This window comes from Ziziphus jujuba, chromosome 9, assembly GCF_031755915.1.
Source record: "Ziziphus jujuba cultivar Dongzao chromosome 9, ASM3175591v1".
NCBI lineage: Eukaryota > Viridiplantae > Streptophyta > Magnoliopsida > Rosales > Rhamnaceae > Ziziphus > Ziziphus jujuba.
The window spans coordinates 18,298,733-18,370,224 of NC_083387.1; the positions used below are offsets into that span (position 1 = coordinate 18,298,733).

Below are 71,492 nucleotides of genomic sequence, written 5' to 3' on the forward strand. Positions count from 1 at the left end.
ATTATAAACCCCAATTTGTTAAAGTGGCAGATATCTGCTCTTACAGGTACTGGAATGATAAAGATGTTCTGCAAAAGTTGGGTGAAGCTATGGGTCTTGCTGCTTCTGGTGATGCAGCTACTTCTGTTGAAAATTCTGGACAAGAAGAAACAGAAGATGTGGGAAATGAGGATGAATCAATTGTTCATCATACCGCTAGTGTTGGTGATGTAGAGGTATTTCAACTGTTCGGTTTATTATGATTGTAGGGGGAGAGGGGAAAAAAAAAAAAATGTACATTGAAAAACTGGATATGTCAGAGTGATAATTGAGTTGTGAAATTTATCTATGGAAAATGAAAAAAAGGACTGACAGAGGAATTGTTTCTGTAGAAATTTCCTCTTCCTCTTTTAATGATTCTTTGTTTGTTGTTGAAAGGTGACTATGGGTAACACATTTCCTTCCCACTTATCTATGTGTCTATTCCAGTGTGCTACCAGTACAATTTTTTTCAATCTAAAGAATCAGCATGTTACCCGGATAAGTGGATCATTGTATAGGAATAGGTTTTATGTCTTTCTTTCCCATGTTGATAAGTTGATTTTGTCCTTGAATGCACATGTTACACTTAACCAGTTGACCAAATTATTATAACTTTGTGATTCAGATTTGAGTGTGCAATGTCTGTTGGGTAGTCTTTCTTTAGAATTGTTTTATTATGATCGAGCAAATATGTTTGTATACATGTTATCCACCATTTTGCATATTTTATAAAATTGCCTTTCTGTGGATTGTTTGATTATGAAGAAAATAGGTCTTATAAATATTTAGTATGTTTTGAGCAGATGTGCAAAATTTAACGTATTCTTCTCTGTTTGAAAAATTAGGGTTTGAAGAATGCCTTAGCCTCTGGCGCAGATAAGGATGAGGAAGATTCAGAGGGAAGAACAGCATTGCATTTTGCATGCGGATATGGTGAGGTATGATAAGCTATAGACTTGAACTTTCTTTCTGATCTGTTATTTTGTTTCAGGGAATTTTATTTCAAGGAACTCATACTGCTTTTGCCCTTTATGTTGTTGGTTCAAAGATCTTTACATGCATGTGGGTTGGTCATGCTGTTTTCCTCTGAATCAGTGCTAATACTTTCTTGTATCTTAGAAAAACTCTACTAAAGGAGGAGGTATTTAGTACATGTTTGCATAGCACTTAAACAAGTTTTATTTTCATTCCTAGTGGGTTTATTAAATATACTGTAATAGGAGAAGAATTTTTTACATCGTAAAAATTCAATGCTATTGTGCCGCTTTAATGATAATAACAAGTTAACAACAATGCTTGAACTGATGTGCTACACAAAATCTTTTATTCTATTCAATTTGGAAGGCTCTGATTTACCTCAACTAATAGTGGCAAAAATATATATATGCTTTTTAAAGTAATATGACTGGAGAGAGAGGGAGGTAGCGTTATGCTATTTTTGAAAATGCTAAATCCTTTATTTTTCGTAAAAGCCAAAGCAGTTAGTTTATTGTTTTGCTATCTCTCTCTCTCTCTCTCTCTCTCTCTCTCTCTCTCTCTCTCTCTCTCGGTGAAGTAGGCATTTTTCCCTGCAAATACATTTTACTGATTCAATCTCTCTATCAGTGAGAAAGTAGTATTTTTGTTTCCTTCTTGCCTTTTTGGTGTGGTATGATGGGCTTGGGGCATGGGGATGTAGAGTTTTTGGAGAGACAAGTTGATCTTGTTTCATTTTTTAGTTTGACTTCATAACTTCCTTTGTTGTTCAACCTAATTTCACGGATTAATGGATGTCTTTTTTTCATCAGGTTAAGTGTGCACAAGTGCTTCTAGAGGCTGGAGCTACTGTTGATGCTTTGGATAAGAATAAGAACACTGCTCTTCATTATGCGGCTGGTTATGGGAGGAAGGAGTGCGTGGCACTTCTACTGGAGAATGGTGCTGCTGTGTAAGTTAATTACTTGATATAGTTTAGAGGTCCATTATAGCTTTAGAAGTGCATATTTTCACATTAATTATTGGAGTAATCAATTTTTCTTTGGTATCTGCAGCACTCTTCAGAACCTGGATGGAAAGACTCCGATTGACGTGGCCAAGCTGAATAATCAGAATGAAGTACTAAAGTTGCTTGAGAAGGATGCATTCCTGTGACTCTTGGGCGGAGGGGCATATTTATTCTTCGGTTGTAGGCATTTTCAGTGTGTTTTAGAACAATTTGCGTTGATCAGCTTGAGGATGTAGTCGCCACCGCAACTTGATATTTTGTGCTTATTACTAAAAACTGCTTTCAGATTATTTATGTTGCATGTATTTGATAGCAGCTCAGCATAATCGAACTTTTTGTGCAACATGATGTGGAGTTTTATGTTTGCGTTACAATTATTAGTTACATATTACTTATGCTTCCAGATAAGAAAATATTAATGGATGGCTTGCAGTACTAGTCAGAGCAGTCTGTCTTACATCATAGCGCTCTAATGGAATTGGTGCAGATTACAACATTATGGAACGTGTTGCAAGAATTTCCTTTTTCCGTAAAATATTATGTGATATTGGAGTCTGCATCAAATTTCATTGAACTGTTCCAAAAAGAGACTGGCTACTTGTTAGTCTTTGCCTAATTGATAATTGAAAAGAAAACACAAAAATGAGCGAAAACCGTAAGGATAATATCTTTTATGTTTTGGTGACAATGCAGCGTGTCTTGTTCCAAAAACATATAAGTGAAAAAAAACAAAGCAAAACAGAAAAATGAACAAACGTTCTTACCTTTTACCAAAAAGCAAAAGCTAAAAAACTAAAGCGCAAAATTGAAGCTTGTCCCAGTTTTCCCATTTTGTGTTCACTACTATTTATGGGATTACATTTGGATCCCTTGGGGTTTAAATTAATTATAATTACATTTGAACCTCTAGTTCTGTGTTCAAAATCTTTCAAGTTTTGAAAATTACTGTTAGCATATCTAAGAGGTTGTGGATAATATTATTTCAACATGTCTTAATGAAACAATTGGAGAGAAGATAACTTTATGAAATGTAGTAAAGGGACTAATTTATATTTAAATCAAATCTAATGGGAGTTGTATGAAATTAACTCTACTAGAGTTGTATGAAATTAATTCTACTATTTATCTTAAGAGAAACTAACAAATAAAATTCCTCAAAAGAAAAATAAAAATGCTATATTCAGATAGCAGCTTCCAAATTATTATTCCAAGTCTAATCTTCTTTCTAAGTCCATGTAGGGAACTTGGAATTTGGTACGGAAATGGTAAAATAAAAATAAAAATAAAATGGAAGAGATTTTGGTTTCCTCTTACTGTAAAAGGAAAGTACTTGGGGAAAAATATACAAGAAAAGATGAAGAAAATCATAAGATATGGTTTTAGTTTTCCTCAAAAATTAGTGTGGAAAATGTAAAATTTTCCAATGTAAAATGTATAAGCTTTCTTATGTTTCCATTGCCTTTCCCTTCTTGCTCTGACTGCAATCTCTTTCTTAATGTAGATGAATCTGTTTGATAATATTCTTTATTTTTTTTAAACCACTTTCTTTATATGGTATTACTTGATAATTAAATCATTATTCTAAAGCTTTTTTTTTTTAATTGGAATAAATTGTTACTTGCATTTTTATAGAGTAATGTAAGAGGCACCATCTAGTTTACAAACATATTTATCACAAATACACATATTAATATTTTATTGCTTAAAATATTAATATAAATTTAAAAATAGATAAGTTGTATCAAATATAAACCAAATAAATAATGGAACATATAATTTCAATAAATATGTTAGTAGACTAAATGATGTGTATAGCATTTTGATTATTTTTTAACTATTTTATAAGAATATAAACTCATATTAAATAGTATATATGTTTAAAAACTATTTTTTTTATTCCTTGTAAATAATTAATTTTCATATATTAAATACATATAATGTAATTTAATTATTTATTATTACTATTATTATTTATCCTATTAACACATTTTTACTTCATAAGGTAAATTATTTATATAATTCAAATTAAAAAAATACTTACCTATTAAATTTTTCTATCTATAAAATTCAAATTCAAATTCAAATGTATTTATATAATATTTTCTGTTTATGGAATTCAAATATATTTTTTTAAGTTTTGACAAATAATTAATTTTTCTATGTTATATCCTTATAATATATATTTATTTTTATTTAAAATTTATTTCAAAATAAAAATTGATTTTATATATATATTTGAATATAACTATAAAAGATAAAAAAAAATTATACTTTTTCAATCAATTATCTAATATTATAATAATAAAAATATATATTTTTTAATACAACCAATACAAGTAAAAAATTTCATACTTTTAAATAACTGTTTCATTTGGTACTGATTAATATTTTGATAGAATTATAAATAATAAAAAAAAGATATTTTTTATTGATGATTTTGGAGGGAATTCGGAATTATAATATGCTGACATATGACATAAGACTCTTCTACTTTTATATATTATACAGACTAAACATGATTTTATCCATTTTATTATCATAAAATAGTTTTAAATATATTACTATACATGTTTTTAAATTCTAAAAATACAAAATTCAATTTACCATTTTTATTTTACAAAATTGATTCATAAAAATTGGTTTAAAAAACATTACTGAACAGTCCGAGATTTTGATTTTAGTTCTCACATTGTTTATCACATAAAATACCAATTTCAACATTTATTAATAAAGCTAATATTTTTTTTGAATTTCTAATTTTATAATAAATGAGTTTTGAAACATTAAATATTTTTTTCACCTAAAAAAAGTTGTGGTGAATAACAAATAATTATGCTAAATTAACATCTTATAGTGTTACATATAGTTTCAAGGTAAGAAAAATGTTTACAACATTATTGTAATAATACTATTAAAAATAATAATAATCATTGTCATATTCAGTTATGATATACAATTACAACAATTAAACAATATAAATTTTTTAATAAAATTAGACATTATTTATTGAATGCTTAAATATTGATTTCAAAATCTCGAATAATTTTGAAATAATTGCTCACCGCAATTTATTATTTTAAAAAGTTATATCAATGCTAAACCAAGCCTTAAAATTATGACTTATGCAAAGCAAGGTCAAGTGAGGTGCCAAAACACATAACAAATATTATGAAGGGTAAAATAGATAAAACGTCCCTAAACTATTAATTACTTAAAAAAATACTTTCTAATATTTACAAATAACCCACCTAGAGTTATGAAAAAGTTGCGAATATGAACAATAAAAGCTAAATCTCTTCTCTCTCTCTCTCTCTCTCTCTCTCTCTCTCTCTCTCTCTCTCTCTCTCTCTCTCTCTCTTTCTCTGTGTCTATATACATATATATATATATATATTATTTATTCTTATAATGGATATTTTTGTAAAGTAAACTTTAAATATTAAATATATAATATTAAAATGATTATTGAAAATTAATTAAATATTTACCACATAAAAAATTTTTAACTCATTTTATATTAGTTATTTTATTTTTTTACAACAATTTCAATTTTTTTACTTTTCCTTCAAAATATTTAGGTAATATAATATTGTAGCCAAAACTGTTGTAGTATTTATTCATATTGCTATATAAATCACAGTATAATTTTTATTATTTTTAGTCAATAATAATATCATATTATTTAATGTAAAATTTTTATGTAGTGTAACATAATAGATATTATAAATATGATTAGGGTTTTTTTTTTTTTTTGGGTCTTAAAACACTATTGTAATCATATTTTATTTGCAACATTCCCCTATAGTATTTCTTCAAAAAATAAAATAAAATAAAATCCTCGTATAGTATTGGGGTTATTGTTTTTTTCCCAAAAAAAAAAAAAAAAAAAAAAAACCACACACACACACACAAAAAAGGGTTATTGTTGTTTACATAATTTTAAGGGGGGCATAGGTAAATATCAAATGGTAGAGGGGATCTTATATGTATTTTATTTTTGTCCTTTTATGGACATTGTATGCAGGGGCACGAGGGGGCTGTTTTCAAATAATATATTTTATTAAGCATATATTTGGATTTATATTAATTTGCCTGCATAATTTTTTATTTTTTATTTTTTTTTGGGAGTATCTTTTATATTTCAACAAACTGTCTTCGCTTAGTACACTTTTTGTTAAATTGAAAATATGTTTTGTTTTATTTCAAATTAAAATTTTTAGATCTTAATTTTAAAAAAAAATTCATTACATCCAGAAATACTTTAATGTTTTCATGTATAATTAACAAATTTTCTTATCATAATTTTTATCTTATTGAAAAAGACTATTTAATAATCATCAACACATTTCAGCTACAACAAAAATTATCATAACCAGCAGCATTCAACCCCAAGAACAAATAAGTAATTTGATTATTCGATTTAGAAAACTATTTTGGCAGATCTGGACTATAGTAAATGAAATGGACATTATATTTTAAAAATATCATAAAATATTTTTTTGAAACAAAAAAAAAATATATCATAAATAAATAGGCCTGGTAACGTGTCATGTTAAATCGTGCTCGTATCGTGTTCGTGTAGAATTAAATTAATCCAAACACTACCCGTTAAGCTTTCGCGTAAAAATAAATAAACCTGAACCCATTCGATAAATTCTTGTATAACATGTCATCCAACCCGTTAACCCATTAATAATAAATTTAAATTTTATTTAGTTTTAAAATAATAAAATAATATTTTTTAAAAAAAATTACAAAGGTTCTTGTTTATTTTTAGATTTTTAAAAAATTAAATTAAAAAAGAATAAATTAATACATGTTTAACAATAAATTAAGTAATTTTAATATTATAAAATTTGTGTAATTACCAAAATACCCATCTTTAATAGGTCTAATGGATTTATCGTGTTTTACCCGTTAAAACATATTAACTTATTGGGTCTTACTGGATGATACTGATATAGACCCAACAAGATATCGTCAATTCAAACCCATAAATTATCATATGGGTTCGTATCATGTTATTATGTTGTATGAGATTTTGTCAGGCATATAAATAAGAATGATAAAGAAATTGTGGCCTTATCTAATGAACAAATATACAAGGTAGCTAGGACTATTTAAACTCAAAGCTCATATATAGAAAAATGTGATATTATTACTAGGCTAACCCCACAGGGTGCGTTTGGTTGATGGGATCGGCCAGGACAGGATGTGATTGTGTCCCAAGTGTGGTGTTTGGTTTGCAATTTTGAATTTGGGACAAATTAACCCAAACAGTGTTTTAATACCAAATGATTGGGACTCAATTGACCCGTCCCCCCCCCCCCCCCCGGGTCATATTTGTCCCAAGCTCATCGAAGGTCTCTCTCACTGGTGTATCCCTCCCGCTGATGTCTCTAGCTATATCATTTTTGCCGGACTGTTCGCGTCTCTCGTAGGAGTGGAAACTGCTGTTGAGTACAGTTCTTCTTCTGCATTCCATTCGTTTTACTTCTTCTTCTTCTTCTTCTTCTTCTCAGTCTTCAATCTTAGTCTTCGATCTATTCTTCTTCGATCTTCCATCCCCTTCTTCTGCGTTTTTCTTTGATCTTCCATCTTCTGCTTTCTTCTTCTTCTTCTTCTTCTGCATTTTTCTTCTTCTTCTTCTTCTGCTTTTTCAACCTTCCATCATCATCTTCTTCTTCGTTTTTTCAAGTCATTTTTTTACCTGCAAAATTAGGGCTTATATTTTGTTTTCATGTCATTTGTTGATCTGCAAAATTAAGGCTTATATTTTGTTTTCATGTTATTTGTTGATCTGCAAAATTAGGGCTTGATATTCACGAGGAAGAAGGCTTAATTTTGGAGGCTTAAACTAGAGCTAAAGCATCTGATTTGGAAGGTAAGTGTTCTGTTTTTGCCTATTATTGATGTGTTGCTTATGATGTGTTGGCTAGATTAATATAAACCATTTTTTACTTGCTTGTGTCGGTTTCAGATGACACTTTGAGAATTAGCATATCTAATTCTGTTTATGATGTTGGTTTGAGAATTATATCTAATTTGGTTAATGTCGTTGTGCAAAGAATTAGATCTGCAATCTGTTTGTGATAATACTTTGAAAATATGTATTGCTAGTAGCAGTGGTAACACATCTGTATGAAAATATGCATAAACTGGTGTTAGTGTTCTAGCTACTAAGTATATGGCTATTTGGAGGCAACCAAATTTTGGATTTCAAGGCCAGCAGTGCTAACATATCTGTTTTGTTCTTCTGTTTAGAGATAGAAGAAGAAAATGATGAACCAATTGATGCACATGATTGGAATATGAAAATATGTTTTGTTAGTAGTAGTTTAATAACAACATAGATTTCCATTCTTCGTTGTGTCTATGTTTTAGGCTTCTAATAGATAGATCAGCATATGGTGTTGAAGACACTGGTATTAAGCTTTCACAAATTTATATATAGTATCATGGAATAGTCATGCTGTTATTATTATTAAATATAAACGTACCCCAACAATGTCTAACATGTCAAAAAGCCGTGTGAAAAACAATTTTGTGCCATTAGATATATATATATAGTTGCGGATTGAGGAAATATCCAACTCTCAATGATCTGAAAAGCATCAATTTCTCATTCCAGGAAAGCATTTCAATAAATGAACTAAAATCCATAATTGAAATTTAAACAGAATAGAACTCATTAGACATATAGACATTTTATTAGAACTTTGAGTGGCATACTCCAAGAATACCAGCTACAGATTCCACTCCCTGCTACATTACTAGAGCAACAAACATAATTCTTTTTTAAAGAGGGAAAAGGAAAAGATGAATTTATTCACCTTGTGAAACCCATTAAAAAAACAATGAATACATATATATATATATATATATAAATTTATATAAAATGCACGCATCAATTTCACCAACTGAGAGATGGAATAGGGCTACCATGCAATATATTGGTCTATAACACCTCCAAAGATCAAAAAAGAAAGCAATATAATTGGACTTGCAACAGAGATAATCCAATTTTTGACTGGGAAGATAAATAAAAAAGCACAAGCTGGCCTGCACCTTAATCCTGTGAACACTATCAACCTACCTAAAAAAGAAAAGAAGGGTGCTCACCACCAGAAGTAATCATAGTTTCCTCAACTGTATACCCTTTAATAAAGATTCGTAGTGCAGATGTTATATGAATCATGCCCATTACATATAGCGCCACAAAGCCCCATGACAGGTAGCAATGGGATGTAAACAATGCACGGTTCATAACCCAATTAACCTTTGTTGCATATGATTCTAATACAAATGTTTGCTTTCTCAAGTAATTCCAATACCTATAAAAAGAAGTCAAAATTTCTACATGAAATATGAGGGATTTGAATTTAAATAAGTGAGCATCACAAACCTTGAGAAACTAAGATCACGTGCAAGGGGGTGAGGAAAAACAGCTACTAGGGGTGATGTAATAAGACTTTTATGAGCCCCTGGAAAAGATCATTAAAACCAACAGTGAATAGATACTCTTTTTTTTTTTTTTGGGTCAACAGTTAATACTTTGAGTGAAAGTGAAACCAAATTCTGCATTTAATGGAAATCATAATTTCTTTCTTTGTAAAAGCTCATTGAAAATAAATAGTATATTAAGCAGGAATAGGAAAGTAGTCTGTCAATTCTGAATTATTAGATGAACAATGAACAAGTGTAAAAACTGACAAAATAAATCTTGTCAAGAAATTGAATGCCAGTTCCTGAGTGACAATGCTAAAAATACTTTCTAGAAAAAACATCAGAAGAGCTCTTAAAAGTCAACCAAAATTATGGTAATAGAAAGACCCTGACCAATCAAAACCATAAAAGGAGGTAAATAAATAAACAAGATAATCAGATGGATAATTGATGAAAAGGAAAAGGGAAAATATGATATTTATCATAAGATCAAGACGTATAAAATTACATAGTTTTCATGTGTACATAAAATGAAGTAAGAGAATTTAATAACATAAAAATAATTAACTGTGGAGAATTCTTTATACCACAGTCCAAAGTAACATGATGACTAAGAGATCCCCCATCTTAGAGAAAGAACACCCATGCATGCTAAACTTGTGAAGAAAAGGTTCACAAGGATTCAGTTAACCAATAAACTTAAAAGTGAAAACAGTAAAAAGCCCCAACAAGGAAAGAACAATAATTTCACTAAATAGTCACATAGTAGAAGCAATAAGTTGCACTATCTACTCATACAGCTTAACAGAGAGAAATAACTTAATATATTACCAGCTATGGCCGCAAGAGTCATATCGTCTGAGTAACCACCATCTTTAAGACTTGACACCACACCACAATAGTCATGTCTAAAATCATCAGCATGCATCTGCAAACAATCCAGAACATAGTTAGGAAAAAAGAAAAAAAACTTCAATTTACTACAGAAAATGCAGCATTTGATAACTAGGTAGCAGCTAATTGCCATCATGCAACCTCCCCACAAAAAGAATGTCCTCCCACCTATTGCAAAACCCATTGACCAAGGCTGGAAAAAGAACATATCCAGATATTTACGGGTTAAAGAACACTTATTGAGATATAAAAAAATTATAACTGCAGGGTAAGGTAAATTAGATGACATATATATAATTCCACCATGTGCACCCCAGACATACTAAGAAGATTTATTTTATTAGCAACTAAGCAAAATGTAGTAAAAGAAGAAATAAACATACCGCAACCTCCTCGGCTTTTTTGAATAATAAAAAACAAATAAAGAAATATGAGTTCAAAGGGAAGCAATACAATATAATATACAATATGCTAAACAAAAGTGGGTTTGGATGGAATGACACTCTTAAATGTGTGGAAGTTGATAGTGACGAAGTTTGGAAAGCATATGTGCAGGTTTTGAAACATTGGACATCTTTTTTCATTGAATTTTTTAACTTGAAGTATGTTTTTCTATTGTTTACAATTAAAAGTTTGTTTTTTATTTTTTTTTATTTTAGGGTAATCCAAGTGCAAAGGCATGGAGAGGTAAATCGTTTCTGATGTATGAAAGGCTTGTTACAATTTTTGGAAAGGATCGGGCAATAGGACATGGAGCACAAACTCCGATTGATATGGTCAATGATTTGAATTTGGATAGTGGGAATGAACAATTTAATGATGTGTGTTCTCCTATGTCTATGAATGAAATACATAGTGAACCGTCCACCCGACCTAAATCAAGAGGTAAAAGAAAATCTGGATTGAAGGATGATGATATTGTGAGCGGGTTTGGCAATGTAGCAGAGAAATTGTTTGATAAATTGGCTGCGAAGTTAGATAAATCTGAAGCCAATTATCCACAATACTTAGCTATGGATCTTGACAGGTTAGGCTTCTCTGCTGATGACAATCTCGATATCTCTAAGGCAATGAGATTGGATCCATCGAATGTTGAGGTGTTTAAGATTATTAGGATGGATGCGGGCAAGATTGAATTTGCTAGGAAATTTTTAAATTACTAAGTATCGTTGTGGATCATATATTTAAGCCTATGTATGAGGGGATGATAATTAAGAACACTTATATTTGAACTTTATGGACATATGTTGTATGGTTGTTTATGAACATATGTGGTATGGTAATGGATGTTGGTATCTAATTATGCATGTAAAGATACTTTTATGAAGCATGTGTTATGTTTTAGTGTATTAATATGCACTTGATTGATTTAATGCATTGTCATTTTGTTTAATTATATTATTATATTATGTTATAATTTAATATAATATGCAGGAATATTCAATGGCAAGGAGAAGAATTTATGTTGTATTTAAAGGTAGACAACCAGGGATATATAATTCTTGGCCTAAATGTCATCAACAAGTTCAAGGATTTAAGGATAATTTATATCAAGCCTATAATACAACCGAAGAAGCTGAAATAGCATATGCTGAGTATGTAGAACAAATGATGAGAAATTTAAATGAGGCAAATCCAATACAACATATCACCGCACATACACGTGCCAACTTGAACAATGAGTGGCGTAATGGTTGTATAATCGGCTATTTGTTTGGATTATTATCAATAGGTATTTTTATTTATTTCGCATATAACTAGTTATCGGTGTAAACTCAAATATATACATTTGTATGCAGACAAGTATGTGAAATCATAGTTATTAACAAGTTCTTAATTAAATATCATGTTATGTTTTTTTATTGTACATATGATTTAATATATTATAATATCAATTTAATTGGTTTTTAAAACCATATATTAAAAGTAATTTGTGGGTATAAAAAAATTACAATTTAATTCCAATGTAAATAAAAAATTACAATTACAAAATTTCATTAATTATCTTTATTTTTTATTAATTATTATTTATAAAATATTATGTTATAATTATATTATAATTTATTTTTAAAATTATAAATTAATACAGTTTGTCGATGTAATAAAATTGAAATTTTATATGTAAATACAAATATATCAATTTACAATATTAATTAAATATATTATTTTTTATTATAATTATAAATCGAATTTTATAAATTTTCATTAAAAAAATTATAAAATAATCCAATCCAGTCTAATCCTGCACCAAACATGGAACAACCAGTCCACCATTTAGTCCAGAATTATACTAAACATAGGACTACACTATTCTATCCTGTCCGATCTTATCCGATCTAAACCTGTCCTGCATACCAAACGCACCCACAAGGACTTGTAGACAACCAATAGATATTTTATAGTATCCATATATATTTATATTTTGATAATTCTACATGTGGTTATAGGTTGTTGAATTATAAAAATATGTGATCATATTTATATTGCCAATGAATTTTGAAAGTGGTATAAATGACACAGTGACCATGTTGTTTACAAGTTTTATCCTTTCATTACTGAATACTGCTCTCAAATTATTTATGTTGCATGAAGTTGATGGCAGCTCAGCATATTCAAACATTTTTGTGTCAGCATGATATGGAATTTTATTGTTACCGTACATTGAGTAGTTCCATATTACATTATGTTTCCAGATGACTGGTTTGTCCAAAAGAAGAAAGTGATAATGGATAGCTCCAATTATCATTGTTTAGAGAACTTGTTCTAGTTTCTACCTAATAAGTAATAATTGAATAGCAGACGAAAAGAACTGTTTCAATGGTTGAGCACTTTTACTTATATCATAAGTGTATGGGTTTGAGTCATAGGGGATATAGAGGTTTGGATAATTTGTAATGTCCCCCCCCCCCAAAAAAAAAAAAAAAGTGATAAACCAGCAAACCCAAAAATGAGCCAAAATCATATTGAGTTAGCATTATTATTTCATATTGGATTAAATTGGATGAGAAAATTAATTATTGCAAATATCTAATAAATTTTAATAAAAAATAAAGAGAAAAAATTTTGAAATCTTTAAATTAATTATTGAAAAAAGAAGCAAAAGGAATTTAAAATAATTTAAATTTAGTATAGGCATAAAGATAAATTTAGATCACTCCATGAGTGTAGATGATTTATTTGAAACCTGAGAAATATTTGGTATTTACCTAAGTTTTAGGGGTTATAAAATGAAATATTCCCTATAATTTATAATATAATATATTGATTTTTATTACATTGAAATATTCTTTATTTAACTTATTTTTTAAAAAAGTTTATCTAATTAACTTATTAGATTATACATGTTAATTATCAAAATTGCATGTACTAGACATAAAAAAATGAAAAATAAGTTACTCAAAGAAACAACAAAAAAATTAAAATAAATAAAGAAAGAAAAAAGAAAAAGAAGAAGAAGAAGAAGAAGAAAAGAAATAAAGAATGTGAATGACGAGACAAGATAAAACTGATATTAAAAATAAATAAATAAAAAAGAAGAAACAAGAAAATAAATAAATAAATAAAGATTAAGAGATTAAAAAAATAAAAGAGGATAAAAAAAAGTAACAAAATAAAAGAAATAAAATGAAAAAATAACTATCGCTGAAAAAAATAAAAAACAAGAATAAGGTAAAAAATAAAAAATAAAAACAGAGGAAAAGGATGTGTTTTCTGCCTTTGTCTATATAAAATTGTTATATCCCACATTTTTTTTTTGGGTAGTTATCATTGCATTCATGCACCCCAAAAAAAACCAACAATGGGCTTAGAAAGAGGAGGTAAACAAACTCTCCTCGGATAAAAGCAATTCATACAAAATGAGGCAAAACCTTAAAGAGTTCGAATTTGAACTAAGAAAATATTACATTTGAACCTTTTAAAGTTTGCATTAATTAAATTTCTTAAGTTTTGAAAATTACAACTAACACTTTTAAAGGAATGTAAATAATATTATTTAAAGGGATATAAATAAAATAATAGGAAGTAAAAGTGATAACTTTTTAGAACCTAAAGAGAGGCTGATGATAATTTTAAAATTAGAGATACCAAATTATATTTAAATCAAATTTGAAATTGACCTTTAAACAAAATATAAAATTACGCTATAAGGTTAGATTAGCAAATAAATCAACACACTAATCCATTTCTTTAAGGACCCACAAGATTGATCAGCAATTTCCTTTTGACATTACTCTGATCTCCATTAGCTCATTTCTAGCATCCCATATGCATGGTTCTGCAGCAATGTTAATTTGGATCACCAGTTTGTGTATCCCCTTACCATAAGATAGTGCTCCACCCCATAGCTTCAATTTCAGCAACTGTCCAAAGCAGAGTTTTGATTTCTAGGAGCTCAACATCCATCAAAATTGATACCACCATCACCAACTTACCATCTTCATTTCTTACAAGGAAAGCACTTGTACACTTCCTGCTTTCATGCAGCATCCAAATTGATTAAAATCCAACCTCTTGGAGGAGGCTTCCGAACCCACGTTATTAATAACTCTTCTCCTCTAAAAACTCACCATTTTTTCAAACTCCACCACCACAAGGGCTACATTTTTCCTTCTTCCAAATAAGGATTCATTCCTTAAATTCCACACCGAATACATCAAAGTTGGCACCAACACTGGCAGACAGAAAGTTTTCAGACTTCATAAATCACCCTTTGGAATTAAGTGAGGGTCCAAGCACCACATAACAAACCTTTTGATGTCATATTACCTCTTACAGCATCAAAGTGCACATCCCACATGCTTCCAAAAGCCACTGCTTTTATCACCGGACAATTCCTAGAAAGATGTAGGATTGTCTCCTCAACTGTCCAACATAAGGAACACTACAAATCACCTTTCCCCATTTTTTGAATTGATGATGCTCTTGGTTGGCAAAACATTTGCTGCTACCTTCCAAAGAAAGATTCTATATCTGTCATGCATTTGAGCCTTTTAAATGTAATTCCAAACAACTTTGATGTCCTCTATGTATTCCAATCCATGCGAAATGCAATAACAATTTTGTATTGAGAATTACCATTTTTACTTTTGGTTCACAACAATTAATATTCACAAATTACATTCAGTCTATTCAGCCTCCACACTGTACAAATAGAATTTAGAAACTCAACATTTTTAGCCTAAGAAATCCCCAGGATTTAGACTAAAACCAAAGAAAGATGATTTGCTTAAATATTTACTCATTAGCAACTTAACCTATAGCTTATCTTCCCTTCTTGCTGTCATCCATCACTGCTTTGCTAGGAATGCAATATTCAACTCTTTGAACTTCTTAAACCCCAAGAAACAATGGCACTTAGACACTGCATATCTCATCCCATGCCACCTTACCCCACCAAAGTTATCTAACCATTGAGTCTAAAACACTACAAATACTTAGTTGCTATTGTATATATCGAAATAGCATGGACAACTAACTGAATAAGAGTGGCTTTTGCCTACTTTAGATAGAAATTGACTTTGCCATCCATCACTTTCCCCCCAAATACAAGATATTTCCCTAGATAAAGAGAACCATTATTCATTTCCTTCATCCCAATACACCTCTTTGGTTTGTATTTTCTATAATATTCTAGTATTATTTAAGAATAACACTTGAGATTTCTCATATTTAACATATTGCCCTTACTAAGGACTATATAGCTTTAAAACTTTTGACATCGCCTCTACATTTTTCGAATTTGCCTAACAAGCTTTCAACTTCATCTGCATAGAGAAAATGGGAAATGGTTGATGCGCTTGTATTCATTTTGATCCTTTATATTTATCTTTATCACTTTAGCAACCTTGATAAAATTTTCGAGCAAATAATAAGAAAAAAATGAAGACAAAAGTCCTTTTGCTATAAATCTCTTTCAGGTTTCACAACCTATACACGGTTACCACTAAAAAGAATATTAAATTCAATAGAATTGACGCAACTGAAAATAAAACATCACACATCTCTTGAGAATCCCCAAGTCTAAGGTTCTATTTATAAAAGCCCACTCCATGTTGTCATATGCTTTTTTCATATTTATTTTCAGAATCATCAATTTGTCTTTTTCTCTATGGTTTCAAACCTTATGAACCAACTCATAAGTTATCTGCTATCCAATGTACTTCCACAAATGCACTCTGATCGCGGGAAATGAACTTACCTAAAAAACCTCTGATTCTGGTGGCTAGTAACTTAGATATTATTTTATAAGTGAAATTGTAGAGGTTTATCAATTTGAAATGATTGAAATACACCGCTTGTTTCACTTTATGATCACCACTAGAAAAGTCTTTTTAATTCCTTTAGTTACTCCCCAACTTTGATGCACTCTCATATAAACTTGATTACTTTATCACCAACCTTCAACCAATATATTCTGTAAAATGCACTAGAATAACCATCTGGCCTTAACACCTTTAGAGGGTGCAAACTCCTCACACAATCTTTGATTTCCTTATTCGTGAGGATTTTTAAAATTTCAATATTATACTCCTCTGATATACATTTCAAGCCTAAGTCTCTTACTACTTCCAGCATTTATCTAACCTCAATCATGAATAAGCTATCAAATTTTCTCAGGAAGTATTCATTAATCTACTTAGCATTATGCAACCATTCCTTTCTAACCTTTACAAATCCAATATATTTCAACATCTTTGTATAAGAGTGCTTGCATGAAAAAAAAAATTGGTGTTTCAATCCCTTTGTTCAGCCATAGTTCCTAAAACTTTTATTGGAATATGCATTCCAACCTCACTTGCTGTTCTTTAAGTTTTGTTTCAATGTTTTGTAGCATGTTCTTTTCCGCTGCATCTTCTAGCTAAGACTCTTTCAACTCCTTTAAGGCTTAAATTTGCTAATTTGCAAAAATCAAAATATGTCTTGTTCCATCTTTTCAAAGCTCTTGTAGTGTTATTAATGTGCCATAAAGTTTTATGAGCTTTTATGCCTCCACTAATATTCATAGTCCAGCTTCTTTGATCACTATCGAGCTTGTCTCATATATAATCCATGCTTTAGGAATTTAAAAGACTTGATCCTTTTGACCCTTTGCCAGCTAGAGCGAAGTAGAATGGGAAAGTGATCAGTCATCTCTATTCTCAAATGCTCACATGTAATGTTCCACCCAATCCCAACTAGCCAAAGCCTTATTCAATCTAAATACTTATTATCCCAAGTATATATTTTACTCGTGAACCTAAGGTCCACTTCCCCCACCGCTTGGATTTAATTTTTTAGATACAGTCTCCAACACCAAATTGCCCTACCATTACCTTTTTTTTTTTTTCCCCCCCCTCCACAATTGTATTTATATCCCCAATTAATATCAAGAGTAAAGAATCAATTAGTAATCTCTCATCTAAATTTTTATAGAATTCTAGTTTCTCCTTTTAAGAGGGAATCTTATAGCAAGCGTATAAGCTCTACTCTCTCATATTCAGCTCCTCATTCCATATAAGAATTAGCCACTTAACCAGCCTATTAGCATTTGCAATTATCGAATTTGAGAAACTCAATTGCAAACATAATATTTCCAGCTTTAGTTTTTTCATTTGGTTTCCATAAGAAACACAAAATTAAGATTATGTGATCTCATCAGCTTTCAAAATAGTTAAGCATATCCTTGTTATCCATGCACTTATAGTTTTACAAGAGGATTTTCAATGGTGAGAGGGGAGGCATGTTTTCGCCCACTTCCTTGGCCACTTGAAAATCTTACTTTAAGCTCCCAAAGGTCTCATCCTTTTCATGCACATCTGCGAACCTGACCAAGGTTCTACATCTTGCATCATGTTTCTAAGATCGAGTTATGCTATCCGAATCTTCATTAGCCTATACCCAACCAACTATGAATGATAAATTCGACGATTCTTCATCATTGATAGTCACTTTATGCAGTGGGATCAAATAAGCAACCCTTCTTAGATTTATTTATAACTTTTACATTATTATTATGATAATATTACTAAAGAGGTAATAATAATCAGAGTCAAGTTCACATCGTGGTTTTAACATCAATTCTTATTTTATTAACCATTGCATCACATTAATTAGTTCTTGTTTTATTAACCATCTCACATTAATAGTTAGGATTTAAAAATTAAAAGATGGTCAAGTATAGATTTATTGACATACTAGACATGTTAGGATTTAAAAATTAGAAGATGGTCAAATATAAATTTATTGACATACTAGACTCTTATTTAGAGAGAATGAATTTCGTCATACTTTCATCATAATTCAAGTATTAATAAATATAATTTTAAATCTTAATTTTTAATGCGATCCAAAAGTTGAGAAAGAAAATTCTTAGTGATAATATTAAAAATTTAATTTAAGTATGACTATAATAATCAATGTCCTATAACTATAATTATCAATGTCTTTTTTTTTTTTTTTTTTTTTGGGGAAACAACTACTAAATAGGAAAGAAAAGTAGGATAAATGATAATCAATGCATGTTTAGTCATTTATACACTTACAACAATTAAATACCATTATTTATTGAATGCTTAAATTTTGATTTTAAAACCTACAACAATTTGAAACTAACTCTTACTAAACATTTTAATTGATTTTGAACTAACTCATATTAAACACTCAATTGATTTTAAATTATTTTTACAAGCTACATCACTAAATAAAGCTTAAAGATAACATTCACCAAAAAAAGCCTTAGATTATGACTTATGAAGGGTAAAATAAGTAACCCCTCCCTAAACTAATAAGTTAGAAGTGAGAAAACACAAGAAATACTATGAAGGGTAAAATACACAAAACTCCCTAGACTATTAATTACTTACAGAATACTTCCTGATATTGCAAATAACCCTCCTAAATTAAGAAAAAGTTACAAATATGAAACGGTATAAATCTCCATATATATATATATATATATATATATATATATATATATATATATTTTACTCTTATAAAACAAAATGTAAAGTATGTTTTTGTAAAGTAAAACTTTAATTATTAAATATATAATTTATAATATTAAAATGATTATTGAAAATTAATTAGATAACTACCACCTAAAAAATTACATAAAACTTTTTGATCTCGTTAATTTTATATTAGTTATTTACTTTCATGATAATTTTAATTTTTGTACTTCTCAATCAAAATATGTAGGTCATTTAATATTGTAGCCAAAATTTTTGTGATATTTATTTAAACTATTATCCAAAATAAACAGTTTGGGGGATTCGCAAGTAAGTATCAAATAGTATAGGGGGGTCTATATATTTATTTTGCGTTATCATGAACAATGTATGTAGGGGTAAGTGGGGGCAGTTTTCAAATAATACGTCTTATTATTTTATTTTATTTTTTTGTTTTTTTGGGATTATCCTTTATATTTGAACAAATTATCTTTGCCTAGTACAATTTGTATTAAATCAAAAATATAATTTATTTTATTTCCTAATGAATTTTTTTAGATCTTAAATTTTTTTTTAAATGATTTTCATATACATCCAGAAATACTTTAATGTTTTCATAGATAATTTTGACATATTTTCTTATCATAAATTTTATCTCATTGAAAAGGACTAATTAATAATTATCAACATTTCACCTCAAAAAAAAAAAAAAATTATCCGCATTTAAGCTACAACAGAAATTATCATAACCAACAGCATTCTACATCCAAAATAAAATAGGTATTTTTACGGATTTGGACTAGAGAAAATGAAATTGACATTATATTCTAAAAATATCATAAAATAATTTATTTTTTTTTTTAAATAAAAGAATTATAAATAAGGGAGATAAAGAAATTGTGATCTATGTTATGAGCAACTATTATAAGAATGTAGCTACAGGTATCTTGGCTCAGTGATGTGGTGGATGATTTATTATTATTATTATTAAAATTCAGGAAATTATCATTAGACCTAGTAATCTTGCGGGAATTGGTGACCTGTGCATCTTGGAGCAATTGGTGCAATAGATTGTTTATGACATCCAATAAATATTTATAGGATCTATGTCATATATTTATATCTTGATAATATTATTGTAATTAATTATGAATTATTAAATTATAAAGTTATGTAATTTTGTATTTTTAGAGATTATTGAAAATGGTACGAATAACATAATAACATTATTATTTTTAAATTTTATCTTTTTATAAAAAAATATTTATTTTTTTAAACAACTAATTAAATTTTAATATAGTTATATAAATTTTATTAACGATGATGAATAATAAAATTTCATAAATTATATAATTTTTTTTTATTTTATAATAACCTGTATATTCAAGTGGAGATTTTATTTTATTATTATTATTATTATTATAATTATTATTTTGTGGGTGAAGGAAAACCCAAAAGGAGCTGCTCCTTACAGACCAAACATGTAGTATACCTTTGAAATTTCCAACTCATCCACAGTCAAGTAAACCTCCCATTCCATTATATAATAGACCCCTGAAGTTAATCTTTTTACTCTCCGTTTCCTACTCAACCTTCCGCTCGCCCACTTCTCCGATCGATAGCACTATTCCTCCTCAACATCCACTCTTTAGGGGTGGGGGATAAAAAAAAAAAAAAAAAAAAAAAAAAAAAAAAAAAAAAAAAAAAACCTTCTTCCTTCAGGCTTTATATTGGAAAGCTTTCATTTGGGTTTAAGAATTTTTGTATTAAAAAAAAAAAAAAAAGAAGAACGAAAAAGAGAGGGAAAAAAAATTGGGTGAAGCGAGAGAAACCCTAGATGGGTTTTTACTTTGAAAAAAACAAAAAAAATTTGAGTGAAATTTAGGGTTTAGTTTTGAGAGATTCGGTTCTGATTGGGAATTGGGAGAAAGATTTGGGCTCGGAATCTGAATTAGACTGGGGTTTTTGCAGAGAGCAGCCGATTTGGGGAAGACCGTGGAAGCTTGCGAGAGAAAGAAAACCCTAAAAGTACTCCCCCAAACATCCTTATCCGGTAGCAGGTCAAAAATCTGTGTTTTCAACGGTCGAAAGTTTTGCCAGTCCAAAATTTTGGATTTTCAAGGGCTAAGATTTTCTCGCATCAGTACGATCGCGTATCCTAGTATATGACCCCGAAGGTGAAAAAAAAAAAAAAAAATTGTTTTCAACGATGCCACAAAATACGATAATATTTATAGCCCTTCAAAAGGGCCTTTTCTCACTCTCTTCTATTACTCAAGAAAAATAAATAATAATAATAATAATAACAATAATGATAATAATAATAAATATTTAATTATAATAATAGTTATATAGGGTTCTGCTACTTCTTTTCAAATCCTCTCTCCCTAGGATCTCACTCTGTCTACAAGTTCTTCTTTCTTTTGGGTGTTGGTGGGGGTCGAGCTTCCTTTTTCTTCTTCTACTTCTCATCGAGATCAGGTCCCTCAATTTGCTAATATTTTGCGTTTTTTGTTTTTATATGTATATATGTTTGTATAGGTTAGGTTTGGAGATCCTTGTTTTTGTTATGATGTTTGCTGATTTGGGTTTCTTTTTTTATTTGGTGAATGATTAATTTATGTATGACATTTTTTTCGATTTCCTAACTTAATTTTTTTGTTCCTCTCTGTTTCTTTGTTTTGTTTCAGCAATTCCAATGGCTTTTAATTCGCTGAAGGATTCACCTACTGGTGAGCTTCTATGTGGCTATTCAAATTTTGGGTTTTGTTTATATGTATTTAGTGATAGGGATTGTCAGTCTGTTGGTCAATACTCTTGGTTGAATGATTCTGCTCAATCTATGTAGTGTAGCTGATTCTGGCTGGAATTAAGTAGGTGATGTGAAATAAGGTTAATGGATTAAAAGAGTAGCCCGTAATTTAAATTTGGTGTTGACAAGGTGAATTTATGCCAATAGTTGAGCCGGGTAATTAATTCTTCAGATGCAAAAATGAAATAAATATGTATATATATATATATATATATATATGGTCAGTTGATGACAACTCTAACCTCTTCGTCTTTATAAATTTGGTAAATATCGAAAATTCGTGTGGCCCAAGCTCAAAGCAACTGCTTTCAAAGTTCTGTAATGTTGATCATGTGCGAGGAAACATGCATATCTGGTGCTGTTCAATTTTTATTTTATGCTGTAGGTTTTGCCAAAAATTAGAATCCTGCTTCTGTGGGTTATGCAAGCTGTTTAGGTGAAAATATTTTCTTTAGACTTTTGATAGGAGGGAGAAGGTTATTCATTTTTTTTTTTTTTCCCCCCAGACGGTTTGAGTATATAATAGCTATGGTTCCAAAGGAAGCAAATTTGCGCAAGTCAGGAGTATGAGAGTTGTAGCTCTGTTTCTTTCGCATTTATGACATGAGATTAGAGTGTTGCAGTATTAAGTTGTAATTGATAGATAAGAAAGAATGAGAAGTGTTAACCCTATGTGTCAGACCTAGATTTACTTAGGCATCAAGATGTTGCATAGAATTAAGATTTTCATTGTAGTACGCTAAAATGTTCATCAAGTGACGCTTGTTGATCCTTAGAATGGCCCAGCTTAGCTGACTATAGAAGACTCACCTGATAACGGAAGAAGACTCATGGACCTTCCTACCCCAATTTCTAGTGAATTCTGGCAGGACTTGAATACCCAGACCTTCAAAACTACTTAAAAATGGAAAAAGAATATACTCCTAAATAGTGAATACCTTAGATTCAATAGTAATTTGTGAAAGCTATTATGGATTTAGGGGCACTGGCACCACGTAACTGTTCTTAGCTGGGTTTTAATTTTGTCTTTCCTTGTTGGCTTCTATAGTTCCATCTTAGACTATTTTTTATTGTTTTGAAATGTTATTTTTCTATCTGTGCTTGCAAAGCAGTCCATTCTTTTTAGTCTTGTAACTGCTGATGCTAGTTTGAATTAATTGTTTTTTTATCATTCTGTGTGTAGAAAGAAATAAAAGTATTTTCCTTAGCTTGGGAATTAGCTTACTCTAATCTTTTCAAGCTTTTCTTTGGTGAAGTTGCGAAAAGGAAAAACATTTTTTGGACATCTTAGCGGTTAAACATGTTTTCTCATTCCTTGGATAAAGTCTATAACTCAGTCAGCATAACCTTACTTAAAACCAATGTGTACTGTTTTATTTTGTTATTTTTCTACTTTATATAGTTTTTGTTAACATGGATTTGTAAGCTTCAAATGACAAGGAAGAAACAACGATGAGAAAGGATTAAAAGCTTGAAATTATCTTTGTTAATTCAAAGAAAGATAGCCGTAATTGAAGAAGTTAAAGAATGTTCTCCATTTAGGTTTTTGTCTCTTGAAGAGTATTTGCTTTTCTAAAATATGCAATGACACTCTACCAGCAAATAAAATAACCTTTAACGATAGCAATGCAAGGGAAATAGATTTAAACAATGAGTAAATGATTAGGTGCTTCTTGAGAACCGCAACTAATGTTAGAGCGAACAGTTTGTACCATTTATTTATCAAAATTGGGTAACCTTTTCAATGGGAAGATGTTTATTGTTTGTATATATAAGCTGGTTTGTGATATTTTCTATTCATGCTCGCTGCTTTTTACATGAACATCCTATTTTTCCTTCTTGTGTACATTTTGTTGATGTGAATGGAAACAATTTATTTGGTTGCTTTGTACTTTTTCTGTCATGGTTTTTTTTTTTTTTTTTTTTTTTTCCTCCTCGTCTATAATCTAGGATAATTTTTATTGCTGTAGTTTATATTTATTTTTAAGTTGCCACCCTAACTGAAATTTTAGGACCGAGGGAGCTGACTGGTGCTGTAGATCTTATAAGTCACTACAAGTTGCTGGCACATCATGACTTTTTCTGCAAGCGATCACTTCCTTTGTCAATTTCGGACACACACTATCTTCACAATGTGGTGGGAGACACAGAAATCAGGAAAGGAGAAGGAATGCAATTGGATCAACTTATTCAGAGTACATCATATTCCAGAGATGTTAATACACGGGTTCAGCCTTTTGACCTAGCAACTCTTGGAGAGGCCTTCCAGCTTAGAGAAAGTGCTCCAATTGATTTGCCACCTGTAAGAATTTACACCTTGAATCTATTTCTGTTTCTGTCACTTTGTTAAGGCTTTTCACATTACAAGTTTTGCTCTCTCTTCCTGTATAATAATTTGTGAATTAAAGTAACATGGAACTATGACAGGTTGCCTGTCTTTTTAAGATTCTGATTATTTTGTTTTGTCATTTATAGGCAGAGAAGGGGATTCCAACTATTGCAGGAAAATCAAAGAGTGAGTCCAAAGACAAAGACAGGAAACATAAAAAGCGCAAGGACAGAGACAAGGAGAAGGACAAAGAGCATAAGAAGCACAAACACCGTCGCAAAGATCGAAGTAAAGATAAAGACAAGGAAAAGAAGAAGGATAAAAGCGGGCATCATGATTCTGGTGCCGATCACTCAAAGAAGCACCATGAAAAGGTTGGGAAATATACTCTTGTGCAGTTTAGTTACCCTACATTTGCATTTTTGAATTCTAGAAACTATGAAATTATTTCATTTATTTAGCACTATTATGATCTCAGAGGGAAGGACTGAACTGTTATGTTTTTTCATTTGTACTAGAAAGATACAATGTTTATTAAAATTCACATAATGTTTGGCTCTGTGGACCTCTAGAAATAAGCACCTGCCTGGACGGCCTAGATTGGTTTGCAGTTGTGTGTGTGTCTTTTTTTCCTTTCAAGTTGCAATTAAATATTAGAATGTATCTTCATATCGTGAGTCTTTGTTTTCTTGTTTTTATAAAGTAATATCAATCCATGAGTTTGTATTTTAATAATTTCAGAAAAGAAAGCATGATGGAGATGAAGATTTTAATGATGTTCACAGGCACAAAAAAAGTAAGGTAATACAGATGTGAGCAGCGCTTTTTTTTTTTTTTTTTTTAAATTGTTTAGTTTGGTAGTTGTTTAAATTATACCTCCTCTGTGATCTGCATGATTATTGCAATATCCACAAGTTAATCTAGTTTCTTTTTCTGTTATTATGGTTTCCCTTTATGGCTTCAGCACAAAAGCTCAAAAATTGATGAAATGGGTGCAATTAAGGTAGCAGGCTGAAATGTTGGCAAGCAAATACTTCTTTTTGTTTTCACCAGATGGTAGTTGTGTAGAGTTTTGGAGGTTCTATCATCAAATTGTGAATTGTTCCAGGTACACACCAATATTTTGCCCCTATTTTCTGTTTATATTACGCTTTTAAGCTGCCTTTATTGTTCTTTTTTGTTCCGTGTATTGAGAAATAAGAAAACGGTGTTTGGCAGTGAATATTTATATATCATGTCCTTGCAAATGTCTGTAACAGTCTATGCACAGTACAAACTAACCAAGAATATAGTTTAGCGTCACAACCACTTGTATGGTGATAAAAATGTCTCTTTGTTATCATGCTGTCATTTGGAGCCAGTTTGTGAGTGCATCTAGTACGGATAAAAGGCTTTTTCCGGTGTTTAACCAAAACTATGGTAGTGCTCTTTTAATGATTGTTTCTTAGAAAGAATCTATGTAGTACTTTTAGGAGAATCACCTAATAGGTGCTTCTTAGGAAACCACTTTGTTGGAGACACTCTTCCTACAAAGCATTTCTGAATAATTCCCTAGTGTTATGCCTATGATGTGGGGTCCTGGAGAAATGTGGTATATGAGACACAACACTTTTTGCATGAAGTGATGCTTTCAAAAAGTGAACATGTGCACTTGCAAAATGAAGAAATGTGTTATTCCTCCAAAACCTTGATCCTTTTTAGAATTTAGAAATGTGTTATTTTGATCTTTATTAAATGCTAACTTTAGTGCTTATTTCCTCTTAATTTTTGGCAAAAAGAATGACAAGAAATTCTGAGCTTATAGCAGTGGGAATAACCCAAGCCAAACAAAGGAAGGAAGGATATTACTATGTAAACATCTATTTTATCTAAAAGTTTAATCGGAAATGCATCTATGGTTTCTCCTATTCAAGCCTATATTCATATATAGGGGTTTGTTTTGCAGAATGCTTGCCTTACGTTTTTCAGAACTTAAGATGTTTACACTGAAAGTTTTAACCGTTGCTTATATGCCCATATTGAAATGGATATCATATATTAAATAATGGATAATTGCCCATGATAGTTACCCTGTTACAATTGAAGCTAAATGATAGTTTTGAGATATCTATAAAATATCACCAGAAGCCAATCTTTGAACCCATTTTTTTTTGTTTTTGTTTTTGTTTTTTGTTTCTGTTTTGGTTTTTTATTTATGTATTATTATTATTTATTTTTTATTTTTGGTGAGTTAAGTGGACCAAGCTTGTAGATTTTCGTCATCACAACTGATTTAAAAAAAAATCTAAGATGATATGATATATTTTTATTTTATTTATTTATTTATTGGTTTTATTTGCAGGTTTAGCTTCTGAACTGACTTAGGATGACAAGGAAGGTGAATTCACCTCTTGAGAAATAGTGGATTGAAGGTAACTGTTGATTGAAAATGAACTTCACTGTATTATAACAATTGTCTGTGATATGATTGTCTGTAATGTGCAAAGAACTCATAATCTTTTACTCCTTTGTTCACATTGGATCCAGTTCATGCTAATTGTTTTCTCTCCCTTTCTTTTTTACCCTTTTTTTCTTTTCTTTTTTTCCTTATTTCTTTTATTTTTTCTTAGATTCCAGTCTTGTAACTTATCTTCAAGTTAGCAGCTGTGAGCTGTAGGGGGAATAGGTTGAGAAAAGGGGATTGTATTTTGTTTTCTTTATTCCTCATTGTTTTTGTATCAATAGCCAAGTTAGGTAGGTAGTTATCCAAATGTACGGTCACACGTTAATCCTTGAAATGAAATATTTATCAGGAGGGAGTAACAGTGGTAACGGTTGGATCATTAAGAAATTCATTATTTGTTCTGGTTGTGTTTTGAAGAGAATAATGTCATTCTTTGCTTCTTTTTAAAACCGCTTTCTGTTTACTTGGCTTGCTTCTTAGCAGCAGTCACATAATTAGGGCTTATATGGAATGTGCAGATGACCCTCTCCTCACAGCCTGTACAAGTGAAAGTGAATAGTTTCTTTGATAAGAAAAAAGAGGGGGCGGGGGGTTAAAAAAGGAAATATGCTTAGTGATCGGGTAAAATCCATGTTTTTTACCTACCAACTTTTGTCCCTAAAGGGTAGCAAGTTTGTGAGGATTCAAGAATTGAGGTCTATGTAAGATCTTTATGTATACAAAAACTAGAACTAGATGCAGTGTTGTTTTTAGTAAGAATTTCCAGTTATGCTCAATGTAATTTTATATTCTTGCCCCAGTGCATTTCTTCAAGCTAATCTCAGAGGGATTTACTGTCCAGTGAAAAATTTAAGGGCCTGTTGGGATGTGAGACTGGATTCTTTGAAGTCTTGTGTACTCAAATTAGGTTTACCAATGGTACAAAGGGTACTAGTCCTCCACGACTTATCTCACATTCACAACTTCTTTGTGTTGCCGTTTTATTTTATAAGACTGACAAATTAGAAGAGTAAAATTGTTTTTGGACATCCTGATCTTACCAGCACATGGTATTTAACAAAGAAGGTTGTTGTTATAGTGAGGCTTAATACAGCAAAAGGAAACAAAATTGCACCTCGATGGGGTTTTATACATGTGTGTGTGTGTATATGTGCAAACATTTTTTTTGGGTTGGGAACAACAATTGTTTTAAGGTATATCTCACAATAGCATCAGTCATACTGCTTTGTTTTTGGATGTAAAGAAAAGTGATTTTTTTATCATTGTATATGGAATTCATATAGCTTTTTAAGTCTAACATCGCGTTGTCTCCGTTGTCTTCTATAATAATCAAAATTTCCTTCATCATACTCTCTTCAAAACTTCTAAAATTGGATCACGTAAATCTGTTTCAAAATTTTTTGTAAATTTCCAATATTATGCAGTGTAGGGTTATTTGGTTTGGTTAATGTTGCTTGGTTGAGCTTATCTGGAAGGAAAATGGTGGAAAAACTACTTCCAAGGCGTTTCTAAAAGAATTTCCAGTGGTCGTCTCCCCCTTTTTTTTTGTTTTTTTTTGAAGTAAGTATTTTTTTGGTTGAGACACGGGCTTCTGGTTCTGGTAATTCGATAAAAGATAAAAGTTCCAGAAATTGAAAAATAATTCCACAATAATAACATTACCAGACTGTCATTTGGTAAGATGGACATCCTTCGGTAAACTTTTGGAAAGTGACCAAATTAACGAATTACCGAAAGAGGTGGGGTTATTTTTTTATTTATTTATTTGTATTTTTATAGTAAAGTAACTATCGAAGAGTAATAAAAAAATAACCATCGTGGGGTCTATGGGTCTTTTCGCCGATGGGTAAAAGTTCCAGATCTCATCAATGGTAGTCTGAGTATTTGCTAAGGTCTAAGGACCCATCAATAAATTTGTCCTCAAATTTTTTATATTTATTTTACTGTTATTTTTACAACTTTATCTCTCTCGGTAAAATACATAGAATTATTAGCTCAGTTAGTCTCTTAATTCCTCCATGTTTATATTTTATAGAATTTTTAATCATAAATATGAATGTTCAAATCTTAGCATTAAATTTTTAATAATAAATATTAAAAAATAGCATTGCTAAACTATAAATGTTATTAAATTGTAATGGGATTCACTTTTTATCAATTAGAAGCAAAAATAGTTTGAAAACAAAAAAATAATAATAGTAATTAAAAGCAAAAATATAAATATTTAATGTAAAAAGTTTTTATGAGCCCACATACAGTGCTGTTGTGGGATCTAATGCCAAAATATGGTAATCTCAAATTTGGCGCCAAATTTGCACCAATCACAGCATTATAAAAATTTAGCATTCCTACCGGAGGGGGTGTAAAATGCTAAAATTTAGCAATGATAGGCATATTTTTCAAATGGCAGCCATTGAAGATGTTCCAGCGTTTGAATCTTTTTATTTTTTTATATTTTGATCTTTAAATTTAAGTTTCTGTGCTAATTGGTCCTCAAACATATTTTTATTTTTTAATTTTTTTTACACGTATTGAAACGTATTGTGAATATACAATATGCATGAGTTTATGAGATTATTTAATTTTTAACTTCATTATGTATATATTTTTTTTGGCAGTAAGTGTACTTTGTGCATCAAAACTACTAAAGCTTACACTAAAAATAGTTTAAAGAACAGCAACACATCAAAAACTAAATTTTTTAGAACAAAGTACCAACCCAAAAAAAAAAAAAAAGACTATTTCACAAAAGTTTTATAATTGAGAGACCTAAAAATCCAAATACTTAGTTTTCCATATATCCACACTTTTCACCTTTGAAAATTACCTAAGTAAAAGAAAATTTCATTTTCCCATATAATTTCAATTTGCTGCTAAATTTAACACTTCCTAAATGGATTCTAAAATGCATCCAAACAAGTAATATAAAACTAATCTAAATAACTTTACACACTAAAAAAAGGGGGTTAGAATTCCAATAAGTACTAAATAGCTCTAACAAATTGGGAGAGGATCGACGAGGGAGAAAGAAGTGTATAGTTAAAAGTAGGGCATTTTACACTTTTCAACAATGTAAAATAATTGAAAAAAAAAATTTAGTGTAAATTACAGTAAATCCTCCTAAACTATTTGACACTTACAAATAACCTACCAATTTTATTTTATTTTATTTTATTTTTTTATAGAAAACCCTCTCAAACTATTAAAAACTTACAAGTCAAATAAAAATGTAGCAGAATTACCCTTACAAAAAAAATCTATAAAAATTATTCTAGAATTACTTAAATACTCATAATGAATAAATTCATTTAATTGATATTAGTATCATTTTTAACATATTTAAAAAAAATATTATTTTTTATTTTTTGAGGAAAATATTATTTCTAATATTTTTGAAGAAAAGATTATTTCTAATATTACTTTTAAGAATATAGTAGTTTTAATATTTTTTAGAAAATATTATTCTTTTATATTTTTTGTAAGAAAATATTATTTTTAATATATTTTGTAAGAAAATATTATTTTTAATATATTTTGTAAGAAAATATTATTTTTAATACTTTTTGAAAGAAAATATTATTTTAATATTTTTGGAAGACCATATTATTTTTTATTTTATTTTTTGGACAAAATATTATTTTTTATATTGTTTTTGAACAAAATGTTATTTCTAATAACTTATTTGAAGAAAATATTATTTTTGATAATTTTTTAATAAAATATTGTTTTTGATTTTTTTAAAGAAAATATGATTGTTAATTTTTAGATAGTAAAAAATGTTTGGATTAAATTATTTGGAAAATGGTATCATAGGTATGCCGAAAGGGTATTCTTTTCAAATTAAAATAATTTTAGCATTTAATTGGGTTGAAGGTTGCAATATGTTATACATAATCATAATTGAGTTTTCTTTTTTTTTTTGAAGGAAAGTTTATTTATATTTGTAAATCTCAAATAGTTTAGAACGATTTTGTATGATTTATCCCAAAACTTAACTTTGTAAAGAGACATGAATCAATTAAGAGCCCAAATTAGTTTCCACAAGTCAAATTACCCTTCCTAATCTTACAAACATTCCTGGCTCGTAAAAGATTTTAGGCTTACCATTACAAAAGTGGCCATCAAACCATAGGTTATGGTATTTATTTATTTATTTATTTTAAATTTCAGTTACTACTAAACTTTCTAAACAAACCAAACTCTCTTGGTACTGCCAAATTGATCACTTACGTTACAATTAAACATTTAGACATGTTTGAATCACAAAACAATCTACCATGCAATGGAAATATGTACACTCCCTCCTTTAATGCATATGTAAGTCCCATATGTGTACTAGAGGGAGAAATATAAACTCAAAGTGTTAGAATTTCATTGCTTGAATCACATAGTATTTATTTATTTTTCCATAAAATATCTATTAGAAAATTAATTTTTCATTTTTAAGTTTTTACTTTATCCAAAAACTTTGTGATCTAAAGGAAAACTTAGGTGTTGTTCGGTAAACTGTTGGTTTTTAGTTTTAGTTTTATTTATTTATTTATTTATTTTTGTCTAACTGTGTATAATTTGCTTATCACTAATATTTGTTAATGGTATTAGAGATTATTAAATACCCTAAAAAATTATGAATTTGAAAAAAACAAAAACAAATTAATATAATTTGAAATTGTATTTAGTGTTTTTTTTTTCCTCCCTTAATTTTGTATTTTAGTGAGATTCCTTACACATCCTAATTATCAATAACAAACATTTGAAGTAAATAAATTATACATAATTAGATAAACAAAAAATTTGCCGAACCTTAATGATTTATTTTATACATATATATATATATATATATATATATATATATATATAAAATTTTTTTTTTTCCCCTTCAGACATTTTTTTTATCCTAGTTGATTGTTACCATTCAAATTATGGGTTAGTTAAGGAGACTTTGCTTATTAATGTGTCCTCATAAAGACGAACTTAAAGGTGGCCGTGGAGTCTGTCCGCTGTTTAAGGCCTAAATAATGTAACCATTCTACTTCACCTTTTTTTCTTCTTTAAAACAGTCAACAAATAAATAAATAACATTAGGGTGTTTGACACTTTTATCCCTGATTATGTTTCTTTCTAGCACTTTTGTCACTTAACTAGGTGTTAAAAAAATAATAATAAAAGAAGGAAAAAATAAAATAAACAAATAAATAAACTAAAGTATTTGTTGCACTTTTCTTAGCTTTGTATTTTTTTTTTCTTTTGGCATTTTTCTTTTTCTTATGTAATTGGAGTTTAAAATACATTTGCAATTAATTAATAAATATTTAAAAATATTATTAATTGCCAAAAATTGTCAAAATAAGAGAAATGTAACAAGCACCATAGTTAAAGGAAAAGTGCCTAACACTCTTTAAATTCAAGTGCAAATAGCCCTTAAAAATAAATGAACTAAACAGTATATTGTACATTCTGATTGGTGTAAACATCTTACCTACCAACAAATGGCAAATGGGGAAATCACTCAATTGGTGAGAAAAATCATGAAGGTTAGGAGGTGGGATTCGACTTAAAAAATTGAGAATTATGAGAATCTAATAAAAAACTAAGAATGATTATAGGGAATGGAGATAAGGGTAACATGCTGGTTTCTGAGAGAGACAGCAAAATAAAAAAGAAAGGAATATGAAAAGCCAGCCAATATCACCTATATTTCTCTTAGTCCTTTTCATCCTTTGCATGTGTATATGTTTGTGTGTTTGCCTGTTTATATCTCTATAAAAACCAAACACATCCTCTGCCAAAGCTGACACAGACTCTTGTTGTGACTCTCTATCTCATTTTTTCTCTTCCCTTTCCTTCTTATATTCTATATATACACACACACATATATATATCCATCTTCTGTCTCATGATTCATACACAAAAAGGGTATTAACCAAAAATCCAAGTTTTTGGAAACTGCAGCAGCATCTGATCTGCTGCAAGTTTTTGAGCTTATATATATATATATATTGTAATCGAGTTTGAGGAGAAAATATATATTCCTGAAATGGGTGATAAAAAATCTTCATCTTTAGTGTGTGATTTAGGAGCATGGACTATGAATGTTGTGAGCTCCGTGGGCATTATCATGGCCAACAAAGAGCTCATGTCGCCTCTCGGTTTCGGTTTTGCCTTCGGTTAGTTTACCTTCTTTCTCCTTCTTCTTCCAACTCTGTTCTTGTTTTGTTCTTTTTCACATATTGGTATAATTTGATTGTGAAAAATTAAGGTTGATTAATCACTTGTCATAAGGAAGAAACATTAATCTCTGTGTTACTGAATGAAAACTGTATTTAAATAGGACCGAATTACATGTAATCCGACATTTAAAATTTCTTTTGTCATGGTATATGATGCATAATTAGAGATGATGGTGTGGGATGAACACAATTTTTCAAAAAAATAAAATAAAATAAAAAATAATTAGAAGTTTTTGTTGCTGAAAATTGTGTAAAGAAAATTCAGCCTGAAGTTGCAGATTTGTTGTCGTTGGGAACGGGTGAAGGCCGTTTGTTATTTTGTTTTTATTTTTGGCTTTTTCCACACGGAGCTCGCAAGGAAACCAAACTGCTTTTTAAATATGACATGTGCGCTTTTGGACTTAACCATATGGTCAAATTTCCGCGTCGGCCAGCAATTTCGTTGACTTTCATATTTACAGTGTTTGCAAATCTTATTTGGAAGCGGTGACAATTTCATATACAATTTGTTTCTTATAGTTTAATATTAATTTTTATCATGGAAAAAAGGTAATTATTATTAAACAATAGTGAGAAACATATTAAAACACTTCATAAATGTTTTTGGGATCTAATTCTTCTATTTTATTTTTTTTTTCTCTGTTTTTGTTAAACTATGATATAATATCATTTTCTTTAAAAAAAGAGTTTTACTATTTATTATGACATGATAAGTACAAATACAACTTATTATAAAAGATAATAAAACACCAAATTGATGTATGTAATTATATTTAGATTGTATATATTAAAATTTTAATATGAAAAAGTAAACAATTTTAAACAGTCAATTAAATTATTACATAACATATGAATTCTATTAGCATAGATCAATAGTGGCATAACTAGTGCCACATTGTGAGACTTGCTTTGTGAATTGGAAAGCATCTAATGTCACATCTAAACCTTATTTGCTTCTATATAGCTTTTAAAAGTCCACCAAGAAAACGAGTTATTTCCCCAAGAAAACGAGTTATTAGAAAGAAATTTCAAAGTAAGATATGCAATGGTATTAAAAAAAAAAATATATATATATATATATAGTAAGATTTGAGATGGTAGGCGGAAAAAAAGAAGGGAAAAAGAGTAAATATGAAATGGTAGAGGAAAATAGTTCTAGAATGTTAACATTCTAGATGTAAGTATGCAACCATGAGTATTTTAATATCTTAGCATAGATTTCTTCAAACTGAATTATTCATTTCCCATTTCAATATGTTTGTATTGTGGATATCTTGTGGAAACAACTGTCTTTTACAACGAACATTCGGATTTCAAACTATGAAACTTCCTATTTTCAATATTAAAATAATAAAAAAAAGAAAGTACTATTTGTATGTGAAAATGAAGTAGAAAAAAGTTTATGGTGGTGATTAAGAATGCAAACTTGTGTTTGGAAAACTGAAAACAGTTTATATAATCGATTCCATTTAGTATAAAAATACACTTAGAATTGAAACCTAAAACTTTTCCCTACTTTGAAACGAATATCTGAATATACCAGTTTTGGTTTATATATTTTAAAAAGTAATTTTCCTTTTTTAGATTACTAAAAGAATTATTTTTGAAAGAGACCTATCAAATATATACTTGTTTGATAAATTATGCACAAGAGTATATAAAAATAGAAATTATTTTCTAAATAATGAGATCCCATCTCAGAATTTGTGGTGCATATAGAATTTTGCTTTGCTTGAAATTATTTGACAAACTGTATCTCCACCATTGCAGCAACAACTTTAACAGGCTTCCACTTCACTGTGACTGCCCTGGTTGGCTTAGTTTCAAATGCTGCTGGTTATACCTCATCAAAGCATATTCCGCTTTGGGAACTTGTTTGGTTCGCAATTGTTGCAAACACCTCTATTGCAGGGATGAACTTCAGCCTCATGCTCAACTCTGTTGGATTTTATCAGGTCCATATATATATAATATTTTTTTTTTCTTTGCTAATTAGTCCCAACCTAGCTTTCTTTTTAGGCAAAATTCTGACCTTGTTCTTTGTTTAATATAGATATCAAAGTTAAGCATGATTCCAGTGGTATGTGTGATGGAATGGATTCTTCATGGAAAACACTATTCAAAAGAAGTGAAGATGGCTGTTGCAGTGGTGATTGTAGGTGTGGGAATCTGCACAGTAACTGATGTCAAAGTTAATGGCAAAGGCTTTCTCTGTGCCTCTTTAGCAATCTTGTCTACTTCCTTCCAACAAATTGTGAGTACTAGTACTTATTTATTTCCTAATTCTCTATACCAAATCAGATAATGATTTTCTCCTTATCAAATAATCGAAAAATTGATATTTCTGGTATGTTTCTATTTATTTATTTATTTAATGCCATTTCCAAACAGACAATAGGATCATTACAGAAGAAATACTCAATAGGCTCTTTTGAATTGCTGAGCAAGACAGCTCCAATCCAAGCAATTTCTCTCCTCATTCTTGGTCCCCTCATCGATTACTTCTTAACCGGAAAACTTCTGGCAAACTTCAATCTCACTTTTGGTGCATTTGTAAGTTCCATCTTCCAATTTGATGATGATGACAATATACAGTATTTGTCACACATTTTTTTTTTTTTTTAATATTATCTCTGATATCTTATCACAATGTGTATGCAGCTATTCATACTACTATCATGCTCCCTAGCAGTGTTCTGCAATGTCAGCCAGTACCTCTGTATCGGACGGTTCTCGGCCACATCTTTCCAGGTTTTAGGCCACATGAAGACTCTGTGTGTGTTGACATTAGGGTGGTTGCTGTTTGATGTGGAGATGACATTCAAGAACATAATGGGGATGGTACTTGCTGTTGTTGGAATGCTGATATACAGTTGGGCTGTGGAGGCAGAGAAGAAAGCTGCAGCTTCCAAGATTCATCTTCCCCTTGTCAAACAACAGAACCAGCAAGGGGAAGAAACCAGCAGACTGCTTAGCAATGAGGGAAAGGAGCAGAGTCTATTGAAAGATGTTGAATTTGGTGTGTCTAGAGGATAGCACATCATTTTCTTTTCTTCTTTTTTTGGCTCCAAAAATTTAATTCCTTTTGGGATTTTATTCTCACTAAGATCATTCTTTTTTCTTTTTTTTCTTCTTTTCTACCACTAATTTGTTTTTCGAACATAATTAATGCAATACTTTATTTTTCTTACTAATTTTGGCTGATATCAAAATAACGATGTTGAGTTACTATTGCATAGTCAAAAAAGTGACCTATCTTGAATGTCTATCATATGATTTTTATTATTAACAGAATGTGATTAAAAAAATTAGTTAATATAATATAGATATCAAAAACAGTAATACTAAAGTGACCAACCCAACTTTTTGGATTAGAACTAATGTTTTGTTAGTTTATTAGTTTATAGATGGTCCACTTATTTAGTTTTTAAATTATAGTAATTTGTCAATTATTCATTTACTACATCGACTAGTTCCAAAGTGTTGATATGTAACTTAGTACCCGCACTAGCTAGTTAATTAACCTACCTGTAATTAGTTAATTTCTAACTTGTATAATAGCTTTCGCACTTATTTCTGCCTGTAAATGGAAATCCTCCGCCTGCTTTGGAATGAGAAAGTGTAGTATGAAAGTGTATTTTCATAGTACCAATAATTTTATAATTAGAAAAGCTATGTATGTATACCAAAAATCTTCCAATTTTGCTAATACTATCCACAAAACCAATAATATTATAGATACAAAATTATTTACCAAATAATGTGGTAAGATAATGCACCAGTATTTTATCTGTTAAAAAATTTGACTTTTAAATGAATAAATTAAACTTAAAAAAAGCCAATAAAATAATAAGATATCATCCTTTATTAAATAATTTTGTACTCGTAATTTTATTAATCTGAATATTAGCATCTATAGTGGTTTTTGATTAGATTTTTGTTACTAAGAAAATTACAAACAATTGACACCGCTTTCACACATTTGGAGGAAATATTATAAATAATTTCCAAGTAACATGCGGCTGGTAGTTTTCAGTTAAGATTTTTCTTCATATTCCAAACATATATTTATTTATTTATTTATTGTGATAGGAAAAAAAAAAAAAAAAATACATGCTCCAAAATCTTGCATTCTTTTAGAAATCTTTCCAGATATAGATGAAAACATAAATAAAGCAGTTATCGGGTTAGGTAGGTGGTGGTGGGTTGTGGTCTCAGGGCGGAGTAGAAAGATAATGGTGGGTTTGGAATATCCATGGCGGTTGTTCCCAAATTCTCAGTCTTATTCTTCAACCCTTTTGTCACCTCTGGTTTCGTCTTCTTTGTGCACCAAATACACACCTCCATTACCGTCTTCTTCATCATTGAGGAAAAGCTTACTTTTCTTGTCTTTTTCATTACCAAACACCAAAAGAACTATTATCAACCATGTCGTACATGGCAGGTGCTCAATCAGATTTGCTCTTCCTCACAGTCAAAAATCAGAAGCCATTGTCAGTGAAGAAGAAGAAGAAGAAGAAGAAGAAGAAGAAGGAGAAGGAGGAGGAGGAGGAACAGGTATAACCCGTGTCCAAAATCGCGGGAATTTGACGGTAATATTGTCGTCTTGCTTAGTTGGTCTACTCACAGGGCTCGGCGTGGTTCTCTTCAACAACGGAGTAATCCCATTTGATTTTTTTGCTTTCTTGCTTGGTTTTTATAGAAATTGTCACATAATTCTCTGTGCATTTTTTTTTTCTTTTTTTGAATTTGAAGGTGCATGAATTACGGGACTATTTCTGGGATGGGATACCATACCGAGGAGCTTCTTGGCTGAGGGAGGGACCCATTGAAGATACATGGAAGCGAGTGATTTTGGTTCCAACTTGTGGGGGTCTGATTGTGAGTGTGCTAAATGTTCTTCGAAGTGTTTTGGATGATGATCCAGAAGAGAATGATGGTTCTATTGAGGGATTGGGATTGCCCATTTCCATTTTTGATGGTTTGAAGGCTGCTTCTCGTCCTTTTCTCAAAGCAGTCGCAGCTTGTGTTACCCTCGGTACTGGGAATTCATTGGGTCCTGAAGGTCCTAATGTGGAGATTGGAACTTCCATAGCCAAGGGTGTTGGTTATCTGTTCAATAGAAGTTCTGAAAGGCAGACTTCCATTGTGGCTGCTGGATCGGCTGCTGGAATTGCTTCTGGTTTGTATTTGTTATCCGTTTGAGTCAATTAGTAATGTCAATATATATCTATATACATGGTAATGCTACATTAAGCACTTGTCCTGGTTCATAACGTGCAGATAATGTGTGTAAATGTTTTAGTCACACACAGATAGGCGCTTTTTGTAGCCAAAGTAAACACACACACATATATATATATATATATATATATATATATATATATATATATATATATATATATATATATATTGTTATGAGTAATGTCAATATCAATACCTTTGAGGAATCTTGTTAGTCAGTTCAAATTTAAGTATCTCCCACCATTGCAAATTATTAGGTTCATTTTGATTAGCCAATTACTGTCAATCTTGTAAATTAAATCTGTATCTTTTGGCTGTTGTTGGAAGACCATTAGAAATCTTCTCTTTGATCCATCATGGTGCTTCTGTTTAAATCAATTATGGTTTTTGACATGGAGCTGAATTGGCAAACTCCTTTCTGCGCTGTGCTTATGATGGCTATGATAAATCTCTGTTCTCTTTATAGTTGTTTTTCTGTTTCAACAGGGTTCAATGCTGCTGTTGCTGGATGTTTTTTTGCGGTAGAGTCGGTCTTGTGGCCTTCACCAACAGATCCTTCATCATTGTCACTTTCAAATACCACTTCTATGGTTATTCTGAGTGCAGTCATAGCGTCTGTAGTTTCAGAAGTAGGTCTGGGTTCTGAACCAGCCTTTAAGGTCCCAGTCTATGACTTCCGCTCTCCAACTGGTGAGCTACCAATTCTGTTTAAAATAATATTTATGCATGTTTGCGCACAAATATAGACATATCAAGGGTTTAGTGTAGAAAATTTCCTCAAGGACTTTAACAAGTTAGTTTTATTACATTATCTATCGATTTTATCATAACTTTTTGAAGAAGTGAATTTACTGAATATGCTATATAAATAGCTTAGTCGCGATTGTCAGAATAACTAATTTTACTAGAATGAACTTTTTAGGTCAAACTGAGTATATCTTCAGGTGATTGTTCAAGTTTTCACAAAGAAGATAAGGTTTAAACTGTAACAGCTGTTCCATTCCTTTTCAGAGCTTCCGCTTTACCTGTTGCTGGGAATCCTATGCGGCTTGGTTTCATTGGCTCTATCTAGGTGCACATCATTCATGTTGGTAATTGTTGATAAATCTCACAAGACCATTGGCATACCAAGGGCTTTGTTTCCCATACTGGGTGGCTTGTGTGTTGGCTTGATAGCATTGCCATATCCTGAAATTCTTTATTGGGGTTTTCAAAATGTGGACATTTTATTGGAATCTCGGCCATTTGTGAAAGGCCTCTCAGCTGATCTACTGCTTCAGCTTGTGGCAGTGAAGATCATAGCGACCTCTTTGTGCCGTGCCTCTGGATTAGTGGGAGGTTACTATGCTCCATCCCTCTTTATTGGTGCAGCAACAGGAGTAGCATATGGGAAACTAATTAGTTTTTTGGTTGCTCAACCCTATCCCTTTGCTCATATCTCCTTCTTGGAAGTTGCATCACCACAAGCATATGGCCTGGTATATTTTGGGCCACTTTATACCAGCATGATATTGATTTACAGTAAGACTTTCAAAGTCTACATTTATAAACTCATAGTTTTGAATGGTTTATCCATGCCATGTTTTCTCTATGACATTATTGAGCACAATAAATCACATTTGATGTTGGTAGGAATTGCCCTATTTATGCTGAATTCATGCAATGTTTTCCATTATCTTCAGGTTCACTTCTTTGTTTTGGAAGTGCATCTTTGTCTTTCCATTATTATTTTTATTATTATTTATCATTATTTAAGTCAACATCTTGAAAAATGAGAAACATAAGTTACATGAATCAATGGAGTGAATCTTAAGTGTAAACCAATCTTGACTTAAGATTTCCATTGAAGAAAACTTTTTTCAGAAGAAATATACACTAACTTGCACTATAATATAAGCTGTGCAAGCCCTGTATATGGACAAGAATACTACTTTGGATACCAACTTGTTTACTAACTTTTTGAATGCCAACTTACTGAATTTTTGGAAACCAACTTGTTTACTAATGTTTTGGATACCAATTGATGTGGCAGTGTATTAATGGTCGACAAAAATATGGCCTAAATGCATAAATAAGTGAAACCTATGCAAGGTGATTAGACATTGCCACATTAGTTGGTATCCAAAAATTTGGTAAACAATTTGGTAACCATAGTATTATCTATGGATTTATTCTGTTTATATTCACTAGGATATACCCTTTCTCTTTCTGAAGATAATTTTTTACCATAGAGCTACCTTTTGAAATCTTTATTCCATCCTTTTACTATTGCAGTTCATTGTATATGTTAGTTATTGGTTTATTCATTTTTGGTTATGTAAAAAAGAAGGGGGGAAAAAAAAAATTGACTAGGAACTGGTAAGTGATGCTTGAATCTCTACTTCTTACGAGTGAGAACATGGTTTCTATTGGTACTCTGGATTCATCATGGTGAAAATACGTTACCTAGTTGACCAAAAATTGTTGAACTGATCCTTTGAAACTTTCATATATGTCCACAATCAGGCTGTGGCTGATAATTTAGAGATTTTGTTTTCAGGTAGGAATGGCTGCGACTCTTGCAGGGGTGTGTCAGGTACCTCTTACGGCAGTTTTGCTGCTTTTTGAATTGACACAGGACTATCGGATAGTTCTCCCACTACTTGGAGCTGTAGGATTGTCTTCATGGATTACATCTGGACAGTTAAGGAGAAAAGATGCATGGGAGAATAAAAAACTTAATCAGGGAATTACTCGTGACCTTCAAGAACCTAATATGGTCCCCTCTAGCTCTAATGGGCTATCTTCTAGTTATGATTTTAGAGCAAAGACATCAAACACTAGCGACCTTTGTGAAATTGAAAGTTCACTTTGTGTGGAAGATTCTAGTGAAAAGTTGGGACAGAGAATATATGTTTCAGAAGCCATGAAAACAAGATATGTGACCATTATGATGAACACTCTGCTTACAGAAGCAGTGACTCTTATGCTTATAGAAAAGCAGCCTTGTGCAATGATTGTTGATAACCATAATGTTCTAGTTGGTTTACTGACACTTAGAGACATACAGGAATTCAGTAGATATGCAAAAGCTAGAAGCAGAGTATCCAAGGTAAAAATAAATATATATGTATATATATATTAAGATGAAATTACATCTTTTTTTTTTTTTTTTTTTTTTGTCTTTTTTGTTGCCTTTGCATAGGTAACCAGGAAGTTATTCAACCAGATTTAAGTGGTAATTGGTCGGAGACAAAAAGTAGACAGTTTGAAGAAACTAAGAGCATATCAGAGATGTAGAAAGTGATAAACTGAAAACTTAAGCTGATGGGTTGTATCAAATAAATAGAAAAGTCGAATATAATAAATACATTATGTGATTTTGATAAAACTGTCATGTTTTTATTTTGTGTTGTTGGCACTCTGCTACTGTACTTTGGAAATCAGACGATCAAAGTTGAGAATGATAGTCTATTGGTTTCTAGAGTTCTTATGCCAAGTTCTTTTCCACACCTTGTCAAAACTGTGTGAACTTGAATAATTGATGATTTGGTTTGCAGGAGCTTTTAGTGTCTGAAATGTGTTCTATGGATGGGGAAATCTGTCGGGTACCATGGGTGGCTACACCCAGTATGAATCTTCTTTCTGCTCAGATGATTATGAATAGGCATGGTATGAATGAACTTCCAGTAGTTATAGAGCATCATGAAGATCAAAGAGGGCACCTAGTTGGCCTTTTGGACAGAGAATGTATCAGTTTAACTTGCAGGTCCATTTTTTAATATTCTAGCTCCATTTTCTTTGCTTTAGCACTAACCTTGATATTATATCTTTTGATCTTCCCCAATCAAATCCCTCATTAGCAAAATTGAATAGTAATTATTGATATGATTCAAATAGAGAAGAAAGTCATAAAATCATGTGATACTAACAAAAACCTAACATGAATAATGGAGGGTCAGGAGTATAACTTGATACTTCTATCTTCTTTCATCACTTTAATATCAATTAAGAGGTTGTTACAAGGACAAAACTTATGTTCAAGATATGCCTACAAATCCTTCGTAAATTTTTTTCCCCCATGTTTTTGCTGATCTCTACTCCTTTTGGTTGGTGCAGAGCTGTAGCAGCCAGAGAATCACTAAGCTAATATTGCACTGTAAGTCATGGCTTGTTGGGATGTCAGATTACCGGCAATGTTCAGATTTGGATGATATTATCTCAAAGTTACAACTTGACAAAAGAATACGCAGGATCAACCTGATTGTTGCAGTACAGGCCTCATTCAACAACAGTAAGATTCCTGCTATAAAACTAGTTGTCTCGACAGCACTGGAAGGTAAAAATTTTAATCAATAGTTGAGAGTAGCTCTTCAACTACCATATACATTGAATGGATACAAGAATGAAAAGATTCATGAGAGCTCATACAATGATATTGGAATAGGCTTAAACCCAATTATACCTGACGTCAATGTAGGATTAGAAACTTTGTACATATTGAGGTTTCAACTTTAGCTATTTTGGTTTGCCATATTCTTTTTAATCTTATAGGATTGAGGTACATATTTTCTGGACTATCTTCTTGGTCTTTGGAATTGGCTCTATCATTCCTTTTTGTTAATAAATATGGAAATCAAACAGCATGTGATCATTCCAAACATACATCATGCGGGAAGAGTACACATGCAAGATATATTTACTTGGAGCTTGTTAACATTGATTTTTGGTTTTCTGTTTTTGATTTTGAATTTTTTTAAAACCAAAAACAAAAATTTATTTAGCACCGCTTTATTATTATTATTTTTTTCAAAAATGTTTTTGAATTTGGGCCTTTTTATTTTAAAAACTAGAAGGTTGATTTTGGTTTTTGTTTTTGGTTTGTTTGGTTACACATGCAATAGAGATCCAAACTCTCACTGTTGCACTCAATCACAAATGGAATTTGGGCGATGGATTCAGATCTTTGGACCCCAAACCTGGTTTATATTATTACTTTGTTGATTGAACTTTTAAAGGCAAACCTAATTTTGATAGGGGAAAAAACCAAAAACAAAAATGTATATAGAAACGCTTAATTATTATTATTATTTTTTTTTGGCCTTTTATTTAAAAAAAAAAAATGAGAGGGTTGATTTTGGTTTTTTGTTTTCGTTTTCTTTGGTTATACATGCAACAGAGATCCAAACTCTCATTGTTGCACACAATCACAGATGGAATTTGGGCCATGGATTCAGATCTTTGGACCCCAAACCTTGTTTATATTATTATTTTGTTGATCGAACTTTTAAAGGCAAACCTAATTTAGACGGGAAAAGCCAAGAATGGCCAGACGAGGGTAAAACGATGAAAAATGTCAATCCTTTTCAAAATATATAATTTTGCCCATCATCTATCCATCCATTCAACCTAGTAAACTACCAATTATACCCTTAATTGAAACCTTTCCATTTTGCCAACCATCTGAAATCTTAGAGGAGGAAATGGAGAAGTTCAATCGAGAGTGGTTGTTGAAGAATCAAGGAGAGCTCTAGCGGTTCGAAACGGAAAAGTTCTAGGATATTAAAAGTCCGGTTAGGAAAAAAAGAACACTGAATTATAAGCACTGAGAAAAACAAGTTGGTTCAACCATGGCTATTCTTAAAGAGCTAAAATTTGTTCAACCATTGCTTCTCTCTCTGCCTTTGTGTTGGTCTCTCTCTCAGACTTTGTTTTTGGCATTATAACCTTTTTTTATTTTTGTTTTTGGGGTTGTGGAGTTCAGGTTTCAAAGCTTTCATGATAATATTTAATTTTATTTATAAATGGTTAGAGAAGAATGTAGGAAAAAAATAAATAAATAAATAAATAAATAAAAATAAAAGTGAAAAAACTATGTCAATCCAAGGTTAAGAACGACCCACCTATACCCATGGTAGGAATGGAAGAGGGATGGTTTTATTTGATTTTTGTCTAGGAAGCCTCCATAGTAGGTGTCCTTCCTTATGGGAAAGAGATGTGTAATTAGATGCGGGATATAAACAAATTCGTGTTTTCTACTTTGGTTTCTAAGCTATATTGTATTTTTCATTTTAGTTTTTTAAATATAAATTTTTTAAATGTGATTCATAAAACCGCACTATAAAATTAAGTAAGATTATCTCACTCTCTCTCCACCCCACTCCTACTACCATGGGGTGAATGTGTTGTCTTCAACCTTGGATTAATAATGTTTTTTCTAATTTTTATTTATTTTTTTATATTCTCCATTAACTACTTGCAAATAAAATTAAAAAAAAAATCTAATTATATTGTTCACAATGGCTACTTTAAAATCAAAAATCAAAATTGTTAGAGTTTCAATTGGTTATAAAAATTTTACCGATCCAATAAGTGGCTCCAAATCACAACATCCCATGAATTCTTGCAATTTCTATGATTCTTGACCATTATCATCGGTTTGCTCGCCTAGATAAATATATATATATATATATATATATCCATATATATTTTTCTCTTCTATATATATCCATATACATATATACATAGATGAAGAGCAATAGTTCTATTGGTCGAGCATTTCTATTTGTATCCATAAGAATATGAATTCAAATCATGAAAAGATTTTTGATAAATTATAATTTAGGTAAATTGTTTAAAAAAAATATACATATATATATATAAATATACACTCACCATCAATTTATTTTTCTCTTCATTTTGTTTAATATAAACCAGATTTCTTCTGTAGAGGTTTGCAAGTGAAAGATGAAAGACTTAGTAGATGAGTTTCTGGTATGCAGTTGGTAGTTTAAAAAAAAAAAAAAAAAAGGGGTATAATGGGTAATCAATAAGTAGATGGATAATGACAAAATTGTGTTTCGAGCAGAAAGCGTTTTTCTTTCATTTTACTTTTTCTTTCATTTTACCCCCCCATTTGGACATTCTTGGTTTTCCCCTTTAGATAAAGCATTTTTATACACCAGAATCAAGAATACAAAACCAATTGATACGAAGTAGAGAAAGATGCATTTAATTTAATATCATCAACTAAAGTTTGGATCTTCCCAATGGCAACTAGAAACACCATCCATTAATTGCTTGAACAATGATTGGCCTGATTTAAGTATAAGCGCAGAACTGCCAACATAAGGTTATTGAAGTACAGAGTTTTCAAATCCAGGACAAATTTAAGGCACGAAAGGGTAGGGGGTAAATAAAAATACACACATTTACACGTTGTCTGGACAAATTATTTTTGTCTTGCATGAAAGAATTAGTGCATAAAAACAATCACCAGCTCTTTCTCTACGGTTTTTTTTTATTTTTTATTTTCTTCGGCTCTTTTTTTTACAGGATTTTACGTATCATAAAAAGTCTTCAAAATATAAAGTTGTATTGACAATTTACATTTTGAACCGAGAATAATTAATGCAGCTCATAGAAAATCGACAATAAAACTGGAATTTCCTTAAAGAGAACAAAAACTAAAATACTAACCAAAAAAAAAAAAACTAGTAGAAGTAGTCGTTAAACCGGAGGCTGAACCGAACCACTTCGTTGCACTGCCGATAAAACCGGCTGAGTCGATGTCCCCTCGCCATCACCCGCCACCACTTTTCGCGATAACATCCTCGTAAAAAACGGAGCGATCCACCTGTCCGACACATACAACCGGTTCAACCACTCGGGTCGCTTCGAACTACTCCTACACGACATCGTCTTACTCTCGTCCCTTGGCAAAACCACCAAGCTCGTAGCCCTATGAAGTTTCCGGTTTATTATTTGCTTTCTAACTTCAACCGGTAACTTCAATGTGAACCGCTCCAAGTCATCTCCCGGTTTGATCATCAAGTGTCCGGTCGAGTGAGACCGGTTGAACAGTCTACGCGTGGATTTGGATCTACGATTCCGGTTCAATTTTGCCCTTAAGTATTCCAAAATTTCCGATTCAGTTTCCAGTAATACCTCATGCTGTCTCTGTCTATCTCTCTCGCCGCTCTGTTCAACTCCTTGTTCCGTCGAAGCGTCGCCGTTTTGAGTTTCGATATCCGCAGCCGCCATCGTCGTCGTCGTCGTGGTCGCGGTCTGTGATCCATCGGCGTGGACCGATTCGTTCGGTTGAGGTGCGAGTTGAGCTCGGCAAACCGGACACGTGGTGTGCTTTTCCAACCAGGCGTCGATGCAGTCCGGGTGAAAAACGTGGTCGCATTTGGGGATTAAACGGAGCGTGTCTTCCTCTTCGAACTCGTTCAAGCACACGGCGCATTCCAGCGCGCCTTTTCCTATTTTGATCCCCTTAACCGATGAGTAAACGAAGGTAGGAAACGAATCGATCACGGCACGATCCAGTCCGCGAGGTCGTCGGGACCTCCCAGCGCCTCCACCGACGGCGATGACATTGTTTTCGCCGTTGAGTCCGCTGTTGCAACGGCGAATGTAAATGGAGATGAATCCCATGAAGAAAAGTGCGGCTATAAGGACCACTACAATGATGGCTATTGAAGGCGTGAACTGATTGGTGTAAGGATAGCCATCGTCGTCGTCGTCGTCGTGGTGGCGGTGATCGTCGTTGTTGGGACTCGACTGAGCTCCGGCATGAGGAATCTCCGGCAATGCAAGTACGAGAAAGAAGAGTGTTAGAATCTCATGCTTTACGGCGTACGTGAAACTCAGACGGTGGTGGTGAACGGAGCTCATAACTGCGACGGCTTTTTCGAAGGAGGAGATGAACACCTGGAGATTGGTTTACGTGAGGGTTTGGAAAGAGGGAAATTGAGGAAACGGAATTGGGGAAGGAGAAGAGAGAGAGAGAGAGAGAGAGAGAGAGAGAGAGAGGTTATAAAAGAGAGAAAGGTAACAGAGATGGAGGGAGGGTGGAAAAAGGGGACCCCACCCTCAGCTTCTCTGGCATTTTTTTGGGTCGTTATGAGAATTATAAAGGGAATGCTTTCTGTTCTTCCTAAGAATCAGGAAAGTGTAATGTGGCCAGAATTAGAAGGCTATCCATTAGAGCAAAGAAGCTATAACATGCAAAACTCATTGTCGTTTTGCTAACGATTTTTTTTTTTTTTTTCCCCTCTTCTAGAAGCCTATTACCTGTCTTTCTTGGAAATAAGTTGTTAGACAAAGACAATAAAAATAATAATATTAATATTAATATTAAAACAGGGTTAATTACACATTGTTTTTCATTTTGCCTTTAAAAACTTTTATATTGCACCTCAAATTATCATTTTTATTTTTATTTTTGTCATTTTGATACAATAGTTAACACCATCCAAAATATCAAAATATGAATAGAATATACTTAATTTGCAATTTACATGCCTTTAAATAAAATTTTATTTTGGTACAAGAAGTACTAAAAGTCTATGATATTAATTTTTTTTTTAAAGAAAAAGTTATGTATGAACAAATGGTATAATGTGTTTTAACTAAAATAAAGTAATGGATATTGTGAGTTTCAATATTAGGAAACAATGTTATTCATTTTCTTTGTCCATTTTATCCCTAAATTATTATTATTATCATTATTATTTTGAAAATATCTTTAATTGAGAGGCATGTGACCTGCACATGGGCATATTCCATTCGGATTTTATTTATTATTTTTTTATGTACTTAAGTGATTAAAAAAATTTGATAATTTAAGGTGCCATGTAAGTTTTTAAAGTTTTGGGAGCAAAGTGAAGAAAAATGTAATATTTAGGGATACAAATATAATTAGCCTCCCAAAAAAATAGAATTAAAATTACAATAATGCTACAAATAGTGAAATAGAAAAACTCTTTATTATTGGGTTTCACTTTTATTTATATTAATTTAAATGTGCAATTATCCATATCTCGATTATAAAATAAATTTGATAAAAACTTTGATGCCTTAGAAATAATTAGTATGATTAGCGTCCAAAATTTGTTTTCAATAAAATAAATTTGGAAACAATTTGTCTACCTCCTCAAGATTTGATGAAAATTTATATAGAACTCCAAATTTTGAGAAAACATCACTCGCTTACCACTAATGAAGTTGATTATTTTTTTACTAAATTATCCTATACAACATCTATTTTACCCATTGATGTCAAGATAAATGTTAAATTATTATTACAATATTGCATATTAAAAACATATCATTTACCAAAGATTGCATTTATACCGTGACTAACAATAATAAATATAAAGTTTTGATGTTCATGTTGATAATGAAGGGTAAAACAAACTTTTCATAAATCGATTTTATCCTACCACATTTATATGGTGGCTAACAATATAAATGTAAAAACAAATAAGCATTATATATAATGTAAATTTGAAAAATAATAATAATAATAAAATAAAGTTTTGATCTTTATTTTGACATAAAAAGATAAGATGGATTTTTCATAAATTAATTTTAACTACAAATCAACCATATTCACCTAAAAAAAAAAAAAAAAAAAAAACTACAAAACAACAATAACACTAGTAAGTGATAATTATTCAAACCACAAAGGTAAGTGATGATTTTTCAGCTCGTGGGTTTAAATGAATTTTCATTCAACCTTAGGAAGTAGGTAAAATTTTCTAAGTAAATTTGAAGGAAAAGTTTCATTGACCCTCTAAAATTTGCAAAAATATCATCAAGCTCTCTTCTAGGTTTCAAAATTTATTACTTAACAACTTAGCATTTAAACTTTGTTGAAACATTTTATTTTTTTTGACTAAAATGATTTATAAAAAAAAAAAAATTGCTATGATGAATAAAATATTTGTTGTTTACCTAGATGTGCATTTTATGTGTTGTTTTACTTATTTTATACTACACACAAAAAAAAAAAAAAGTGTCGACTTGTTGCAAAATTCTACTTATTGACTAAATGAAAAAAATGACCGTATTAATTTTATATTTATTTTCACACATACAAGGCTAAAATAGATTTTTTATAAGTCAATCAATCAAAAAGTAAAATTTAAAAAAAGTTAAATCCTGGATTGATAAGGGATGAATTTTGAATTTTGAAAGGGCTTGATGAATTTTAAGCAAACTTCAGGTATGTATGAATAAATTTTTCCTAAATTCAAGTATTAACCAAAATTAGCATAGGCCAATCCATACTTACTTTTGGTAGGGGCATAAATTAGTTGGAATTCTTTTCCCAGACAGTCCCTAAATTATTAACTCATCCATGCCAAGGTTGTTTTTTGGGAAGGTCAACACGAGATTAACGACATCTAGGATAGAGGATAAGATGGAGGAACAAGAAGAGATCTATTAAGAGAAAGATACATACGAGACAAAATATATAACAGTTACATCTAATCACAAACTACACAGAAGTTTCCCTTTTTAATGGAGATTTATCCATATAAGAGATGCACAGAGGAACAAAATAAACTTCACATATCCTTTTTCCACTCAATTCACAAGTTTTTTTGGCTCCTATCTGTTTTTGTTAAAATATTATTCATCAAATAAGGCAGCTAGAGCTAGTAATATGTCATGGTGAATTGTATTCGTATTGTGTTGTGTATTATTTATTTTCAATTTAATAACAAGATTGGTTAAGCTTTTATATGAACATAGGTTAATCTGATTTCTTCATTAAATTATCATGTAATCAGTCATCCAACTTATTTACTCATTAAAAATATAAACAAATTAAAAAATTTGAATTTGATTTAGCTACTAAGAAAATCATGTTTAGTGACAACAGTTTTGGTTGGTAAAAAATGACCTCTTTGGTTGCTAAATAGAATCAATGACAAAAAATAGTGGTCACTGCATAGTCACTAAAAGGTTGTAACTAGTTGTTTTGAGGGACCAAAACATGGTTGCTAAAACTAAGAAGTATCAACGAACAAAGTTTGAGTATTTAGTGACCAAATTTTAGCCTTTAAAAGCCTAAGAAAATGACCATTTTAACAACATTTGGTAACCTAAAATCATATAAGTGACCAATGTTATGACTATTAGCGACCATTGTCGAGGTCATTGATAAATAACCTTTTTAGGCCAAATATCTGGGTCACTAAAAATCACTTGTAGTGACCACTATGTTGGTCACTAATAGTCCTTATGTATTTTAAAATATTTTTAATCACCAAATTTTGGTCACTGATTCCCCATATTCAAAAACCAAATGTTGATCACTAAAATACTCCATATTTAGCAACCCGTTTGCATACACTTCCGAAGACCAAAATTTGGTCTATAAAGCAAATTATTTTTGTTATGTATAATTTAAATTAATTAATTATTAATAATACAAAAATTTATAACTTACCAAAATTGTAAATAATGTTTTATAAAAACGATAATCATCACATACAAATAATTGTCAATTGTTTAATTACAACAATGATTTAAATGTGTACAAAGACAATCAAATCCTATAGAAAAGTGCAGCTACCAGCACTAATGGTGGTGGAGAAACATTGCATTTAACTTGATCTTGGGTTTTTAAAAACCTGAAATCTGACAAATATTATAATTAAAATCAAATGAAAACCAACCTACTATAACAATTTGCTAAAAATAATAATATCAGCCAAAAATACTTTCAAGATAAAATTCTGTATGCCAATCACAGTATCTCTATGATAACAAACATGTTAAATAAATTACAACTTGAAATTGAAATTCAAACTAAAACCTCCTAGAGTTCCAACATCTAATGAAAAACCCTTTAAACACATGTACCAAAAAATATAAGTTAATATGCCCTATCTAGGCATCCAAAAGTAGCATGGACTATCATAAACAACATGTACAAAAGTTATGACGTTAATGGAATAATAAATGGATCAACTGCATTATGAAATAAACATTGAAACAGCACTAAAACATTACTTTATATATAAGATTTACAAATTATCAATAAACTTGAATGTACATGTTGGTCTGCACTTTTCATTCTGAGTTCTTCATCCACTTTCAAATCTCAAATCTGAATACCTATCTGCCCTATAAGATCTACAGATTGGCAGCTACTTTATAAAAGGAACAACAATCCATATAATCAGCATTCTCAAACTTAGTGACCTACACATCACATAACTCTTTTAGAATCTCAACAAATTAACATGTTCAAACTATTTAACAATAACAAGTATAAAAATTATGCTCACATTCAAGAAAAGCATTTATGTGCTAATCATTATATATATAAATATATATACAATCGCAATCTTCAGACAGAATACTAATCCCTACCATTGTGATCATTTCCATTAACAAGGAAAATTACATACTTGTCGAGTAAACTAGGTATTGAGACACATAATTCTAAAATTTTTTTAATCTTTTATTTTTTTCTCTTTAAAGGAAAGGAAACCAAAAAACAAAAGACCCTAAAAGACCAAAGACATGATATACTATTTGAGACATTTACTATATTGATCAACTTCACTCATATAAGTAGATTTTCTCTACCTATCAGATGCAATCCATCTTGGAGGCATCAATTACTTCTAGTTGTGTCTCATCTCTTATGGACTACTGGAGCAAATAGATTTGATTAGAATGGGATCACAAATTAGTGTCACCAACAAATACCTTCTCAGCATGCAACAAACTGAACTATAAATTAGTGCATTAAAATATAATTTTTTATACCTCAACTACACTAGAAGCAAATTCACAATAATTTGATCACCTCAATTTTGAGCAATTCATGAATGTCAAAATATAGGTGATATAAAAAAATGTTATATCTCACCGAAACAAAGGTTGTTCACTTAAGATGGTCGACTGTGACAGACACTCAAAATTATATTTCTCATCAGTAGCAGCATGCTTAAAACAAGAAACTTCATTAGAAACCATTGTTTATATTTGGAGATGAAGCATTTACTCAGAGATACCCTTATCCCTAAAAACTAAAACATCAATTTCAAAAAAATGGTTGGAAAACTATCTCATCCAAGATAAATAAATCTTGATCTAACTTCCTAATGATGAACCTAAGATTGAACTGTCTAATTACCTACCAAGAAAAAGTAAGTCTTGGTCGTAAATATAATAAAAAATTGCAGGCATGCATTCAAATAAGTTAGATGACAGTTAGTATGTTTTGGGGTCTAAAACATATGCAAATGCCACACCACAAGCTTAAGTAATTTAACCCAAGCTTTTATACATTACTCAAAGAATAGCTTGTCCCACTTCCCCACACTCCCAAAGGAAACTATGGTAGACTTTAGATAAAATTATTTTCAATTTAGGACACATATTTTGTGGTGTGTCTTTCTTGGCTTCATATACACAGGCTTATTCTAGACTTATGTTCAATTCCTAGTGACTCATTTCAGGAAAATTTTATCATTCAGTAATGCTTGAATTGTTTCTAGTTAAGAAGCATCCCTACACATGAGAGTTTAATGTATGTATGCATTAACTTGATACAATTAGGAAAACTTCCAATAACTTAAACAAAAGGCTTAATGATAGGACAATATGATTTTCTACTACCATAGACTATCTTAGAGCAGCTTTTTAGCATAGGTAAAGAAAAAACCAATGAAAGAAAAACTGAAACAAATAATTAATGCCATAGAAAAAAAATTATTTAGAGATTCAGTTTTGTTAATAAAAAATGATTTCAATGGTATTCATGCCCACCGTGTTAATAAACAAACAAGATGTCGAGTTGTAGATGAGTTGTAAATAGATTAGGAGATCAGTTGAAATCTTTTTAATTGAAGAATTCGATTAGATAGATTGCATATATTTACTCAACACCACCAGAGCTCTTTTCTTCCAAGGCAATGTTCCTAAGTCCTATTCAAAGGAAGCTGTCCTTATTGCCACATATATGATAAATAGGCTTCTCCTCATTTCAAAACCTCAAATGGGCTCACTCCTAGGGTCTTGGGTGCATTGCCTTTGTCCATATCCATGGCCAACATAGAGGTAAGCTAGATCCTAAGCCATCAAATGTGTCTTCCAAGGCTACTTATCTACTCAAAAGGGGTACAAGTGTTACAATTTTTCATCCAGGAAGTTTTAAATCTCTGCAAATGTTCACCTTATTTGAATATAAACCTTTTTTCTCCAAGTCCTCTCCTCTAAGGGAGATTTCAATGATGGAGGATAGTCCCTATGAGTCCTTTGAACCACTTATAGCTTTTGACCTTCCTCCTGTTCCAGTCCATGCGGTTGAACCCGATTCATCTCCAGTCTATGTTGTTGAACCCAAGTCACCTTTTATTTTTATTTCTGCTAGTGTCACTAAATCTGAGTCATCTCCTATTCCAACCAGTGTTACTCACAAGTTTCCACGATTTTCTCAGGTATATTCAAGGAGAAAGGCCGCTTCAAAATTGACACAGGTTCAAGAATCTAACTTAGACCCTGGTAATGGGATTATGGTAAGATCTGAACCATCTTTAGAATCGAGTGAAACATCCACTGACCTAACAGACAACCAAGATCTTCACATTGCTGTTAGAAAAGATACCAGGGAATGTACCAAACGAGCACTCTATCCAATATCTCACTTAAACACTTATCACCAGCCCACAAAAGATTCATTATAAGTCTAAACACCATCACTATCCCTCACAGTGTGTCTAAAGCATTGTCAAAAAGAGAATGAAAGGATGCTATGAGGGAGGACATGAATGCATTAGAAAAGAATAAAACATGGAAGATTGTTGATTGTAAGTGGATTTTCACCGCTGAAATACAAAGTTGATGATGGATCTCTTGAGAGATATAAACCAAGATTGGTGGCAAAAGGATATACCCAGACTTATAGGGTTGATTATTAGAGACCTTTACTCTAGTTGTAAAAATGAATACAGTGAAAGTCCTGCTATCATTGACTACCCACTTCACTTGGCCACTCCTACGGTATGATGTTAAGAACGCATTTCTCCATGGGGACTTAGATGAAGGACACAGGTAACAAAGTGTGCAAGCTAAGGAAGACCTTTTATGGGTTAAAACAATCCCCTAAAGCATGGTTTGGAAGATTTGCAAATGTCATGAAGAAGTCTAGTTATAAATAAAGTTAGGGTGATCACATTCTTTTAATTAAGCATTCAACTACGGGAAAGGTGACTGCTCTTCTAGTTCATGAAGATGACATCATAATGACTGAAAATGATGAAAAAGAGAAGCATGAACTGAAGCAGAAACTAGTGGAGGAGTTTGAAATAAAAGAACTGGGTAAACTGAAGTACTTCCTGGATATTGAGGTAGTATATTCCACTCAAGGAATCTTCATTTCTCAGCAAAAGTATATGACTGATCTATTGGCAGAAACAAGAAAAATTAGTTGTAACCAAGTGTCTAACCCAATGGATCCAAATCACAAGCTAAGGAAGAACCAGTTGTTAACAAAAGAATGTACCAAAAGTTACTTGGTAGACTCATATACCTTGCTCACACTCGGCCAGACATAGCATATTCTGTGAGCGTGATCAATCAATTCATGCATGATCCAAGAGAATCTCATCTTCAAGCTGCTTATAAGGTGCTACATTACTTGAAAGGCAATCCGGGGAAAGGAATTCTGTTCAGGAAGAACGATACTTTGGCTTTAGAAGCTTACATTGCTGCTAACTATGCAAGTTCCCTAGTGGACAGAAAATCAATTATAGGGTACTGTACTTTCCTTGGTGGAAATCTGGTGATGTCGAAGAGCAAAAAGCAGAATGTGATAGCTAGGCCATTTGCAGAATCAGAATTTAGGGTTATTGCTCAAGGATTATGTGAACTACTCTGGTTGAAGATTATTCTAGACGACTTAAAATTCAAATGGGAATGTCTCATGAAGCTCTACTATGACAATAAGTCAGCCATCAATATTGCTCATAATCCTATTCAACATGATAGGACAAAGCATATTGAAATTGATAGACATTTCATCAAAGAAAAATTGGAGAAAAGATTAGTGTGTATGTCCTATATTCCTTTGGAACGTCAATTAGCTGATGTTTTAATAAAGGGGCTAAACAGTTCAAGATTCCATGATCTCATATTCAAGCTGGGAATAGAACACATCTATTTCTCAACTTGAAGGGGAGTTTCAAGTTGTAGATGAGCTGTAAATAGATTAGGAGATCAATTGAAATCCCTTTAATTGAGGGATTTAGTTAGATAGATTGCATATATTTAGGATTGTGTTGGTTTCCTATTTTGAGTTAGTTTCCTATTTTTCCTATTTTTCCTCTTATAATCTATTAAATGATATGGTATATTGGCAATATGGAGTTGAATCCATTTTTCTCATTAATAATAATTCCTATTTTACTTCGCATTCAAACATCAAAATCAAAAGATATTTTAAATAACATCACGGTATACAAGCTCTAATCAATTAGATAAGCTGGACTCATATATACCTTTTGACAAAGATTATGGATTATAAAAACTTGCTTTGTTTGTATCATCACATCCTTTGGTAACTCAATCTATAGCAATGGAAACTTAAGTCAACAGATTCTTATGCACATGAAGAGTAAATAAATCAAAAAAGGAATAAATATTGTGCTTTAAAAGCACAAATAATATAGACAAGTCCACTTTATTTTCTACAATACTTATGGCATGAAGCCCTTTTGTAGTATAAATCAATACAAGAAATGGTCTTTCAGTATGAAGATAACAAATGATTGTTTGTCTTCACAATGATATGTGATGCAGTGGAAGCGAGGACTGTGGAGAGTCTAGTAACCATTTATTCTGTTATAAAGCATCCCTACATATTAATAGTAATACCTGATATTTGAACTTTGCAAATTCTTCACTATCCAACCATAGAGATTTTGAGCTAATATTCATGTATGAGTATTGATTTTTTCTTGCAGAAGCTCCACCTTTCCATCTTGCTTGTCCCTAGAATGTTTTCCCTAAGATTGATGGTCTGTGTGGTCATGTATATAATAAAAAATAGGTTACAAACCTTTATGCAAGTTATGTATGCCATTAGACATGTTTAAGTAAATTGCAGAAGCAACAAGTTAATTAGCAAAAACATAGGATGGTATTCGGTTCATACGACGAAACTTAGAATCGAAGTAAACTCCTATAATTACAACAAAATAACAGAACTTATACACTTAAATGAGCCTTTGGTAGGCCTCAACAATTAAGCTCGATTTCAAATGGTTAAGACTATTCTTGACACTTTGATTTATATAGGAATAATGGATCTCAAGAACTAAATGTCACGAGCTAACTTAAGAATAAGTAACTTAAAAATAAATTTGAATCCATTAATCTAAGAAGCATACTTTTCTTTTTTGGAGTTTCAGACTGCAAACTATTAGCAGAGGTTTTTGCACCTTATCCTAAATGTCAACTTCAAGTATAAAACATCTCACTAAAAGTGCTACATTTTTCATAAAAATTGAAATCCCAATTTAGTAAAGCAATGACTAATTATTATGACAATACAAAACTTAAACCCTAGTCGAAAAAATATATACCTGAAAGAAAAGATCAAAAGGGAACTGCTTACCCTGAATGCCATATGTTCTGTCTTTAGTTTCTAAAATATTGCTCATAAATAACATGGTACTTAGCTGGGATAAAATCCTTGAATCAACAGAGACATATATTCTCAAATATGGATCTTGAAACTTATGGAATATTAGGAAAGACTCACAAAGAATTAAAGACAAGATCTCAGGAAAGTTATAATATTTTTTCCATATATCCTAATAAACTTCCATTAACTGTTTTAGAATTAAGATGAAGTTAAACCTCGTTAGCCTAACATCAGACAAAAGTGACATATTACATGACATACAAATTTGTCCAGAAAACAGCCATTATCTATTCCTTTTTCTAGAATATAGGTTCCCATCATATTCTCTTGTGTCAATGGAAGCCAAAAATAGTACAAAAAATTAAATTTAGAAAACGAAAATAAAGCATAATGAATAAAGATAGGTGCATATGTAAAACTACATAACTAGCAATGAAATACTACAAAAAGTAACAAAGGGCATGAGAAAAACCTTGCTAATTTTGATTCGTAGCTCTAGACCCCACACACCGTGTGAATAGGTAGTCCCAGTCCAAACTCAGCTTCTTCCACATACTTCCAAAACCTCCACTCTCTCTCATCAGCTGCCCCAAACCCACTTGTCTCAAAATATACAAACCTAAATATCAAAACTAAAACTTTATCATGATGAATATACAATTCAACTCATCAAAAAGAAAAAAAATCTGAAAAAGGTCTAAAATTCTCAAAGTACCCTATTGAGAGCCAAATCGACATCGAATTTTCTCAAATCAACCTTCTCCAAGTCCCAAAGGTTGAAATCAACATAGGAATTGTACTCGTCATGGCCAAACTTGGGAGGTAAAGTGATAAATAGAAAATCCTTCCCTGCCAAAAATTAGAAAGTAAAAACCAAAACAATTAGCTACGATTAAAGGGGATGAAGAAATAGGGAGAGGTAAAATGGAAAGAGAGGAATAGAGAAACAGAAAGGGGAAAGATGCCTAAGAGAAAGAGAGAGAGAGAGAGAGACAGAGCAAGAGGGGCTATCGATCAGAGAGCACACACCCACAAGGAAAACGTCAACAATCGGAGATGACACTCCGATATTAGGCAAAACATCTATTGGAGTTAAGGACTGATTGGATTGGAGATTGAGTTGGAGGTGGCGTGTATCAAAAGAGGACTAAAGCAAACATCATTTGAAGGGAAATGAAAATACAGCGCCAAAACTTCCCTAGCTAAATGAAAATTTTAATTCACTAAATATTAAAATATATGTTTTTTTATCAAAAAATAAAAGTATAAATTATAATGATAGAAATTCAATATTTTATATGATAAATAATTTAATATAAAAAATTTACATATCATAATAACATTAATAACAACATTATTAATATATGGAGTTTTATATTTTATAAATAAAACAAAAATCAAAGAAAAGAAAGAACCAATAATTGAAAATGAAAAAAAAAATAGTTATTTGACAAGAATCTCTTAGTAAAACATATTGTTATATGTTTTATTAAAATTAAAAGATAAAAATTGAAAAAGAAATGTTTACAAATAATTGCATAATTATGTTCGTGAAGAATTTGGAAAAATTGAACGAAAAAATAAAACTAAAAAAAAATCGTTATTTGATAAGAATTTATATAAAAAACCATATAAATAATTTAAAAATATATAAACATATTTTACTAAAAAATAAAATAAAAATTTATTGTGTACGAACAATAAAAGTTAAGGTTAAATTGTTATAAATAAATATATAATTACTTGTTCATAAAGAATTGGGAAAAAAATCGAACCAATAATTAAAAAAAAAAAAAAAAAAAAAAAGAGAATGATTTGGCAAGAATATTTTATAAAAGATCATATAAATAGTTTATTCATGTATATATTTCAGATTTTTATGGGGGTGAATGGGGGGAATGCACTCTTAAGATTGTCTGATTAGTTGTTCAGGTGCACGTAAGTTTACCTGGACACACTTTAATAGTTAAAATATAAAAAAAAAAATCAAGAACCAATATTTTTATTCATTTTTTTATTATTTTTGGAAATTCTTTGTAACGAATGTTATATTTTAAAAAAAATATATATATATATATATCATAACAACCATATATTTTTCAATCTAATTATGTTCTTTTAATGATTTATTATAAACTATTTTCTCATTGCTAATAAAGATTTTAAATTATTATAATTGTTATACAAATAATTTTGCAGGTTTGTAAGTACCAATAGTCAATATCTTTAATTATATTTTTTTTTACAAAAAAAAAATAGATATAAATATTTTTGAAATATTAATGGTATTGTCCCTAAACGATATCTCATTTGCATTTTATCCTCTCTCGACAAGCTTATGTAATAAAATGACACCATCAATATTCTTCTATAAGATGTGCTCATGAACTTTCGTCAAGGATTTCACATAAAATTGTAAAAATTTATGAGTTTAAGAGCTAAATTCCCACCAAAAAAAAAAAAAAAAGGAGAAAACATTAAGGCACCAATATATAATACCTTGTAAAGATCATGGTGTATTTGTATACCTTTTTAATTTTATCAAATTTGTATATAATAGTCTTCATTTAAAAAAAAAAATTATCTATCTTTTAGAAGTGTATATCCATTTACATACATGGACGGATCTATTTTTGTACTTTTTATAATTGGGATGTGTGTGAAGAAATGCACAGAAAATTGAAGCTGAAAAAAAAATTAAGGCACCAAAATATATTAACCTGTAAAGTAAGCTATTCGTACTAATACCCTTTCAATTTAAACAAATTTGTCTATAATACTATCTATTTATTTATATTTTAAAAGTATACATCCATCTACATGGACGGATCCATTTGAGGCTCGTGCCACTCTAAATTTTTTTCTTTTCTTTTTTTATTTTGTTAGAGATTTCAAAGAAAATTGTAAACGTTTATACTAAAATATAATAATATGTAAAGTTTAAAATGTATATGTGCTTATGTCCCTTTTATGTATAATAGTCTTTATGAAAAATTTCAAATACAATAATATATATTTATCTATTCAATTTTGTTATAAAAAAGACTAAGTTTATACCAAATAAAAATTTAATGCTAAGTATAATTTTAATAGGTTAGTTTTATGCTAGAGTGAACACTCCGTTGTGTAATATGCTTATATACTTTGACACAAAACTGATTTTTTTTAAAATGATATTTAACATTAGATTTTCACTTTATAGAATAAATTTAATTTTCTTTGTCGAAAAATGATTATTTGTATTTTTTAAATATATATCCATCTACATGGATGGATCCACATAAGGCACATCCCCGCTTATTTTTTATTATTATTTTTTGTTTATTTTAAAATAATATTTAGGCAAAACACAAGTTGTGTCCCATGTCGATTTCTCTTTACACACAATTAAATTAGTTTGTAATTTTTTTTTCTTTTCTTTTTTTCTAATTTTGATAATTCTTTTTTCTTAGTTATCCATCTAACATTTTTATCTTTCATTTATCTAATAATCATAGTACTTAATACAGTTTTTTTTTTTTTTTTTTTTTTGTGTGTCTTTCCCCAAAGGATATCTTTGATTAGATAAAATATTTGGGGTTGCAGCCGGCTATTAACTCAACCAACATCTTGTTTATACTTAATATAGTTATGTTAATACTAACAAATGTTTATTGCCAATCGTATTACATTATTAATTTTGTTTTCTTTTATATTATTTTTGAAATCTTTAAAGAGCTTCAACTACTAACTAATTGGTCCTTTTAATAGTCGCTGAAGATCTTATCCAAATATATTCTTATTCAATTTTCTATTTACTTAAAGTGTTAGCAATCATAGAATTGGTCACTAATATGCACTTTTACTGACCAACAATTTTCGGTCACTAAACAATTTATACGTATATTATTTTTATTTGTTAGACTATCAACGACCAAACTATTGGTCACCACTAATTACTTTTAACAACCAACTTTGTTTTGGCCTTTGAAACATCCTTTTCCTGCCAAAGAAAAGGGCGTGAATAATTTCCCGCTCTCATCTTTAGCAACCAAATCTTTATTGGTCATAGAAAAGGCTTACTAGTGACCAATATTTTGGTCTCTGAAAGTGATTGACCCATGTTTACCACTGGTTTCCCTACATCAGCTACCAAATATGTAGTGACCAACTTTTGGTCACTATTGGGCTCTTTTAGTTACTAAAATATTTTGGTTGTTAACACTCACTCATTTTCATTTTTTTTTTTTTGTAGTGTTTAGATTTCAAATAATAAAAAAAAATTGATTTTTTAAATCTTTCAAATAAACATGGTTGTTTTTAGATTTTAAAAAATTAAATTAAAAATAACACATCATTTTGCATTTAAATAATAACTTTAATATTTTTAATATTATAAAACTTACATAATTATAAAAATATTTCATTTTAATGGACTTAATAGATTTATCGTATATTATTCTGTTTCATTCATTAAAATTTGGTAATCTATTAGGTCTTATCGTATAACATTTAATATAATATGATTAATCTAATCCTATAAATTATCATGTGAATTAATATTATTTAATATAATATGATTAATCTAATCCTATAAATTATCATGTGAATTAATATTGTACCACCATTTGTATGAGATTTTATTAAACCTCTAAAAGTAGTCATCAAAAGCATCTAGAAGAATTTTGTTTGGTCCAATATCATGCGTGGAGAGCTGTGACCAATGGAGCAACTAGTGATGTGGCTGTAGCTTGTGTGAGTGAGAGTATGGTGTGGAACCGAAACTTAGATTGATTTTTCTATCCTGGAAACGCAGCTTAGAATTGATTTTTCTATCCTAGAAACACAGCGTTGCAATTTGGTCACAATGGAACCCAAATTGTGAATTGTGAAAATTTGCGTGGATGGAATTTTTCTATTTTATTTAAGAGTTTATATCATTTTTCTATCCTTTCAAATTTTTTACATTTTTGTTTAATGATAACTACATAATATGTTAAGAACTCACATTAATACAATAATCAAGTTGGATAGGCTGATGCAACCATTTCGATCTTTCCTCCATTCAAAACACAAAAGAGACTATGCTTGGACTGATATAATTGGTGTAAGTAGAACTTTTTGATTGTGGAGGTTTTTATAATAATTGTATAACGGTTGATTTAGAAAGTGCTTTGAATATTGAATATATCATTTGGCAACATAAAATAAGTAAAACTCATAAAACATATCACCTATATATTTTCTTGAGTAAAACTCATAAAATAATGATCAAATGAAGTTGGCTTAGTTAATAAGTAATAGGGTTAATCACAGGTTTCAGCCAAAAAAAAAAAAAAATTAAGGTCACTTCCAGATTCTTCCCGGACATCCAAAGTGGTCCCATTTAGTGATGAGAATCTGTCTGTTTCCATACATCTAACAACCCGCTGGAGTGCTGATCTTATACAGTTGAAAACTGGGTCAATCACCAGCGCACAAGCCAAGAGATTTAAGGACAACCTGGCTGGGTTCATACAAGGAGTCAATACCTAAAGATCCAAAGCTTATTTTATGCATACAAGTGGTGGAGGCCGATATGGACCCGGATAACTGTTTTGGTACCTTTATGGACTCCAGGCAGTAGGGAATGGATTCAATATTTCATGAACTCAATTAATATCACCAAGAGGCCATGAAATCATGTCAAGGCAGAAGCAAAGATTGACAAAAGAGGCTTGTGTGTATAAACCTTCCATTTGGCCAAAAAGGCACCTTTTTGCCGTTGGCTTTGTTGTAGTTTGATGATTAAGCATTTTGTCTTTGTTTTAATCAAAGGCAACGTATGGAAATCAATATTAAACCTATTTAGCATCCTATATGGCATATGGGAGCTGATTTGGAGCCTAAACTAGCTGGAGTTTGGATAAAGACAGCTTAGTTATCAACTAGTCAACTAGTTTCCTAATTTGAGTTTGATTTTTTTGTTTTAGGAAACTATCTTTTATTTTGATTTTTATTTATTTATTTGCTGGAAAAATTAACTTAGGAAAGTTAGAATTTATTATTTTGTTCGTAAATTAATTAATTCCTAATTCAAAATAAAGGAATTAATTAATCCAAATTAGATTAGGAAAGAAGGTGGAATTCGGCCACATTAAGGAAACCACTATGGTGGCCGATTTTGACCTAATTATTTAGGATTTTATTTTATGTTTTCAAACCTATTTAAGGGCTTATTTTTCAATGAGAAGGTAGCTTAGGTATTATTCAAAAATTAATTTATGAGAAATAATTCTTTTTGTTCTCTTTGAACACCTAAAACACTAAATAAAAATTAAGTGTTTTAGTTTGATTATCAATAGGACATCCATCATCTATTGTGGCGTTTTCATCATATACCAAAGTTTCTAATCACAAGTTCATTAGGGGTTAAAGTTTCCATTAGAATCTGAACTAATTGTGATACGGGTTAATATAATACAGGTTTAGGAGCAAGTAGACCTAGGTTCGTATCATTTGGTATCATAGTAGAATTTTGTTTAGGTTTGATCTATCTTATTTGCTTTAGTTTATTTCGTGTTAATATACAATTTTAGCATTAGGTTAAGGTTTCATCTATCCTCTTCACGTTTTGCATTTTAAAAAAAAAAAAAAACAAACAAACAAATTTTTCTTCGTAGCTGAATTTGTTCCTTGTTTTATCTAAACTTTTTCTTCTTAGTTTGTTGGTTGTTCTGCATATTAAATCTTAGTAATTTGGTTTATTGTTGATTTTTCTTTGCTGTATTAATCTTAAATTAGTTGCATCTTATATTCAAAAAAAAAAAAAAAGAGAGAGGAGGTTGAGAGCATATTGCATAAAACTTATAAATTTTTGCAATTTGTTTTTGTTGAAAGTTTGTCTTGGGTTTGGTGGAATTTTGGCTTTGGGATTGCAATTTTTGGTGTTGTTTCTTGCTACTGGAGTTTGTGTTTACAATCTGTGAGTGATTTTAAAAATAAAAAAAATCTTCACATTGACCAGTTTATGGAAGGTTGAAACATTGAGTTTGTTTTGGTGTGGAATTTCAATTGTAATTATTTGGATTGCTGTTATTCATTCTATTTAAAAAAAAAAAATCTTCACATAGACCGGTTTATGGAAGGTTGAAAAATTGAGTTTGTTTTGGTGTGGAATTTCAATTGTAATTATTTGGAGTTTCTGTTATTCATTCTATATAGTTTCCGGAGATTCTAATTTCGAGTGCAAAAAATGTTGGATTAAAATTGGTAAAGAATTTGAAACAAAAACTTAAAATTACGATAACTACAACCAACAACTATTCCTTATCTTGTTAAAAATTATTATTGTTTGTTGTTCGAACTTCTTTCCTAAATTTTATCCTTGAATTATTGATTTCTTACTATTCTGGTATGCTCCTTATTAATTTCAAAAATTACTTGTTGATTTACCTTATTTTTTGTTAGTTAGGCCGAGACTAGGTTTTGTCAAATCACTCGGAATTTGTTTGTTTTAGTTGCTGTTTTGTTGATAAGTTTAATTAGAGTATACTTGTGATCTAGTTGCTATTTTGAGTGTGTTCTACTTAGAACTTTGAGATAATTCTTTGAGTGGAAAATGGCAAGAGAGTATGAACTTAAAAGAGGGTTAAAAGCCGAAACTAGTGTGCATACATGAGTCTTGAGACATTGTTTAAGCAAAACATGTGAGGGAATGATTTTGGTGAGAACTTTTATGTTATTTATACTAACATGGCAGATTCAAGAATAAGAAGAGGAGATGGCTCATTTAGAATTAATGAAGAGGAATCCGTAGGGTTCAAAGGTGACTCTCAAGCAATGGGAAGTGGAGATGAACCTACTGACATGATGGTGGTCTTGGAACAACTTCAAAGGATGGATGCTTGCTTTGATTACCTTGATCAAAGGGTGGACAGGTTAGAAACATCACAAGGTGGGCCGAATCAGAGGCACAAATTTCATGGAGGCCAAGGTGGAGGTCGAGGAGGCTGTGAACGACCTAGAGAAGAATTCGGGGATGGTACTTTTGGAGATAATCTTAAAGAGGAAATTGATGATGTTTTTGCACTCCAAGGAAGGCCAATCAATGGGAGACAACCTAAAGAAGAAGATGATGACATTGGAAATATTAAGGTCAACATACCATCATTCATGGGAAAGAGTGATTTGGAGGTTTACTTAGATTGGGAGGAGCGAATGGAGATGATATTCGATTGTCATAACTATTCGGAGGCTAAGAAGGTTAAATTAGCTGCTTTGGAATTTGGACATTATGCACTCCAATGGTGGACAAATGAGCAAGGTACCCGAAGGAAAGTTGGTGATGAATTGATTACTACTTGGATCCAAATGAAAGGAGCCATGAGGAAGAGATTTGTGTCAACTCACTATCAGAGGTTGCTACATCAAAGACTTCAATCATTAACTTCAGGAATTAGGACCATGGAGGATTACTACAAAGAGATAGAGATGCTCATGATGAGGTTAAGTATGAATGAGGATTGTAAGGCAACCATGGCAAAGTTTTTGGGAGGTTTGAATCGCGAGATAGGCAACCAAATAGAGTTACAACAATATGTGAATTGGAAGAAATGCTTCATGTGGCTATCAAGATTAAAAACCAATTCAAGAGGAGAGGTACAAGCTCACGGTTTGGAGGAGTATCAAATAGCGGGAAATCAAATCCAAGTGTTTGGAGAAACAATCCCACATATGACACAAGGCCAAAACCGAAGCATGGTGAAGAAAGTTCTACTAGACCAAAAAGGGAAGTCAAAACTGAATCTGTCCAAGCACCAAGAATTGAAGGTAAATTTGATCCTAAACCTTCAAGAACTAGGGATATTGTATGTTTTAAGTGCCATGGACGAGGATACATTGCCACTCAATGCCCGAATAGGAGAATCATGGTGATGAAAGGTAATGGAGACTTGGAATCCAAAAGTGAGGAATCCGAGGGAGAAACCGAATTTGTTGATGAAGAACTTGGAGATAAAGAACATGAGGAATCCAAAACACTCAAAGCTTCAAGGGCTAAATTGAGCTTGGTGGCAATAAGGGTTCTAACTGTGTACAAAGATGATGATCAAATTCAAAGAGAGAACATGATAATTAATAGTGGAAGTTGTGCTAATGTAATTAGTAATGTGATAGTTGATAGATTAGGTTAGCAACCATTAAATATCCTAAACCATATTAATTATAATGGCTTAATGATAGTGGTGAAATGAAAGTAAACAAACCAGCCAAAGTAAAATTCAACATTGATAAATATGTGGATATTGTATTGTGTGACGTTATTCCCATGCATGTTGGTCATATTTTATTAGGGAGCCCATGGAAATTTGATAAGGTTGCCATACACTATGGAACCGAGAATTCTATTATTTTTAATTTTAAGAGAAAAAAGGTTAACTTGGAACCGTTAACACCAAGGGAAGTATTTAGAGATTAACTTCAAATGCAACAAAGAAGGGAGGTCGAACGGTTCAAGGAGAAAGCAAGTATGGCACCTACGGTTTTACCATCCATCCAAGAGGGTAGGTTTGAACTTGCTGTCCAAGGTAAGTCTTTTAAAACCCAAATTAAGTGGAAAAATCATGATAAACCCGAGAGTGAGAAAAATCTAGTAAAAGCCGAGAGTGAGGGAAGAAAAAGGGAGTCTGTGAGTGAGAAGGAAAAAGAAAACAAAGAGAAGAAAAAGAAGAATTTTTATCTTAGTCTTGGGGAAGTTAAAAAGGAATTTTTAAGTGATAAACCCTACTAGTCATGATTTATAAAGATGTTTATTTAAATGATCAAGCTAACACCGAAGAACTTGAATTGCCAAGTATTATTTCTTCTCTTTTACAGGATTTTGAAGATGTCTTTCTGGAGGAGATTCTTAACAGTTCATCACCTATCCAAGGGATTGAACATCAAATTAATTTTGTTCTGGGAGCTTCAATTCCTAATAAGCCTGCATATAGGAGTAATCCCGATGAGACAAAAGAGCTCCAAAGACAGGTAAAAGAGTTGTTAACATGAGTTCATGTGCTGTTCCTGTTTTATTAGTGCCTAAGAAAGATGGTTTATGGCGTATGTGTGTGGATTGTTGGGCTATTAAAAATATAACCATTAAATATAGACGTCCAATTCCTAAATTAGATGATATGCTTGATGAATTACATGGTGCATATATGTTTACTAAAATTTATTATATAAAGTGATGCTATGCCATCAAACTCATCAACAGAAACATATAAATTAAACCTATTAGTTTTCCAACTGAAAGTTCAGAAATAAGAATTAATGCATTTAATTGCAAACATAGAATGTTATATTTCCTTAATAAATAGAAGGCAAACTATTTAACAAGGGAATAAAACTCACCACATCATGTGCAGCTTGGTGAGCTAAATCAAACACTTTATGCAAAGATTGATTGCTTTCAGTATAATATTGATGAATAATATTGCTCACTTTCACCAGAGACATCTTTCCTGTGCCAAGTGGGACATTAAGTAGCACTCCCTTTGTATAACGTGAATTAACAAACACATGGCTACTGAAAGCTACACTTACTTGACAAGTCATATTTCAATTGAGAAATGCAATTCAATTCCCAAACAGTTCAACATACTTGACAAGTCATATTTCATAGATAATTGTAACAGACAATTTCAACAACACATACAGCAAGCTAAATAGGATACATATGGTGCTTAACAAGCACAAATTAGTTTACCAACCAAACAGACACATATATTACTTGACTACATTACTACGCAAACATTTTAAAGAAAAAAAAAAGTACAAGAACTATAAAAGTCTTAACGTCAATTTGGTCATTCCTTTTAGTATTTTTCTGAATTGCTTCAAGCATATCATTAGATTTCTCCACTTGCATAGATAAATGACGAACTTCACTGATAAGTATATCTATTTTGTCTCGTTTAGCTTCCCTCTCCTGTGCCCAAATGAATTTACCACATCTTTTTTCCTGTGTCAAGTAAACATATATAATTTATTTATTTTATAAGTGGAAACAAATGAAAATTTAACACATTAACAATTATATACGACCTGTTCTCCATCTAAGCATTTCCAGAATTGACGATTTGGATTCTTATCTATCCTTGATGTTTTTAAATGCATATATTGCCCACATGAGCACATCCGCATTGATTGAACATCACTACTACTTGTTGACATGCTTACACAACTAATCTCAAACTCTGACTTCTAGAGAAGACAAGGTAGGATTTAATAAGCTATAAATGCAAAAAGATATAAAAAAAACAAAACAAAAATACAAAAACCACCTGGAACCTTTCTACATGAATAAATGAATCTAACTTAGCAATAACAATAGCAATTATAACCAAGCCATCTATATTATATGGCTTTTCCCTATTCACACGGTTTGCTTAATATTCACTTTCAACATTTTGCCAGATCATCTTATTCTCCTTTTTGCCACTCCCTCCAAAACATATGCTCCTACATTTCAGAATCTATTTTCAAATCTATCAAGTAAGCATCTGAAAATTGCATTATTATAATCACTTTCATTTTATTCACTATCATTTGAAACCTCTTATTGTCACTTTCTCTTTTTGACCCCTCCTAATCCTGTATAAAACTTCCTACACAATGTTTTGACATCCGATTAGCTTTTAAAATGGTTAAAAACTGAAAATGTTTGCTGTCCTGCATCATATGTAGTGCATGGAAGATGTTTCCAATGTTTAAATATAATGGTAATGCTAACATATAAGGATATCCACATTTCTGTATTATATTTAAATTTAATGTGTTTTACCCTAAAAAATAAATATAAATACATAAATTTAGTACATACAACACCATACTAGGATGGATAATATATGTGGTTATGAGTTTGCAAATTTTAAATAGGTTGCCAAACGGGTTGAGTTCATTAGTTTACGGAGAACCAACCTTATCTCCCTTTCCCTTTAAAAGAATGTACACAAATAATTATTTTATTTTAAAAACTAAGTAGAAATAAAGGTTAAAAAATAGTAATACCACATCAGCAACATATAGTGTGATAATCATGGTAAAATTGGAAGACTAAGCCAAGAAACTTGCTAGTTAGTGCTTGACAGTATACCTGAACAAAAGCCCTAGCCAACATACTGGAGCTCATAACAAGTAAATTAGCCACAAACCTTGCAACCTGTGCAAATCAATGAACGAATAAGCTAAACAAACCAATCAAATGGAAGGATGAACTTGGACAAGCAAAAATGACATTTTGTTTTTCACTTTATTTATTCTTACAGTTAACTCTTCCCTCATCTCTTTCTTATAGAAAAGAAAACTAATTTGAGTGGCATAACTTCTAAAATATACAATACTATTCTTGGATTCAGCAAGGCTTCCAACAAATATTGGACTAACACAGCTATAGAAGGATGTAATTCCCATTCACGAAGTATACTCACTAACCATTAGAAACATACTATTCAGCCAATAGTTTATGGTTTACTAAATCAAAATAATAGAACTATATTGCTTATAAATAGGAAAACAACCACACTGCATCTGCCACTACCTCAAATGCAAAAAGAGTAAGATAGACAATACAAGCTGTAAACAGATACATCCACTACATGTTTCCATGGTCGTGGGTATGGTCAAATTGTTCATGAAGTTCTCACCATCATCAATCCCCTAATCCTAACCCAAAATAGAAAAAGCTGTAATAATTTTTATCCAAATTCATTGGTAGGCTAATCATACCATATGCAAATAAAAAATCGTAACCCTATAAGACAAAAAAAATAAATAAATACAAAAGTTTAGCTTAACTAGTTGATTTCAAATTTCCTACCCAGGTTCTTTCCCGTTTCTCAGTTTTTGATTTTTTTCCTACAAAAAGGATATAATATATAATAAAACAAGTATATCATTCAAGACTTCATAAAAGGGGGTTTATAACTAGATCTTAAAGAATTGTACTAACAGAGAGCCTAAAATTGATTAATAAGTTTAAAAAGCAGGGAAACAAGAAGAACAAGATAATTATTCTCTGGATTATTGTCCTATTTTAAATCGATTTATCAACATTTCAATTCCCACCGACTTCCCATCTAAGCAATTCATGGTAAAAGTTTGGAAATTAGGTTTTCTAAAACAAATAAAAAAAGAAAAAGAAAAAAAAAAGACATGCGGGTAATAAAACATATAGAGAATAGTGGGCTGGTCGGTGGAACTTGAAGACAAAAAATGGTGGGGCTGGTACGGCTGGATTGCGAACGCTGGCTGGATCCCCAACGCTGGCTGGAATGGTGGGTTGGGAAGGGTGGAAATTTCTTACAACCTTCAACCTTCTACTCTAAGATTCATAGCTTGCAACATCACTGGAATGAAGGAGAAGAGAAAGAAAGCTGCAAATGGGAGGAGAAGAGAAGGAAAGCTGCGAATGGGAAATGGGATATATATATATATATATATATATATCTAGAACATTATATAAAACAATATATTACTAGTACATATCAATTTTTTTGTTTAAGGAAACTACCTATATATGGATTCTCGTTTTGCTAGGAGGAAAATACATATATGGATTCTCATTTTTTGATAAATGATTATTTACAAAGAAGTAAAAAATATATTTGAATTCTGAATTTAAATTCTATAAAATGAAAATATTATTTAAATACATTTGAATTTAAATTAAATTATTTAAATGCATTTGAATTTAAATTTAAATTTCATAAATGGAAAAAATTAAATACATAAACGTTTTTGAATTTGAATTTCATAATTGAATAATATTATATATAGATGTTAAACTTTTAGTTTTTAACAAACCTTTATAATATACATTGAAAAAAAATAAGATCCAAATTTACTTTATTATCAATTAAATTTTTAAATAAATTTTCATATATAACCGAGTAGATCGATTTTATCAACCAGATCGATGCTAACAAGACACAATGGATGTTCAAAGTTCGAGTTTTAAGACTTTGAAAAGTTTCAAGCTTTGATGACAGATCAGATATTAGCAATATTGAGATGGTGTTAACGGATGAGTAAGTTTTTTTTTTTTTTTTTTAAATTTTCATTACATGTTATGATTATTATTATTGTTGTTATTATTGTACAATTATATATAATGTATATAATATTGTGCAGGTGTATATAATATACTATATAATAACAAACATAATATAATATATATTATTATATTATAAAATATAATACTATATATATAATATCATGATATATATATATATATAATATATAATATCGATATATATTATCATGCATGTGTATATAATATGCTATATAATATATGTATATATATATATAGAATATTATATACAATAATATATTAATATTATATATCGATTCTTTTGTTTAAGATTTAAAAATTTTATAAGTGTGCAATGATTTATGATTTGGAATTTTATAAATAACTTTTTCGATTTTTTTGAAGATGTTATTGGAGAAGTTGTTGAAAAGGACAATGTTAAAAGTCTAGAACATGGAGGAAAGACAAACAAGCTCATTGATATTGTGCTTGAGGATCTAGAGTATATTTCATTTACAATTTGGCTATATTTTAGATTATAATCTTATTTACATGTATTATTGTGTGATTTTGTGTGTTTATTTACATAAATTTTAAGCTTTCATGCACTTTGTGGGATGATTGTGTAGATGATATCAATGGTTATCTGAATTTAGGAAAAACAGAACCTATAATTATAATACTTCAATTT

At 30.7% G+C, this 71,492-nt stretch overlaps 5 protein-coding genes across 22 annotated transcripts in view; 4 read left to right on the plus strand and 1 right to left on the minus strand.

Annotated features, from left to right (window-relative positions):
* LOC107427148 (ankyrin repeat domain-containing protein 2A) overlaps positions 1–2,396 on the plus strand; it is a 5,468-nt gene extending 3,072 nt beyond the window's left edge. For all 4 annotated transcript variants that reach the window (XM_048467068.2, XM_048467067.2, XM_048467069.2 and 1 more), the window contains 4 exons: positions 47–215; positions 867–959; positions 1,809–1,948; positions 2,052–2,396. In XM_048467068.2, the coding sequence (XP_048323025.1) occupies positions 47–215; positions 867–959; positions 1,809–1,948; positions 2,052–2,151 (502 nt within the window). In that variant the 3' untranslated portion in view covers positions 2,152–2,396. The remainder of the gene's footprint in view (positions 1–46; positions 216–866; positions 960–1,808; positions 1,949–2,051) is intronic.
* An 18,335-nt stretch (positions 2,397–20,731) lies between these two features.
* On the plus strand, positions 20,732–27,652 carry LOC107427114 (mediator of RNA polymerase II transcription subunit 19a). Of its 13 annotated transcripts, none has more exons than XM_060820482.1 (9): positions 20,737–21,449; positions 21,963–22,004; positions 24,097–24,386; positions 24,560–24,787; positions 25,155–25,214; positions 25,378–25,521; positions 26,192–26,264; positions 26,755–26,824; positions 27,340–27,652. In XM_060820482.1, the coding sequence occupies exons 2-6, from the start codon at positions 21,971–21,973 to the stop codon at positions 25,426–25,428; spliced, it is 663 nt and encodes a 220-aa protein (XP_060676465.1). In that variant the 5' UTR covers positions 20,737–21,449; positions 21,963–21,970; the 3' UTR covers positions 25,429–25,521; positions 26,192–26,264; positions 26,755–26,824; positions 27,340–27,652. The 13 variants fall into 13 exon arrangements, with proteins under 13 accessions (XP_060676467.1, XP_048336867.1, XP_048336865.1 ...); XM_060820481.1 differs by having other exon boundaries at positions 27,375–27,652; XM_060820483.1 differs by lacking the exon at positions 27,340–27,652 and adding an exon at positions 27,023–27,257.
* A 4,670-nt stretch (positions 27,653–32,322) lies between these two features.
* On the plus strand, positions 32,323–36,276 carry LOC107407817 (UDP-rhamnose/UDP-galactose transporter 3-like). Its single transcript, XM_025069889.3, has 5 exons — positions 32,323–33,023; positions 34,857–35,041; positions 35,140–35,340; positions 35,478–35,639; positions 35,748–36,276. The coding sequence occupies exons 1-5, from the start codon at positions 32,894–32,896 to the stop codon at positions 36,120–36,122; spliced, it is 1,053 nt and encodes a 350-aa protein (XP_024925657.3). The 5' UTR covers positions 32,323–32,893; the 3' UTR covers positions 36,123–36,276.
* Positions 36,277–37,180: 904 nt separating this feature from the next.
* On the plus strand, positions 37,181–42,889 carry LOC107427116 (chloride channel protein CLC-e). 3 transcript variants are annotated; one of them, XM_016037463.4, is made up of 7 exons: positions 37,183–37,744; positions 37,842–38,268; positions 38,817–39,020; positions 39,342–39,808; positions 40,870–41,421; positions 41,870–42,078; positions 42,429–42,889. In XM_016037463.4, the coding sequence occupies exons 1-7, from the start codon at positions 37,322–37,324 to the stop codon at positions 42,457–42,459; spliced, it is 2,313 nt and encodes a 770-aa protein (XP_015892949.3). In that variant the 5' UTR covers positions 37,183–37,321; the 3' UTR covers positions 42,460–42,889. The 3 variants fall into 3 exon arrangements, with proteins under 3 accessions (XP_048337133.2, XP_015892949.3, XP_024933382.3); XM_025077614.3 differs by having other exon boundaries at positions 37,508–37,643; XM_048481176.2 differs by lacking the exons at positions 41,870–42,078; positions 42,429–42,889 and having other exon boundaries at positions 37,181–37,744; positions 39,342–39,851; positions 40,870–41,082.
* Positions 42,890–45,653: 2,764 nt separating this feature from the next.
* LOC107427112 (E3 ubiquitin-protein ligase ATL31-like) lies at positions 45,654–47,319 on the minus strand. Its single transcript, XM_060811420.1, has one exon. It carries the CDS (start codon positions 46,986–46,988, stop codon positions 45,819–45,821), a length of 1,170 nt encoding a protein of 389 aa, XP_060667403.1. The 5' UTR covers positions 46,989–47,319; the 3' UTR covers positions 45,654–45,818.
* Between the last annotated feature and the right edge of the window lie 24,173 nt (positions 47,320–71,492).

Excerpts from the sequence above, each read along its gene's own strand:
- LOC107427114 (XM_048480908.2), top strand. The coding sequence starts at position 21,971 with ATGGCTTTTAATTCGCTGAAGGATTCACCTACTG. Across the intron at positions 24,387-24,559 it reads CTCCAATTGATTTGCCACCT|GCAGAGAAGGGGATTCCAAC; the intron begins GTAAGAATTTAC and ends TGTCATTTATAG. Across the intron at positions 25,215-25,377 it reads ACAGGCACAAAAAAAGTAAG|CACAAAAGCTCAAAAATTGA; the intron begins GTAATACAGATG and ends TTATGGCTTCAG.
- LOC107407817 (XM_025069889.3), top strand. The coding sequence starts at position 32,894 with ATGGGTGATAAAAAATCTTCATCTTTAGTGTGTGATTTAGGAGCATGG. Across the intron at positions 33,024-34,856 it reads CGGTTTCGGTTTTGCCTTCG|CAACAACTTTAACAGGCTTC; the intron begins GTTAGTTTACCT and ends CCACCATTGCAG. Across the intron at positions 35,341-35,477 it reads CTACTTCCTTCCAACAAATT|ACAATAGGATCATTACAGAA; the intron begins GTGAGTACTAGT and ends ATTTCCAAACAG.
- LOC107427116 (XM_016037463.4), top strand. The coding sequence starts at position 37,322 with ATGGTGGGTTTGGAATATCCATGGCGGTTGTTCCCAAATTCTCAGTCT. Across the intron at positions 37,745-37,841 it reads TGGTTCTCTTCAACAACGGA|GTGCATGAATTACGGGACTA; the intron begins GTAATCCCATTT and ends TTGAATTTGAAG. Across the intron at positions 41,422-41,869 it reads CTAGAAGCAGAGTATCCAAG|GAGCTTTTAGTGTCTGAAAT; the intron begins GTAAAAATAAAT and ends TTTGGTTTGCAG.
- LOC107427112 (XM_060811420.1), bottom strand. The coding sequence starts at position 46,988 with ATGAGCTCCGTTCACCACCACCGTCTGAGTTTCACGTACGCCGTAAAG.